The sequence below is a fragment of the Sorex araneus genome, chromosome 3 (assembly GCF_027595985.1).
Source record: "Sorex araneus isolate mSorAra2 chromosome 3, mSorAra2.pri, whole genome shotgun sequence".
Taxonomy (NCBI): Eukaryota; Metazoa; Chordata; class Mammalia; order Eulipotyphla; family Soricidae; genus Sorex; species Sorex araneus.
Window position 1 is genome coordinate 217,082,555 of NC_073304.1, and position 66,676 is coordinate 217,149,230.

Below are 66,676 nucleotides of genomic sequence, written 5' to 3' on the forward strand. Positions count from 1 at the left end.
CTGAACCTGGGTCAAGGCAAGCGCAACCCACTGTACTCTCTCTCCGGCCCCATCTGAACCTTCTCTTTAAAAAAATTCTGTTTTGGGGCCGGAGCAATAGCACAGCGGGTAGGGCGTTTGCCTTGCACACGGCCGACCCGGGTTCAATCCCCGGCATCCCATATGGTCCCCCAAGCACTGCCAGGAGTAATTCCTGAGTGCAAAGCCAGGAGTAACCCCTGAGCATCGCTGGGTGTGACCCAAAAAACAAAAAAAAAAGTAAAAAAATTCTGTGTTGAGGGGCTGGAGTGATAGCACAGAGGGTAGAGCACTTGCCTTGCACGCGACTGACCCAGTTTTGATCCCCATATGGTCCTCTGAGCACCACCAGGAGTGATTCCTGAGTGCAGAGCCCTGAGTGCTGCCGGGTTTGGACCAAAAAGCAAAAAAAAAAACCCAAAAAATTATATATATTTTTTTGTATTCCTTCCCTTCCCTTTCCCTGTGATCATTGTTCTACGCTGGGGGCTGGGGTGGAGGAGGTGCCCACTTGCTTGTGGGCCTGAGGCTGCTCCCTTCACCGTGGTCTCAGGGGTTCCACCATCAGAGCTGCCAGGCTCCCCTGGGTCCCATCCTTTCTACATCTTTGTTCCTGGAGCCTGTTACCCGGCACAACTAACTTTCTGACTCCCTTCCTTCCTTCCTCCCTTTCTTCCTTCCCTCCCTCCTTCCTTCCCTTCTTCTTTTCCTCCCTCCCTCCCTCCTTCCTTGTATCCTTTCTTCCTCCTTCCCTCCCTCCTTCCCTTCCTTCATCCCTTCCTTCTTTCCCTCCTTCCCTCCCTCCCTCCTTCCTTCTCTCCTTCTGTCCCTCCCTCCCTCCTTCCCTTTTTCCTTCTTTTCCTCCCTTCCTCCCTCCCTCCTTCCTCCTTTCCTTGCTTCCTTGCTTCTTTCCTCCCTCAGTGACCCACTCCCAGTGGTGCTGGGGACTGTGTGGGATCAGGGGTCAAACTTTGGGCCCCCACATACAAAGCATGGGCTCAGGTCCTTTGAGCTATCTCTCCAGTCCCTCAGGTTTTTCCTTCCTTTCTCCCTCCCTCCTTTCCTTCATTCCTTCCCAGGGACCAAACCCAGGATCTTACACATGGAATTCAGACACTCACCCAAACCCTTTATTGTAAATTTTTCTTTTCTAAGTTTTTTAAGTTGGGAGGAGCAGAGAGATAGCACAGTGGGTAAAACACCTGTTTTGCACATGATGAATCTGGGTTCAATTCTGAGCACCCCATAAACATAATTTATTTATGTTTTTTTGGGGTATAGCTCCCAAACCATAAAATGTAGTGTCAGGGATTGAGACCAGTGATGGTGTCATGCAAGGCAAGTGTCTTAGTCCTTGTACTATCTCTCAGACCCTCTTAAAAAAATTAATGGGAGGGGGCTGGAGCGATAGTACAGCAGGTGGGGCATTTGCCATAAATGCGGCCGACCCGGGTTCGATTCCCAGCATCCCATATGGTCCCCCAGCACCACTAGGAGTAATTCCTGAGTGCAGAGCCAGGAGTAACCCCTGTGCATCACCAGCTGTGACCCAAAAAGAAAAAAAAGAACGAGAGGGGGTTCTGAAGCAATAATAGCACTGCGGCTTGCCTTGCACGCAGCCGACCTGGGTTCAATCCCTGGCACTCCATATGGTTCCCTGAGCCCCACCAGGAGTGATTCCTGAGCTCAGAGCCAGGAGTAAGCCCAGAGCACAGCCAGGTGTCATGAAAATTTTTTTTTAAAAAGTTTAAATGAAAATAAAAAAGAATATATTAATTTTTTTTTGACTGGGGACCACATGCAGTGCTGGGAGTTGAACCAGGGTCAGCCATGGCAAGGCAAGTGCTTTCCCTCCTGCTTGGTCTCTCTGGCCCCTCTTGTCAGGATGTTCTGCCATTGTCGCCCAGTCTGTGCATAGGAGGGCACATAGGATGGCCAAGAGCAGCAGCCCTGCTCTGGAGGCTGGTTCACTGCCCAGCCCTGCGTGGTTCTCAGGCACTGCAGGGAGCAACCCTCTAGCACAGAGCCAGGTGTGGCCCGAAACAAACAAATGAACACCAGCCCTAGTGGGGTGGTGACCTTGACTGGACTGCGGAAGCCTCTGCTTGCTCACCTGTAAAATGGGTGGATGCCTCCTTCCCTCCCTCTGCACTGGTGGGCACTGTGGCTAAGACCTGATTGATATGGGTGAGGGGGCGCTGGAGGAGGTGGGAGTGGGGGAGCCCAGGGCAAGACTGGCACCTGAAATCCTCCAGGGGGTGCACTGCCAACTTCCACACAACCGGGGCATTTCCTGGGCTCCTCCCCTGGATCTCAGAGCCCAGGGTCTGGGAAGGCCCGATACTGGGCAGTGTCAGAAAGGTGTGTGGGGGTGGCGGCAGCAAAGGGGAGCCAGAGAGATGCTCAGGGACCCCAGGCAGGCTCACAGAGGGAGAAGCCAAGACAGGAAGGAGCTCAGACAAAACCTACCAGAAATCTCACGTCTCAGCTCTGGGACGTCCTTGAGAGACACATGAGCCCTTCGCAGCCGTGCTGGAGGGACACGGGCAGGAAAGGCGTCTCCTGGGCGGAGAAGGAAGCCTCAGCACAGCGCGGGCAAAGCGAGCTGTCTGCAGCCACAGGAGTGCCAGGGCTGGGTCTAGAAACAGGAACTCTGACTCCTGCTCTGGCCCTCGGGTCCCGGGGGCCTCAGAGATCTCTGTCCTTGTCATGGTCACTAGAGATAAGGGGGTAACGACCAGCCCGGCGCAGGGCGAGCTGGCCTGGCCAGCACCTGTTCGTGTCTGGGCTTTAAGTGGTCACTAGAAGCCTGTGAGAGGTGGGCAGAGCCCAAACTGGAGCCAGGCCCTGTCTGGACTTCACGCCCTTATTCTTTATTTTATTTTATTTTTTTGCTTTTTGTGTCACACCCGGCGATGCACAGGGGTCACTCCTGGCTCATGCACTCAGGAATCACCCCTGGCCGTGCTCAGGGGACCATATGGGATGCTGGGATTCGAACCCGGGTCGGCCTCGTGCAAGGCAAACGCCCTACCCACTGTGCTATCGCTCCAGCCCCTCACGCTCTTATTCTTTAAAAAAAATTTTTTTGTGTGTGTGTGGTTTTGGTGGAGCGATAGCACAGTGGGTAGGGAGTTTGCCTCGCACACAGCCGATCTGGGTTCAATTCCTCCGTCCCTCTCGGAGATCCCGACAAGCTACCAAGAGTATCCTGTCCACACAGCAGAGCCTGGCAAGCTACCCATGGCATATTCGATATGTCAAAAACAGTAACAAAAAGTCTCACAATGGAGATGTTACTGGTGCCCACTCAAGCAAATTGATGAGCAATGGGATGACAGTGACAGTGGTTTGGGGAACCACACCCAGCTGTACTCAGGACATACACCTGGCTCTGCACTCAGATGTCACTCCTGGTGGGGCTCGGGGGATCCTCTGTGGTGCCAGGGATTAAGCCCAGGCCAGAGGGGCTGGGGAGACAGTATAGCAGGTAGCCCACACACAAGAAACTTGCCCTCACTTGCCTTGCACACAGCTAACTCAGGTTCAATCCCCGGCATCCTATATGGCTCCCCAAGCACCACTAGGAGTCATCCCTGAGCGCAGAGCCAGGAATAAGACCTGAGCATCTCTGGGTGTGGCCCAAAACCAGCGACCCAGATTGGCTGTGTGCAGGACAGGCACTAGCTGCCGTACTCCCAGCCATGCACGATGATAGCCCGTGTCCCTTTGCTTCATGAGATGAGCTCTTGCCCCTCATCTCCACACTAGGGCCAGCAGTAGGGAAAGACAGGGGGGTGGGACCAGAGCAATAGACAGAGCTAAAGGGACTGGCCTTGTACGCGGCCAACCCCCATTTCAATCTTGAGCACTGCCTGGTCCCCAAGCATGGCTGAGGAAGCTCCCGAGCACTGCCAGATGTTGCCCAACACCCCTCGCCCTCCCCCACACACAAGAAAGAAAATTATTAAGGGACTGGAGAGATAATAGAATGGGCAGGGTGCTTCCCTTTCATGTGGTCAAATTGGGTTCAGTCCCTGGCACCCCATATGGTTCCCCGAGCACCACCAGGAGTGACCCTGAGCGCAGAGCGAGGAGTAAGCCCTGCCACTGTTGGTATGGCTCCAAACCAATATATATATAAATATATATTTATATATGTATATATGTATATATAAATACATATTATTTATATATATATAAACAAAAAGCGGGTACCCTGGGCAGGACCTGGGCTGGGGTGCCCTTTGCCGTGTCCACGCTGAGGGCCTCCTTGGGTTCTGACATGGTGGGGGGCTCCCGCTCTCCACACAGGAGCAGTCACCACCCTGAGACATGGAACGCAGGCTGGAGAGCAGGGCGCCGTGCCTGCTATCCTGAGGGACAATCTCAGGGCACCAAATGGGATAGCTGAGCATCTCGGTGAAGTGACCTGCACCATGCCCCAAACCTCAGCTGTAAAGGTATTTATTTATTTATTTATTTATTTATTTATTTATTTATTTATTTAAGTTTGTGGCCCACACCCAGCAATGCTCAGAGGTTACTCCTGGCTCTGCGCCCAGGAATCACTCCTGGCTGTCCTGGTGGTGCTTGGGGGACCAAGCTGGGGTTTCAGCCCCGTGCAAGACAAATACCCTACTCCTGTGCTATTGCCTGGCACCTCAAAACAAAGATTTCCAGCTCTTTCCTCAGCTTCTTTAGAAAAAATGTCTTCCTGGTCCTGGAGGCTCAGTGAAGTGCTTCCTCCACCAGGAAGTTCTCCTTGATGCCACCTAAGAAAATGCCCCTTCCTTCTCCCATCCTCCCATCCTTGGCACTTAAGACCAAGGAAGAACCAGCTGAGTCCCCAGCGTGCCTCCTGCCTCACTGTTCCCATCTTCTGCCCATAAAGTGGGAAGAAGGGCACCCCAGACTCTGGGGGGGATCAGAAGACAAGTCCTCCTCCCCGCGCTCCCCACTTCTCGACCACCTCCCCTGCCCGCGCCTGGCACGAGACCGCGCGCGCCCCGCCCGACCTCCCGCCCCGCCTGGCACCCCCCCACCGCACGTGCCCACGCCCCCCCCCACCCCCCGGTGGGGAGGGAATAGGCGCCGGGTCCGGGGCGGCCTCTTTCTGGGGCCCGTCTGGGAGCGCCGGCACCTGGGAGACAGGGGGTGCTCGGCGGGGGCGGGGGCGGCGGGCAGCGGCGCGGAGGGGACGCTGCCCCTTTAAGGTGCCAGCGCCGCGTGGCGGGGAGACAGCTTGTGCCAACCCCATTCCGCCCGCTCCGCTCGCGACGAGGAACACAATGCATGACAATCAGGCGCGCGCTTGGAGCCGCGCCACGGGCGGGCGGGGCGGGGGCGCGGGTCGCGACCCCCGACGGGGCGTCCGGCCGCTGCCCCCCCCCCCCGCCGGGGTTCCCGGGCGCCCCGCGGCGGCGGCCCCCGCTGCCCCGCGCCCCCGCCCCGCCCCCGCCCGCCTCCCCGCCCTCCCCGCCTCGCACTCCCTGCAAAGTTCATTCCCACTAACTCTTTTCCAGGCCACTTCCCCCTCACATCTGACAATCCGGGGCCCCTCATTCTCCCAGTAATCACTCCACTGCGCTAATTGCACATGCAAATATGCAAATGCGTATTAATTAATTACTATACTAATTAGTTCTGTGGTATTTGCGAGTAATAAATCATTGGATGGGAGCGAGGAAGCTGGAGACCTGGCCCATTTTCATTCTGCATAAAATTTTAATGGTCTCTCTGGCTGATCCGGGACGGCAGCGCGCGCAGCGGCTCTTAAAGGGCCAGTGGCGGCGGCGAGGGGCAGGGGCGCGGAGCGCGGGGCCACCCAGGAAGCGCTCCGGGGGGCGGACTGGGAGTCGTCGCCCCGTGCTCCGCCGCGGCTCTCTCCCGCCGGGAAATGAGTCCTCCACTTTCCCTCTGGGGCGAAGTGCCCTCCTGGGTGGCTGGGAGAGAAATCTCGCTGGATTTCTTTAAGAAAGGAAAGAGGGCTGGGAGCCGGGGGAGGCCAGGGCCTTCGGGGTTCCGGGAAGGCAGGATCCGAGGTGTGTGGTTCTCCAGCACGGCCGGGGAAACTGAGGCAGCCCACGCCTGTCGGGAGTGGAAGCTGCCAGCCTGTCGTGAGAACCGGTACCCCAGGCCTTTCTGGTGGGGGGCACCAGAGCTGGGGGTGCCTCCAGCTTTCCCTTTCCACATGATCAGATCACGGCCCCGCCCCGTGGGCACCAGCTGGCACCTGGCAGAGTCGTCCTGGGCTTGAGTGGGCCCGCGGGACCCCGCTTTATTTCCAGGAGGTAGCGAGGTCTTGGGCACTGCGTGGTGCTGGCTGCTTTGTGGGACCATGGCAGGGGGAGAGAGGGACAGTGAGCCCCTGGGGCCCAGGGGGAGGATGGGGCAGGCCGCAGAGACTGACCTGGCCCCTGAGCTCCACAGCCCCCTCTGCAGGCTGCTGCTCCCACAAACTCTGGCCACGGTGCTCCTGAGGGGGCAGCGCCTAGCGGGCAGTGTCTCCGAAGGGGCCAATTATAATAAAACTATTAATTCAGGGGGACATTGGTGCAGCTGGAGAGCTCCGGGAAGTGCTTCAGTTCTGCCCCCTTTCTGGAGGGAAGGAGGGCCTGGAGGAAGGGGAGGTGACTGGGGGGGGGGGCACTGGGCTGGGCGGTGGGAGCAAGGCGGGGAAGCCAGCCCCCCACCCTCCTCAGAGGATCCCGCCTGATTCCTACGCATCCTGCAGCTCTGCTACATCACCCAGTTCTCACACCTGCTGACTCGGACCTCCTGGAGTCTCCTGGGTTCCCCGGTCTCCCCCGTGGAACCGAGAGGACAGCTGAGCCGCTCTGTGGCAGGGCCGGGCTCTGAGGCCAGCAGGTTCTGACGTTTCCCCACCCTCAGGGGCCAGGTCCCTGCTGAGAGGAAAGGAAGCGCAGGGCTGTGCTTCCATCAGACACACTGGACACCACCTGCCTGGAGTCCCGGGGAAGCTCAGGAGCTGGAGGGGGGCAAGATCATCCCTCAGCCCCGAGTGGTGGACCAGGGAAGGGCACAGTGGGCAGGAGAGGTGGCCAGAGCTGGAGGGAGAGCAGAGGCCTGGGAGAGCAGACAGTGCGTACACAGGAGTCAGAGCAAATGCAGGAACTTTACTCTCCTCCTCTTCCTTCTTATTCTTTGGGGCTCACTCAACAGTGCTCAGGGCTTATTCCTGGTTCTGTGCTCATGGATCACTCCTGGTGAACTTCAGCGACCATTATGGGGTGCTAGGGATTAAACTGGCCTCAGTTGCGTGCCACGCAAATGCCCTGCCCGCTGTTCTCTCTCCAGCCCCAGGTGCTTTCTTCATTTTTGTGTATTTGGGGGCGGGGCACACCTGCGACGGTGGTCAGCAGGGCCCGGCCGATGGAGCCCGTGTCCCCCACGTGTGTCATCGTACGGAGCTATCTCTCCGGCCTCAGTGCCGCCAGCATGTCTACCTGACCCCCATCTCCCCTAGAAACCCCAAGGTTTTCTGCTAAAGGAACCCATGTCTGCTCCATTGCATAGGGGTGAGGACATGGGTGAAGGGTCACTCTGGGAGCAGTGTGTTGGATTTTACATCTTTCGTGACCCCTGTTTTATCAGGGGCCTCAGAGGAAGGAGAGAAATTCAGGTCCTGCCCAAGGTCACCCAGACAGGAAAGGGGGTACTGGACCTGAACAACTTTTGTTTGGGGATTCTACCCAGCTAGTGCTCAGAGATCACTCCTGGTGGACTTGGGGGACCCTATGGGGTGCCAGGGATCAAACCTACCAGCAAACGCCTGACCTGCTGTACTATCGCTCCAGCCCTGAGCATCTGACTACCCTGCTTTCCTGCTGAATGCCTGTGACTTACAGGGGTCTGGTCACATGGGCCCCTGACCTGTGGGGTCAGAGGTCACAGTCCCTAGGGGCCCTTCACCTCCAGTGCCTTGGAAACTTGCAAATGCAGGAGAGTCTATAGGTGGGTCCTTCTGGTCCTCATATTGTGCCTATCACATGCAAGCACAGGTGGGCAGAAGGAATGTTCTGGAACCCCTCTCTCGTTATCTGGGTATGTGGGCATCTCCCCAGAGCAGGCGGCCATTTCAGCATTCCTTGCCCCTGGCAGCCCCCCTCCCCCCACACCCGTGACAGATCAGCTGGAGGTCTGGGAGCCAGTTAGCATCTGTCAGGGGGACCACCCTGATTCTGGGAACTGAGGCGCCAGAGTGCCCAGAGGTGAGCTGGGCTCTGCTACCTGCCAGTGGCTCTGCGAGCCTCCCCAGGGAGCCTGGACACCCTCACGTGCTCAGCACCAGGGACATCCGCCATGCTATGACCACACCTGCCTGTCCCCAGTGGCGTGTGGCTGGCTCTTCAGGGAGGGTCTTCGGCTGCCACCCTCTGGAAAATAAACCTGAGCCTCACCTCGCCACTCTGCTGCCCAGCACAGAAACGGGGTTCATCAGGGTCTCCCCTCCGCATCTGCACCTGCCCTGCTCCTGGGAGGACTGGGGCAAGTTGGTGGCGTTGGGGGAAGGCGGCAGGAGGGGCAGGCTGGCGGCTCTGAGCTTCTCCGTGCAGCCCCCGGGGCCGGGTGCATGGGCAGGAGGAGGGGGCAGAGCAGCTGCTGGCGATTTATTAAGCAGTCACGGAAAAATTGGTTTATAAATTAACAGCTGTTTTAACTTTAGGGCCTCTTCTTCAGGGAACGGAAGCAGCCGACTGGACCGGGATTGGAGTGTGTGTGAGGCTGGTGGAGGGGGTGGGAGGCGGCGGGCTCCGGCAGCTGGCGTTCTTCGGGGGCAGCCTCAGCTGGCACCTCGGGGGGCACCAGGCAGTGGCCAGAGCAGGGGGTCTCCAGGTGCCCGGGGCTGAGGCTGCCCCTGCTGTGGGCTGCTGTCTCGCTGGTTGCTCTCAACAACGTTCCACGTGGGGGCGCTAGAGGGCACCGAAATCTTTGGCTCGTATCTGCCACCAGAGGGCAGCCTAGGCACGTTGATTTCTGCTTCCTCCTCCCTGGCGCTCCAAACCCTGCTCCACCAACACGCTCAGGCTCCCGTCCAAAGCCCGGCAAGAGAGAAATGCATCTAGGGCAGGCAAGCGCGCTTCACGCATCCTTCCTGAATACAGGAAGGTAGTAGTAAAAAGACAGAGCTCCGGAGTCCAGCTGTTTGAATTCAGGCTCTGGGCTCTGAGGTTGCGGAACCTCAGAACCTCATTTGCCTCATCTGTAAAATGGAAGTATATGGGAAAAAAAATAAAGGAAATCCTTTCTTTTCTTTTTCAATTTTGTTTTTAGGGTCACGGCCAGCGATGCTCAAGGCTTACTCCTGGCTCTGTGCCCAGGGATCACTCCTGGCAGGCTTCAGGGGACCATATGGGATGCCATGGGATGCCAGAAATCAAACTCAGGTCAGCTGCATGCAAGGTAAGCACCTTCCCCGCTGTACTATTTCTTTAGCCCCATAAAGAAAATCATTCTTGTGAATGGCCTGGCCCCAGAGACCAAAACAGAGTGAACGGGCCATCCCTGTTGCCCACTGTCGATTTCTCTGACTAATGTGTTCATCGGGTCATTCGTTCTCAATGCGGACTGTCCACAGTATATCATTCTTGCTATATTCTGGTGTCACTCTCAGGCAGCTGGGAGGAAGGACAGGCCTCATGGCCATGAGCTGAGTTCCAGGGCTCTTCGTGGGACTGGAGGGAATGGTTCAAAGTGATCACACTGGGGTGATATAAATATTCCCTACCTAGCTGTCTTATGGTCTATACAAAAACGCATGAAGGATATATTTGGTAAATTATATAGAGCCTCTGACTCAATAAGTTGAGTTTGTTTGTTTTGGGGTCATACCTGGCGATGCTCATGGGTTACTCCTATATCTGCACTCAGGAATTACTCTTGGCAGTGCTCGAAGGACCATAAGAGATGCCAGGGATAGAACCTGGGTTGGTCGCGTGCAAAGCAAACATGCTACCTGCTGTCCTATTGCTCAGACCTTAAGTACGTTTGTTTATTATTTTTTTACCACTTTTTGCATTTTGGGGGGTTATACCTGTCAATGCTCAGGGGTAACTCCTGGCTCTGCACTCAGGAATTACTCCTGGTGGAGCTCAGGGGATCATATGGGATGCCAGGGATTGAACCCAGGTCGGCCGAGTGCAAGGCAAGCATCCTACCTGCTGTACTATCACTCCAGCCCTGTTTTTTTTTTCTTCTTCTTCTTCTTTTTTTAACTGGGCAGATTATACCCTTGGCTGTGCTCAAGGCTTAGTCCTGACTCTGTGCTCAGAGATCACTTCTGGAGGTGCTCAGGGGATCATGTAGTGCTGGGGAATAGAGTTGGGGTTGGTCGCACATAAGGTGAGTGCCTTAGCCCTTGTATTAGCCCCTGTATCAGCCTCTGTATCTCTCTGGCCCTAAAGTTGAGCATTTTAGGGGCCAGAGAGATAGTAAAGGAGTTATGACACTTGGATTTCATGTTACTGACTGTAGTTCAAACCCCAGCACTCATATGGTCCCTGGAGCACTGCCAGGAGTGATCCCTGAGCAACGAAGCAGAAATAAACTGATCATGCTGGGTGTGGCCCCAAAACTTTTTAAAAAGATGGGTTGGAGTGATAGTATAATGAGTAGGGCACTTGCCTTGCACAGGCTGACCTGGGTTTGGTCCTGAGCATTCCGTATTGTCTCCTGAGCACTGCCAGGAGTGTCTCCTGAGCATCACCTGGTATGACCAAAAGGCAAAAGGATAATGAAAAATAAACTTTTTTTAAAATATGGAACGCTTCACGAATTTGCGTGTCATCCTTGCGCAGGGGCCATGCTAATCTTCTCTGTATCGTTCCAATTTTAGTATATGTGCTGCCGAAGTGAACACTAAATAAACTTTTTTTAGAAGAAGTAATGTTAATTTAAAAAAATTTAAGCAGGGCAGGAACAATAGTGCAACAGGTAGGACATTTGCTTTGCAAGAGGCCATCCCAGGTTCGATCCCCAGCATCCTGTATGGTCCCCCAAGCACCACCAGGAGTAATTCCTGAGTACAGAGCCAGGGGTAAGCCCTGAACATCGCTGGGTGTGACCCCAAAAGCCAAACATAAATTAAATAATTTAAAAATCCCCACTCAGCACAAATTTATTGAATGGACAAAGGGCTGGAGGCTAGATAAATGAACAATGTGTAAATGAACATCTCAGGTGGCTGCCCCTTGTGCTGGGGCCACTGCTACGCTGAGGGAGTCCCTCCCCTCTGCTCTGGGCATTTACCCCTTTCTCTGGAGGTGAGCCTTAGAATTCTTTCCAACACCGACCACCCTCCACCCCCTTATCATCTCTCTCATTCCTCCACGTAGCAGCTGCAGGGAGCACAGGAGCACTGCCCCGGTGTGCCCAGCTAGCGTTCCCGGTTCTTCTAAGGTTGCTTCCCAGGCTGCCAGGGGCCTCCTTTCCAGCTGCCACAAGCCAGCCCAGCCAGCTCTGTTCAGCTCAGTGGTGCCAAGGTCACGGGTGTGAAGCCCAATTACAGACCCACCGTGCCAGCCACACAGCCATCCAAATCCTGGTAGACTCCGCCACCTGCTGGCCACTTAAAAACCTGCATCCCCTAAGCTCCGGGAACCGGTACCTTTGTGACAAATCCACCCGGTCGCCCCCACTCCTGGGGAGGGGCTGGGGTGCGGCTTCCTGTATCTTCTTGAATCCCTACAGCCGCCCTACAAAGTGGGATTTGAAACACCAGGAAACTGAGGCACAGAGGAACAAAGCCACCTGGTACATTGTATAGATCCCGGGTGTCTGACTTCGCTCCAGTTTCGGTTCCATTCCTAGGACTGTGTCTTGCATGGGGGAGGGAGGGAATATTCGAGATCACATACTCTCCCTGTTTTCGAGAAAGAGGGCAGAGTCTCACATCACGCATCCCAGATCACCTTGTGGAGGGCCCACGTGGAGTCTCTGCCTACCCCAGGCACGGTGGCTGGCACCGGGCAGTGCCAGGAGAAGCACTAAGTAAGCCTCAACTCACAACCGTGAGCTCAGCCCTGGATGGCGTCAGCAGACACCCCGTGACAAACTTCCGTCCAAGCAGAGTCCCAAAGTTCAAACACAGTTAAGTCAAACAAGGTCTTGGATTTGTTCCTTGGACCCAACTGACTGTACTTCTAACTCAAGAATAATAACCGAGAAGTGACATATTATTTTTACATCTCATTTGCATATTATTAATTTAAGGTACAGTAAATGGAGGTCACTCCGGTCCCTTGTTCCTCAGCCTCTCTGAGTGTGCCTGCTTGGGGCTGCCTCCCCAGCCCCTGCTGGGTTCTGTCCTCCCTGGCGGTCCCCCCCACCCCTCTCCCCTGCCCACACCTCCCCCAGCTCCCAGAAATCTGTTCCCTTCCTCCTCTGTCACCCACGCAGCCCCCACCACCTGGCCGCCCACCTGAAAAACTTTTCCCCAAGTTCTCGAGAAGTCGCGTAGGATCCAGGAGAGAAAAAATCAAAGTAATAAAACCTCATTTAATTCCTAACGGAGGGCAGAGCTGCGAGCTGCAATTATCTTAATGTTGAGCTATTTTTACTCTCTCCATCTCTGTCGCCTGCCTCTCTCGGTGGTGAGGCTTCCTCTTTCCCCCTTGTCTCTCCTTCTCTCTCTGTTCACTTTTCCTCCCTCCCCACCTCCTGTCTGTCCTCCCTCCCCACTGCTCCTTCCTGTCCCCGTGCCCTGTGCCCGTGCCCTGAGCTTCTTTCAACCACCCTTGCCCGCCAGGCTTGGCCCTGGGGTCAGATGGCCCACCCCAAGCTGTGGGTGCCTGGGCCGAGGCTGGGAAAGAAGGCAGAGGCCTGGTCCCCCCAAACATGCCGCCTTGTGGGCCTCTCTTCACAGGGGTTGTGTCCCTTCCCGAAGCCCCTGGGCTAAGCCAGGGGAACGTGTCCAGGGTCAGGACTGCCCGAGGCCTGATCCTTTGTGGCACAGCCTCCGTAAACATGAGCCCTGGAGCCAGCCCAGGCCCTCTGCTCTGAGGGGCTCTGAGACAGGGCTGCTGAAACTGCCTTCCTGTCCCTGCGTTCTGTCACCTGCCCAGCTAACCTCTGCCTCTTCCTCCCAGGGCCCTCCCACTCCTTGACCCTTCACCCTGACTTTGACCCCGAGGTCACTCAGGTCTGAGCTAGGCCTTTCCCAAGCTCTGAGCTCTCAGCACCTCCTTATTCTCCTTCCTGAGACGTGACCCCATGGCTTCTGCCACTCCCCACCACACCCCCAGCTGGAAGAAGTGTCCGGGCCAAGCCAGGGGCTGCCAGGGATGCCCACACCCTTGCGCCAATAACTCTTGGCTTGGCTCTCCTTGCCAATAAGCTGAGAAGTCAACAAGCACAGCGGGGTTTGGGCCAGGCTGGGGGGCGGGAAGTGGGGCCCGAAGCCCAGACTTCCAATCAGGACCTCAGCCTCCTGCTGCCCTCGGCCTCCCCCCTGTGTGGCCACTGAGTCTGGGCCACACCAGCAGCCCCTGACCCCATTTCTACAAGATGCCTTAGGGCCTCTCCTCCCTCCTGGCTCTGCCCAGCTGGGAGTGGAAAAGTTGCTGGGGGAGGAGGAAGGGGTGGTCCAGGCTGTTCCAGGACTGAAAGTGACCGGGGAAGGAGCACCAAGAAAAACAGTCCAGCAGACACACCCCTGTACTCCCCAGGTGGGTGGACCTGCGCCCGCAGGCAGGCAGAGATGGGCTGGGCAGGACAGAGCCACAGAGACCCTCCAACCCCCAAGAGTCCAGTCACCCAGACACACACACATGCGCACTCAGATACACACAGACACATACACTCCTGCATATTTCACCATGTACCACACTTTCAGACATATGCACATACACAGATACACTTTTACATACATGCAAGGCACATACACATGCACACGCACAAATAGGTATATACCTCTAAGTACACAAAAGCACACATGTACACACATGCATACTCAGACAGGTATACATATATATGTAAACATGTGCACAACAGACAGGTACTCATCTGTATATACATATGTGCACACACGCTCATGCAGACACACACATGCATGCACACATGCACATATGCAGATCGGTACACACCTGTCCATATATGCATACACACGCGCACATCTGCACACAGACACATGCATATACCCACACATGTACACACTTATGCAGACAAGTACACACCTGCATATTTGTACAGACACATGCACAGATATACACATACTCATGCACACACGCAATACATATTTGTATTCACACACATATGTCCCTGCCTGTTTATACCACATATGTACACATGTACACCCATAATGCACAAGCTCAACACACGTACATATATACACATACGCACACTACACACATATGCACATGCATACGCACATATGCATATGCACATATGCACACACCCCCACGCTCACAGGCCTCTCCGCAGACACAGAGGCTCACACTTCAGGCTGAGGCACGCACCTCTCCCCCAGCTCTGTTCCTGGAGGCACCAGCTCACACGTGATGGCACGTGCAAGGGAGCCCCCCCACAGCCCAGCTCGGTCCCGAGGGCTGGCTGCGGGCACGTGAATCCAGGGCACCTCCTAGCAGGGACGGCGTACCCTCCCTCCTGCACGTGCGTGCAGGAGTGTCCCCAGTCCCAACCTCCAGCCCCCTCTCCCTCTGGCTGACCTGGGGTAAGTGCCCCCGCTCGCCTGCCACATCCTCCCGCGCACCCGCGCTGTCCTCCCACCCCTGCCACTCAGCCCCTGCCCGCTGACACTCACACCGCGCCGACCCGACCCCCGCTCCCGGTCGTCGCGCTCGCGCCTCCCGCCGCGGTGACTGACACGTGTCCTCCCACGCCCGCCGCGCTCACACCCGCTTTCTAGGACACCCCCATTCACGGCGTGACAGGCTGCTACTCGCACCCCGACCTCCCGGCCCGAAGGGGTTAAAGCCAGGTCTCCCCGCGGCCCCGATCTACCTCGCGCCCCCGCCCCCCGCCTCCCCGCTGGACTCCATCAATAATGCAGCTTCGAGTTCTGGGGAGACGGCAGGGGGCCCCCAGCCCGCTCCCCGCGCCCCGACCCGCTCCGCACCCTCCTCCGGGCCCCGGGGAGCGCGCGGTTCTAGCCGCTCATTGGCCACTCCCCGCTAAGCCCTCCCACCGAGCACCCGGGCGCCAGTCCCAGGCCGAGGGGACGGGCTGGGGACCCCGAAGCTGGGGCCAGGGGTGCGACCGGGCGCGGCGGAGAAGGCAGAGCGAGCGGAGAGGGCGAGGGTGGCCGGGTGGAGAGACGCCCGGGGCGCAGAGCCAGCGCGGGGTTCGCGGGCGCCGGAGCGGTTCGGAGCGGCGCGGGGTCCCCGAGCCGGGGTGCGGCCCGCCGGGACCCCTCCCTGCGCCCCGTGCTCGCCCGCTCGCCCGCGCGGTATTTTTATCCGAGCGCCACCGGCTCCCCGCCGCCCCCCACGCCGCCGCCGCCTCCTCGCGCGCTCAGCCCACCGGCCGCGCCGCACCCGGAGCCGCGCGGGGGAGCTGAGCCCGCACCGCCGCCTGGGACCCCGAGCCGCGCGCCATGGACCCCAAGGACCGCAAGAAGATCCAGTTCTCCGTGCCCGCGCCCCCCAGCCAGCTGGACCCGCGGCAGGTGGAGATGGTAAGGAGGGAGCCCCGCCCCACCCACGGCAGCGCCCGCAACCCTCTCCAGCGCCCCGGGCGCACCGAGCTGGGAGGCGGGGGACGGGCCAGCCCGGGACACGACCCGGCGGGGGCACGGGCAAGTTGGCTGGAGGCGACAGGAACTTTTTCCCGGGGCGACGTCCTGATCCTCGGGAGGGGCTCGCGGGCGGCGTGGGGGCGGCCGGGAACGGGGTTTCCTGTGAACCCCGCACAGTCTCTCGGGGCCCCGGCGCTCTGGTGGGCGGCCCGGGGAGGAGGAGCCAGCGACACCGACCCTTGGAGCCGCGAACCCCTCCCGTCCCACCGGGAGCCTGGGCGGGGGTCGCGGGCGGCCAGTTCCCACCGCCTTCCCTTCAGTGTCAGGCCGGCCCGAGTCGGCGCTGGGAGCCGGGGGCGGGGGACCGGGTGGGGGGCGGACAGGCAGCCCGGAGGCAGCCCCCGTCTCACCCGAGCGCTCCCGAGCGCCTTCCTGGGGGGCTGGGAGTCTCGGTGCGGGGCGGGATGGGGAGGAGCGCTGCGGGCTCCGCCCCCCGCACCTCCCGGCGCTCACTTGTTGCTGGGAGCGATGAGGCGGCTGGAGCCCGACAAAGCGGAGAAAGTGAGGCCGGGCGGTTCTGGGCACTTGCCCGACCTGGAGCGCGGGCCCGGGGCCCGGCCGCCGCCGTCGGGGCCGGAGCGCACAGCCAGGCGCTTGGCGGGGGAGCGGGCGGCGTCGCCAGAGTTCACCTGGTTCTCGCATTTCCCTGGAGCTCCGAGGGGACCTAATTAGCCGAGGCTTGGTCTGATTGCCAGTCTTGGGGGGCAGTTACGGGAGAGCTCGGTCTCCCCGCCGCACTCCCCACGCTGGCGCCTGGACCAAGACCGGCGACTTCCCTATATATATATATTTTTTTTTGGGGGGGGGAGTGGTGAAGCTCCAAGACGGATTCCTCCTCGGACCCAGCCGCCCAGATCCTAGGGGCTCAGGCCCACCCTAAGATGGGGATGCAGTGCCTGCTCAGGACCGGACCCGGGTTCCTGCCGCCCTAGAGCTGGTTCATAGGGGGCATCGCTTATAGCCTGCCGGGCTCCTGGGTCGAGGCTGCCACCTTCGGAAGAGGAGAGAAGGGCCTGGGCGTGGGAGATGCTGCTCTGGAGCCCGGAGGGAAGGGCGCGAGGGGTTGGCTCAGAGGGGTTTCCTTCTCCTCCCTGTGCCTTCCCATGCTGTGCTACCTTTCACTCGTTGCTGAGCCTCTCTGAGTCGGGGCTTTACACCTGGTTAGCCGAGGGGTTTGGGAAAGCTACAGAGTCGTTCTCAGCTGGGAGTCTCTGATTCAAAGGTTCCCAGCACCCTATGTTCCCTGCTGCGTGTGTGTGTGGGGGGGGGGTGCGGAATGCCTCCTCCCATCTCCCTCACCCTTCTCTCTCCCTCTCCTTAGATCCGGCGCAGGAGGCCCACTCCTGCCATGCTGTTCCGGCTCTCGGAGCACTCCTCCCCAGGTAGGTGGGCCCCTTCCCGCACCCCCACCCTGACCCACAATTTATGGTGGGGGGCTCCTGCCCCAGCCTCCTGAGCAGGAGCTGGAGAGAGGGGGAGCGGAGGGAGGTCTGGGAGCCGGATCCTCCATGGCTGGCTGCCTCGGTCTGCCCAGTGCTGGGAAGGACAAACGCTGGAGCCCCAGCAGGGTGTGGGGTACCCCAGTGCCGGGCCCCCATAACTGAGTTCTCTCTCCTCCCCACCCCCGCCCCTGGCAGAGGAGGAGTCCTCCCCCAACCAGGTGAGTGTGGGGCCGCGGAGGGAGGGAGGGGAAGGAGGGAGGGCAGGCGGTACCCTCTGGGACCGGTGGCTGGGAGACACAGGATGCCCCCCAGGAAGCCACATTAGCATATCAATCAGCACCTCCCCGAGGCTGGGGCTGCACCAGCCCCCCAGTAGGGCCCCTGCTCCGGTCTTTCATCTGCACAGATTCCGTGGAGCTTCCGGATCCCAGGACTTGGGGGTCCTTCTGAGACTGGGGGCGGCTCCGGGGGTGGGCGGGGGGTGCTGGGCCATCAGCAGAAGCTCAGAAGCTCGCTGCTGGGGAGGGCTGCAGAGAGTGGGTACAGGACCTTTCTAACCCAGGCCTTCCCCCCCCCCCCCCCCCCCCGGCAGAGAACAGGGGCTGAGGGGCACCACGTCAAGTCCAAGAGAGCGAATCCCTGTGGGTACACGCCGCCCTCGCTGAAAGGTACGGCCCCCCATTCTCCCTCCCCGGCCCCCCACTCTCCCTCCCTGCCGCCTTGTTTTTAAACCGGAGAAAGGTGACTGCTGGCGGGGTCTCCAGTCAGGCAGTGGGGTGAAGGGACAGAGCTGTCTGCCTTCGCGGTGGCGAGTAGACCCCCCACCTACCCACCCTGGGGACTCAGCTGGCCCCATGTGGTGGACCCAGTGTCCCCCCCCAACTCCCTCCCTACTCTGCTGACCTTCACGTGGAGGAGACCTCCCCCTTCTATAAGGAAGCTCCTTGGTCCCACTGACCCTTCCTGCTTATTCTGCGGAGAAGGGTGGGGTGGGGGGCTCCAGGGAGGGAGAGGGTGAAGACCTGGGTTGGCAGCAGCCAGAGTTGGAGGTCTCTTCCTAAGCCCCTGGAACCCTTTCATCCTGCCCACCTCCTACCTGAGGCTCCCCTGGGCTGGCGTGTGTGTGTGTGTGTGTGTGTGTGTGTGTGTGTGTGTGTGTGTGTGTGTGTTGAGGTGGGGGGGGCATTCTGCACTGCAAGGTGGGAGCAGAGAAGAGAGGCTGGTGAGGGGAGACACCTGCCAGGGGACAGGGACAGGGACCTGGAGGAACAGGACAGGAAACCCGGGGAACCCCAGGGGCTGAGCACAGACCAGGCACCACTGCCTCAGCTGCGGGCGCTCCTGACCACGCGGTGGGCTGTCCCCTGTCTTGCTCATGAGCCTGGAGTTGGTGGGGGAGAGGGGAAATACCGGATGTGTCCCCACCCACTGCCCCCAGGAGGCCCGACATGGGGTATATGGTGGTGGTGGGGGGGGGGACAGGAAAGGGGCCAGAGCAGGTGGGCCACTGGGAGGCTTTCACGCGTGCAGTGGGGGGCCTGGTGGGGGAGTTTAGAGCCCAAAGGATGAAGACGGGAAGAGACAGATGGAAAGGCGAGGGGGGGACCCCAGGAGCAAGGCACGAGGCGAGGCGAGGGAGGCGCGGGCACAGGCGCGCACCTATTGTTGTCTCCGCTGCTCACGAACAGGCGTCCCAGCTCCGCCCCCGGCCCGCCTCCGCCGCTCAAAGGCTCCCCTGTTCTACCTGGCACCCCGCGGGGTCGCAGCCCTTCCGTGCTGGGCAACACCCTGCGCAGGCTGGGGGCGGGGGCTGGGGGCCCCGAGGGGAGTCAACGCCCAGTCTTGGCTTGGGAGATGCCAAGGCCTCAGACTTGGCTCAAGGTGAGCGGGACCGAGTGTCCCCAAGGCCAGGGCAGGGCGGTTTATTGTGCCCTTATTGCCTGGGTAGCTTGCCCAGAGTCCGCAGGCCGGGCAGGGGCACACACAATTCACCCTCTGTGCCTGGCCCTGGGCTGGCAGGAGCCCGAGGCCGGCCTGGCGGACGGCCGCCAGGTTCAGCATGACCCGGCTCCCCACCTCTGCGGCTCCTGATGAAGGGGCCACAGCAGTGCTCCCCAGCTGTCCCTGGCTGACCGTGGGCAGCAGGCCAACGGCCCTCCACCTCGCCACTCGCCCCAAGCCCACCTGCCTTTCCCCTCACCCCCCAGCGGCTTCCCTCGCCCCCAGGGAAACCTCTGCAGCTGCCCACACTGTCCCTTCCCAGGGCCTCTCCCCTGGCCTGGCTGCCGGTAAGGGGTGGAGGGTGTTTGCTACTTTCTCGGTCACGCCCGAGGGAGCGGGCAGTGTGGGGATGTGGGTAAGATGGTGGGGTCCCCGCGCAGGCCACAGACCCTTCCCCTCTCAGCCTCGGGGAACCGGGGCAGCCGGTGTGAGCGGTGTCCGTGATGAGGAGGCCGCCGCCATCAGAAGCCCCGCCTGGCGAGGGGTCAGATCAGGGGCACCTGAGTCCCCCCAGGACTGCAGCTGGGCAGACAGTCCCCAGGACTTGCTGGTCCCCAGGTCACACAGCCCGAGAATGTTAAGCTTTAAGCCGCCGCTGTGCCTGCCCAGTCTTGCCCAGTCTGGCCCCCTGTAGTGCCTGACCTCGCTTGGTGCCAGCTCCTGGGGGCCGGTGTCTTTGGGCAGCTTAAAGGCTGAGCAGGCCCAAGGGGCTCCCTCCTGCTGCTTCTGCCCTGCTCTGTCCCTGGGGTTGGGGACAGGCTCCCCGCTGGGGACGGAGGTGGGGTTGGGCCTGCGGCTGGCCTTGACCCAGCCTTCCTGGGCCTCCCCGCCAGCCGTGCAGCGCATCGCCGAGTCCCACCTGCAGTCCATCAGCAATCTGGGAGAGCACCCGGGCCCGGGGGAGGAGGATGAACTGGGGGAGCTGCGGGAGCTGGGCTACCCCCGAGAGGATGATGAAGATGAGGAGGAGGACGACGAGGAGGACGAGGAGGAGGACAGCCAGGCTGAGGTCCTGAAGATCTGTCGGGCTCCCGGTAAGCGGTCCCTGGACCCCAAGCCACCTGGACCCCGAGTTCTGCGGGCCTTCCTGCCAAGTCTACCCTCCCGAACCCCCTCTTGGTCTGCCCCGAGCCCTCTGCCCCCGCCTCATCCCCCTCCCAGTGAGCTTCTCCCCCTCCCAGTCGGCTTCTCCCCATGCCCCAGTGGGCTTCTCCCTGTGACAACACAGCACCCGGCCGGACTGTCCTCTCTCTTGCATCCAAATTCACACTCAACCAACGTGGGCGTTGGCTGAATCTGAGGCTGGGGACCCTGCAGGTGCCAACTATGAGTGACTTGAGTACCCGAGGTGCTGGGACGGTACCCCGTGGATACCCCGTGGACACCATCTGGACTGTTGGGGCTCGAGAGAGCGCTCGGTGGGCTCCCTTTGCTCGAGAGAGCGCTCGGTGGGCTCCCTTTGCTCCCCTGCACCATCAGGAGCAAGGCTGGGAGTAGTACCTGAGTGCCTCTGGGTACGATCCTCAAAAACAGAACAAGATAACAGAAGTTTGGAGGGAGGGCGGAAAGCTCTACATGGATAGATGAAGGGTCTAGTGGAATTCCTTGTGTTTAAGAATTCAGGCAAGATGGAAAAAAGGCATTAAGAGCCAAGAAAGTCCTCCCTAGGGGCCGGAGCGATAGGACAGTCGGCAGGGCGTCTGCCTTGCTCGTGGCTGATGCGGGTTCAATCCCTGGCACCCTATCTGATCCCCGAAGTGAGCCAGGTATGATTTCTGAGCTCAGAGCCAGGAGTAAGCCTTGAGCATCGCAGGGTGTGGCCCCAAAACACAAACAAAAAAAGTAAAAAAAGAAAGAAAGAAAGAAAGAAAGAAAGAAAGAAAGAAAGAAAGAAAGAAAGAAAGAAAACCCCCCCCAGTTGTGGTGGAGGGATGTGCAAAGGGGTGCAGGCCTTGAGGGAGGGGTGAGACTATCCAAGGCAACCATCACTGTCATCACTGTCTTTTCTGGAGCCCAGGAGGAGAGGCTGACACAGACACCCTCCCCACCACCCACGCCTGGAGCCTCTTTCTCCCTTTGCTCTTCCCAGGCTGGAGGTAGAAGGGTGCCCTCTAGTGTCGAGATGGAAAACAGGATTCAAGCCCCACCTGGTTCCTTCATCCCAGCAGCCCGAGATAAGGGACAGGGTCCGGGAAAGGGTACCCAAGACTTACACTGAAGGCCTCAGAGCTAGAGGACCCAGATCTAAAAATTCCCACAAAACTTTTAGAGCCAGCCAAGACGCTAACCTTGGCTGGCTCCGGTTCTTCGTTTGTTTTTAGCGACACCCAATGACGCTTAGGGCTTATTCCTGGTTTTGCACTCAGGAATCACACCTGGAAGTGTTTGGGACAATGTATGGGGACCTGGGGATCAAACCTGGGTCAGTCTTGTGCAAGGCAAGTGCCCCACCCACTATGCTATCGTTCCAACCCCTTGTCTAGTTCTTGGACCCAGAGAAAAATGTCTTAGGCCTCCTATCTGCATCGCTCGCAGCAGGAGGCCAGCCCTGGGAACAAAAGCTTGAGCGGGAGACCTTGTGTCCACCCCCACTGAGCGTCCCAGAGCAAGTGGAGGGAGGAGGCGGGAGGAGATGGTTCTTTCTGGGCAAAGCAGCAGACCGAGGGGTCAAACAAAGCTCAGTAAGTGGAGAGTGTGGGGGACCCCCAGCCCGCCTGTAATCCTGGGGGCTGGAGCTGGGCAGGGCAGGATGTGGGGTATGGTCTTCTGGTTTGGTTTTGGGCCATACCTATACACTCAAAGCTTATTCGTGGCTCAGTGCTCAAGGATCATTCCTGGTGGTCTCAGGAGACCCTACCAGGTGCCGGGGATTGTATCGGCCACGTGCAAGGCAAGCGTCCTGCCCACTATACTGTCACCCCGGCCCTGAACTATGGTGTTGCTAAGGTAATCTCACCAGTCCCCTCTGGCCACCACTGCAGAGGTGTGTCGGGGCCCCCGGGAAGCGTGTCCTGGCCAAGTGTGTCCTCCTTCGGCTCTCAAAAGTTATGCCTCAGCTCATCACCAGGCCAGCCAGCAGCTCCCCAGAGCCTGTGTGCTCAGCCCTTCTTTTCCATCCCCAGCGGGGCAGAAGACAGCCTGTGGCCAAGGTCTGGAGGGGCCCTGGGAGCGCCCACCCCCTCTGGATGAGTCCCCAAGAGATGGAAGCTCTGAGGACCAAGTGGGGGACCAGGCTCTGCGTGGTGAGACTGAGGAGTGGGACATGGGGCGCCTGGGTGACAGCCGGGGGAGGGGTCTGCTCCTGAGTCCCTCTCCTTGCTTTGCAGAACCTGGTGAAGTGTCGCAGCCCCCTGCCCACCCTGAGCCGGGCACCTAGGCACCCCGCCATGCCTCTCCCAGAAGGAAGCAGCGGGTGCATCGCTGTTCCCCAGAAACCCTCTCGTCTCCACACCCCGTTTCTGTGCCCTGCCCCTCCCTTGCTAGGGCTGCGGCTTCTGAGTTCTAGAAGAGTAAGGCTGGTCTGTGTTTGCTTGTTTGCCCTCACCTTTGGCTGAGGCCCAGACTTCCTGGGCACCTGCTGCCTGACGCCCACCCCTGCCAGTCGCTTATGCCCCATTCACCCGGTGGGAGGCGGAAGGTGAGAACTTGCACTGGAAAAGTCAAGTCAATCCTTTAGAATTTTCTTTCCCAGACCCTCCTCTCCCCTGGACACAGGAAACCCACAGGGCAGGACCCTAAGACCTGGGGAAAAGGGGGTACTGAGAATCTGTAGGGGTGTCCTTAGGGCCTTCAGTCCCTCTGCTAAGAGGGTGTTCAGGTCACCTTGCATAGCTTCTCATTGGACCCGGATTCAGGCGTCCTTCTGCACTGCCCCAACGTTCTCCAAGTCTCCCTCCCCCTCCGGCTCCCCGCCCGGTGCCTGGCAGAGGGACTGGCAGAGGCTGCTTTGTTGCGTTTTGTTTGTGCTTTGATGCCAGGAATGCCGCCTAGTACACATCCTTTGGGGTGGGGGGCCCGAGTGGGGGGGAGCCAGGTTCTCCTTGTCTTCCAGCTGCTCTGCCCCCTCCCCTCTTCCCCAACTCCAAGCCTGAATTGCTTCCCTGCTGTAATAAATCTTTGTAAATAATGGTGCTGAGACTCCTCTTTCAAAAAAGGGTTCAGGATGTGGAAGTTGGGAACTCTTCAAGTGCATGGTGGTCTCAAGGCCAGGACCACCTGGTCTTCATTTTCCTAAAGACAGGTTGGGGGTAGGGGGCCCCCACGTCTACAGAAGGTCCAGACAGGTGCTAAATAAAGGGAGGCTCTGTGTGTGTGTGTGTGTGTGTGTGTGTGTGTGTGTGTGTGTGTGTGTGTGTGTGTGTGTGTGTGTGTTTGGGGGTTGGAGGAGGGTGCTGAAACTCTTGAATTGTGTGGCCTGAGCCACAGAACAGCAGGTAGGGAGCTTGACTTGCACACAGTACTCAGATTCCAGGCACCACATCTGGTCATCCAAGCCCTGCCTGGTGCGGTCCCTGTGCACAGAGCTAGGAGTCAGATCTAAGCATCATTGGGTGTGACCCCAAAAGAAAACAGACTAATCATGGATTCCTCCCAAAGACCTGACCCAGACCCCACCGGTCTCCCTGCACTCAGTTCCCCTTCTCTCCACACCACGCCTGGCTAAAGTGGCCCAAGAACTAAGATGCCCCTAGAGTACTTTCCCACTGCACTCTTGACCTCAGGGTTTATGGGGGGTAGGGCCACACGGGGAGTTTGCTCAGGGATTACCATGTCTCTGCACTCAGGAATTAAGTCCTGGTAGAGCTTGGGGGGGACCATATGGGATGCCAGACAGCGAGCGCCCGGGCTGGCCGCGTGCACGGGAAGCACCCTTCCCGCTGGACTATCGCTCCAGAGACCCCTTGGCCTTTGGGACACCCCAGCTGAACGAGAACTTGCGGGCGCAGCTGCCACTTCCGGCCCGAGGGCTTGGGGGCGGGGCTGATGCGGGGCGGGGCTTCGGGGCGGGGCTTGCAGGCCGAGGCGCGTCCCGGTTGGCTCTCGGCGGCGGGCTCGGCGGCGGAAGTGGCGCCGCCGGGCGATCCTCTTCCGCTTTGAGGCGCTGCTGGGGCCGCAGAGCCGGACGGCGGCGGGGCCGGGAGGAGCCGGGGCCGTGGCTGACATGGAGCAGGTGCGTTCTGGAGAAGTGGAACCGGGCGGTGTGGCACGGGGGATTTTGTCTTGCCGGCGTATCCTGCCACACCCCACTCCTCCTGCGCTCGGCGTCCGTGCCGGGTCCCGTCCGACCCTTCCCACGCCTGCCGCGTCGCAGGTTCCGCCCCCTCCTGTGCGCTCACCGGCCCCTGGCGGGCTCGGGGGAGACCTGGGCACGGGCGCGGGGTCGGGTCCCGGGCCTCCCTCCAGTTCCGCCTCTTCGCCGGGAGGGGAGGGCCTGGGCACGGCGCTGGGCACCAAGGGGCGGGGGCTGCTATGCGGAGGGGTGCGGGTCTGCGGACGGAGGCGCGTCCCCGGAGCTCTGCTGTCATCACGCCGCCCCGGCTTCCCCAAGAGAGGCCGCGAGTGACTTCCTAGATGACATCAGAAGGGCCCTTTGAAGTGTCTTTTCATGAGTTTGTTGTTGTTGTTGTTGTTGTTTGGGGGGAGCGGTCAATCCTGGCGATGCTCAGGGCTTACTCCTGGCTCTGTGCTCAGGGATCACTCCTGGCGGTGCTTGGGGGGTGTGGGGGGACCTTATGGGATGCTGGGGATGGAACCCGTCAGCCACGTGCAAGGCAAGTGCCCGGCCCGCTGTGCTATTTCTTTGGCCCCATCATCTTTCACGAGTTTTCAGAGGTGAGAACTCTGAAACTGACATCCATTGCACTTTCCTAATTAGCGTGGTTGGCGTGGACCTACATCCCCCTCCCCTCCCCCTGGGTTTCCTCCGCATCTCCCCAAGCTCTTCCTATTGCCCAGCCTCTCACCCTCCACCCTGAGCCCGTTTGGCAGCTCCGTGTCAGTCGCCCTTAAGCTGGTCTTTTCTCCTGCAGACGCCTCATCTGTCCTCAGACCCCTGTCCCTCACAGATCCTGGGAATTGTCTCACCCTACCTTTCCTCCCTCAGCTTCCCCCTCCTAGAGGCGATCTATCCAGCTCACTCTCTGAACGTGCGCCAACTTGGTCCTGCCCACAAATACCCCCCCCCCCCATTATGTGTTTCTTACTGTGACTGCATCAGCTTTCCAGTCACTTCTAGCCACAGGGGGCTGCACTGTGATTTTTGTGATTCCTTTAAAATAGAAAGTTAGGACCAGGGAGACCGCTCTAAAGGCTCGTGTACCTCCATGTGATTCCTTAAGCACCACCAGGTATGGCACAAAAGCTAACCCCCTCCGCCACCCCCCGCAAAAAAAAGACACCACTCTCTTCTGCAGACTCTTGATGGCTTCTTCCCCATTGCCTGTGGGAAAGTTGAGTCGAGGTGTAGTTCAGAGCTCTGTCATCTGAGCTTGTCTCTCTGTCTTCAGGGGCACTCTGAGGTCCGACACCCAGGCCCTACAGGGTGCACTTCCCTACCTGGGAGCTTCAAGTCACCAGCTACCTCTCTGGTTTGCCAGGCTGCCTCTTCCGGTTCTTTAGTCTCAGCTCTGGCAGCATAAGCTCTGCACCCCTGCCCCCTCTCCCAGACTCCCCTTGCCCCTCTGTGTGCCTGTAGTGCCCCATCTATGGTGACGTAGTAGAGAATGTAGTACACTCCTGAATCAGGCTGCGTGCACTCTGGTACTGTCTTTTTTCTTTTTTTTTTTTTTTTAACCAAGGCTTACTCTTGGCTCTGCCTCAGGGTCACTCCTGGTGTGGCTCAGGAGATCATATGAGGTGCCAGGGATTGAACCTGGGTGGCTGTGTGCAAGGCAGACTCCCTCCCTGCTGTACTATCTCTGGCCCTTGGTGTAATTTCTTAAGTTGCTAGAGAATGGTTGATTTGGCTTCTTATTTTGTCCCAGAGCCCAAAAGTCTGGCTCTTTGTCAAGGTAGATCTATCAAACAAAGATTCAGGGCTAGAGTGATAGCACAGCGGGGAGGGCGTTTGCCTTGCACGCGGCCAACCTGGGTTCGATTCCCAGCATCCCACATGGTCCCCTGAGCACCACCAGGAGTGATTCCTGAGTTCATGAGCCAGGAGTCACCCCTGTGCATAGGCAGATGTGACCCAAAAGGCAAAAAAAAAAAAAAAAAAAAGATTCAGAGGTGGAAAAGACCCAGCCCTAAGGTCAACCTGGGCAGAAATGAAGTGGAGTGAGTAACTTGGCGGGGCCAGCCTTAATTCCATGCACGGTGCTTTGGGAAGCCCTGGGCGACAAAGGCCATGGGTGCTCTCCAGAGGGCTGACCAGTAGCAAGGGGCATCAGAAGAGAAGTTGGGGCCACCAAAGAGAGGGGGGAGACTGAGCTCAGAGTTGAGTGGCCGGGGTTGCTGGTAGCACTGGGGATGGAGCTCAGGGCCTCACACACACACACACCACAGTGCCCTACACTAAAGCCTTTCCCTGGCCGTGAGCTGGGTGGAGCGTCAGGGGGAGGATGGGACGGCCTTCCCTGCTGAGGCCAGGCTTCTGGTCCTTGCTCAGCCATGACAGACATCCCTGTGGGTTAGGAGCAGCCAGCGGCCATGTCTTGGGCGGGGAGGGGCTACCTGCTTGGGCGCTCACCCCTGGGCTAGACCCTGTGAGTACTGCCTGGGCCTTAGGCGAGGCCGTCTTCTGTGCCTCAGGGACTTACACTGATCCTTCACCATCACTCAGATGGGTCTCGTCCCTGTGGCTCTCCTGACCTCTCTCGTTGCAGCCGGGCAGATGCTTCCTGCCCTGGGAGCACGCGTTCTTGTTCCCGCATTCCTCCCGGAGAGCACTCATCCCGGCAGGCACATCGAAGTGTCGTGTCGGACTTCCCTCCCACTGCATCTGCAGCCGCCGCTGGTTGGGGCGGGGGCTGGTGAGACCAAAATCCTGTTCAGTTTTTTCCTTTCTGGTGCCAGGGTTGAACTGAGAGCCTCACGCATCCAAAGCCTGTGGTCTACTCCTGTCCTTTTCACAACTCATGTCTGTTCTGTTGAGTGGTGGACCATTGGCTCCATTTTATGGATGAGAAAGCTGAGACTCAGGGGAGGTAAAGTCAAGGTCACTCAACAGGATCATCAGAAACTAGTTCCTGGGCCAGGGAGATGCTCAGTGGGGCTGGATGGAGCACAGGCTGCACATGTGGGAGCCCTGGACTCCATCCTCGGTATCACGTGGTCCCCCGAGCATTGCTGGGTGTGGTTTCTTCCACCCCCCACCCCCGAGAATTTCCCTTCCTCCTGGGGAGTGATAGCACAGCGGGGAGGGTATTTGCCTTGCATGTGAACCGATCTGGGTTGGTTTGATCCCCGGTGTCCCATATGGTCCCCTGAGCAACGCCAGGAGTGATCCCTGAGTGCAGAGCCAGGAGTAATCCCTGAGCATTACCGGGTGTGATCACCCTCCCCCCCCCAAAAAAAAAGCCAAAAAGAAAAAGAGAACTTCCTTCTGTGCACAGGGACTTTTAGAAATTGCCTCAGGGCCTGCCACAAGGTAGAGCAAGGGCCATGGAAGTACCCAACATGGTCAGCTATGTTGGGTGTGTGAGAGTGTGTGTGTGTGTGTGTGTCTGTGTGTGTGTGTGTGCACGCGCGTGTCCTGCACGTGTGATGTGTGTATGCTGGTATGTGTATGTATGCTGGGGCATGTGGGTGTGTGTGTGCCCTGCACCTGGCCCCTCCAGTGGCCGAGAGGAGAGGACTGCCCATGTCTACAGGAAGAGGACCGGTGAGGATCTGACCTCCTGGTCCCACATTTTACTCCAGAGCATGAATGGATGGGAGGGCCCTGACTCCCCATCGCTGGATGGCCAGAAGTCCTGGAATCACAGTGTGGGGCACCCCGATGCTTTTGGAGGCCTGAAAAGTGTGTTTGGGGGGCAGGAGCACAGAGCAGATCTCAGGTCTCAGGGTGTTTTCCAGTAGCACTTCCCCAGTTGGGCGGGGGGGGGGGGAGAGGGGGGCGGGATGTGCAGTGATGGCTATGGCTTCTCTTTCCACTTCCCCTAAGAAAGAAGAAATGCACCCACTGCCGTTCTGAAATCTTACTTGTCAATTGCTGCCATGTGCCTCTTGTTGTTTGCCTCTGTCTCTCTTTTCTTTTTTTTTTTTTTTTGCTTTTTTGAGTCACACCCGGCGATGCACAGGCATTACTCCTGGCTCATGCACTCAGGAATTACTCCTGCAATACTCCGGGGACCATATGGAATGTTGGGAATCGAACCCGGGTCGGTGTGTGCAAGGCAAACGCCCTACCGGCTGTGCTATCGCTCCAGTCCCTCTGTGTCTGTCTTGATTGAGTGCTGTACTCCTATCTTCCACTTCAGCCCCTGACACTCCTCTCTTTAAACTCCTCCTTCCCCAGGGACTGACCATCGCAGACCCTCTGGGCGGCAGAGTGTGTGTGTGAGAGAGAGAGAGAGAGAGAGAGAGAGAGAGAGAGAGAGAGAGAGAGAGACGTGTGAAAGAGAGAGCAAACGAGGGGGAGAGAGAGGAGAGAGAGGATGAGCCCGGTAAGGTTAGCATCTGTGACGCAGTGGCCAGAGGCTGTATTTCCTCTTGGGCCGAATGCTCCACTGGTCACATCGGGCTCTGGGCTCCTCAGTTGTGGAACTAACCACTGCATGTGGGTTGTTTCTAGTCCTTTCTGTAAGTTGGATGCTATTCTGGGGATTCGGTCAAAGGCACAGAACCGGATAGAAATTACTTCGGGGGGCCAGAGAGGTAGGGGGCTTGCTTTGGGGTAGTTGATTCTCGTTCGATCCCTAGCACGGCATAAGGTCCCCCAAGCCCCGCCAGGAGTGATCCCTGTTGCCCCTAAAGCCAAACAAAGCAAAAAAGTCTTGTAGGAGTTGGAGAGGAGGTTTCGCAAGCAGAGCCTGGCCACACGGGGGGGGGGGGGGGCGGGGGAGAGGAGTGGGGGGGGACGACGGGACACACACACACTCAGGTTCTGATTGGCGAGAGGCCTGGGGCTGTGTCACTCGCTCTGGACTTTTGACCCGAGTTCTAATACTAAGCCTGAAACTCAGACCCTGTTCCCGGTTCCTGGGTGGGCATTAGGACCCATAGACTCAGACTTCCTAGCCCTTGTCAGGGTCACTCACAGGGACCTAGCCCTGGGGGCCTCTGGGAGGACGTGGAGGCTGGAATGTGGTGGTGCAGGAGGAAGTGCTGAGCTCGGCTGGACGCCAGCTGGCCTCCGAGGAGGGCGTGTTTCCCCGGCAGAGCGAGGCTCTGGAAGGCCCGAGGGGGGACGATCCCGGGGCAAGGCCATGGTCAGTGGGGAAGGACGGGGACGGGCAGGGTTTGCGGAAGCGCTTCCTCCCGCAGCCTTGCCGTCCAGGGCGTTCAGCGAACCCCGAGGCTCCGAGTGGGGCTGGGACACTGGAGGAGGGCGGGCAACCGGGAATGTCGCTCCCCTCACCCGCGCAGGGCTGGTGGCTGACCCTGATGCACACAGCCCCTCATTGGAGGTGGATGACCACATGGCGGGCTTCCCCGGTGTCTTCCAGGAGCCCCAAGGGTTCCTTCTGGGTGTGGCCCTGGAGCCATGAGCAAGCGCTGGAGGCCCCATATCCTGAGGAAATAAATACACACAAAGGAGGGCGGGGAGGTGGAAGGAGGGGTTGGCAGAGTCCTGGGAAAGTCTGTCCCCAAAAGGACTCATTTTCATAGGGATCAGAAGGGAGTGGGCTCTGGGCCAGGGGCTCAGACCATGAGGAGGCAGGTGCAAGGGCCCTGGGGTACATCCAAGGAGCAGAGGGACAGGGAGTCTCCAGCAGAGGGTCTGTAAAGAGGCTGGGGGAAGAAGAGGCTTGTGGGGGCTCAGGGTGAAGACGCCTTCATTGAGCAAGGTGGAAGCCGTGGAAGGCTGGGCTCTGGGAGGTATGGGCTGATGGATCCCGGGTGCTTCTGGCCCCTGTGTTGAGAACAGCTTTAGGTGGGGAGCCCTAAGGTCAGGTGAGGGATGTTGGCTCCCACCTGCTGGAGCGTGCTGGCCACGCCCACCCCTCCAAGCCACGCCCACATCCCCACAGGGCCTGTGCCTTCTTGGTGAATCTGGCATTGATGGGGCTGACCCAGAACAACCCCCCACCCTGGCACGAACCATCTCCCAGGGACGGAAAAGGGATCTCCCGAAGTCCTTAGACGCTTCAGGGAAATGGGGCCACTGTTCCCACTTTTCAAAGGAGAAGACTAAGGCCAAGGGCCCAAGTGAAGCGTGAGTTCAAGGATGGGACCTTTTCCTGGAGGGGAGCCCAGTTCTTTCTTGGCGTCAACGATGCTCACTTGGTGGTGCCAGACACTGTTCTCGGCACTTGGCTTGCCTCACCTCTGCCTCTGATGCCCGGCCAGGGTCCGGTCACCGCTCCGTGATTGCCAGAGGCCGCTCTGAGGCCGCATGGTGAGGGAAGGGTGTTGTTCGTGGTGCAGTGGCCACTTTGGGGTCCAGGAGTCTCCTGCTGGGAGGTACAGGCAGAGCTGCCGGGTGGCTGGGGTGTGACTGGGCAGGCGTCGGGGAGCCTCTGCTTGCTTCCCCTGCCCTCCTCCCCCCTCCTCCACCCCTCCCCGAGCATGCGTAAGGGGCCAGGACTGCCCCTGGAATTCACCTGTATTGGGCCGGAACGACCTGGTCCTTTCCGCACAGAGATGAGAGCGCGCGATTAAGGGCCCAGCTCTTGCTGTGGGGCGTGGGTGGGAGCAGAGGCCTTTCTGGGGTCACCGGGCACCGTGGGGCAGCCCCCCCCTGGACACACACTGGGCTGCCCTGTTTCCCCGCTCACCTGACCCGCCTCAGCAGCTCCTTGTTCACCTCAGCCCTGGCCCCACACCTGCCAAGTTCCCTTCCGACACTTAGGCCGTTGTGTGCCTTTGTCACAGGGACAGAAGGGCCGGAGACTGTCCCCAGGCTCTGTGTGCAGGACGCCCGGGTTCAGCCCTCAGCACTGCCTGGGGCGACCCCTAAGCTTCAAGCTCGGAGTAGCGCTGCTGGGTGTGGCCCCCCAAAGCAACATTAAACCTGCCAGACCTCCCCCCACAGAGTATTTATGAGAAATCCCAAATGTAGGGCTGGGAGTAGAGTCCAGCGGGAGGTGCCTGACCGTGCACGGCCACCTCTGGTTCCATGCGTGCTGCCACATGCGGGCCTGAGGCAGGAGTGACCCTGAGCAGTGCTGGGTGTGGCCCAGAAGACAAAAGTGAAAACAAAGGAACTCAAAGCTTGCGGGAAGTCTGGTTCCCGCTGGGGTTGGGGAAGGGCCTGGGCTGCTGCCTTTGTTTCCTGTCCTGGAGGTGTGGGCTCAGAATCCTGCCCCTCTCTCCCCTTTGCCCTCCATCTCTGCCCTCCATCCCTGCCCTCCACCCCTGCCCACATGGCAGCCCCGAGCCCCATGTGCCCTGCTAACACTTCCTGAGTGCTGGGGCGCTGGTAGAGGGGCCCGGGGTGGGGGTGGGGGCTGGTAGGGGGTGCTGTACCCAGGGGTGGGGGGGTGACCTCTGTCTGCAGCCACCTCCCAGCCCTCATTCCCCCCTGCCCTTGTCTAGATGGTGGGCATGGTGGGTGGGGCTGCAGGCAGCATTCTGGGCAAGGGGGCCTTGAGGGTGCAAAAGGCTGATGTGGGGGGGGGGGTCTTTGTGCCACCATCAGGCTGTTCCCAGCTTTCTGCCTCTTCACTCGGGCTCCCTTGAAGCGCCACTTGCATTCTTGTCCCCACAGAAGGGCTTTTATGAAGGGCTGAGCGTCTCCGCGCCCCTCGCCCCCACGGACACTGAGGCCTGGTGGGAAGGAGGCGCCTGCCCCGGGCATGGGCTCGGGCCGCTGTCCTGCGTGCGCCGCCTGGGCTACTCTGAGCCCACACCCCGTGCTGGGCTCCCGCACCCCTGCGTCTGCAGCTCCTCGCCCCCCGCACCCCCCCTGCCCCCCCGCACCTCTGCTCTCAGCCCCCGTCCCTGTCTCTCGCCTCCCAGGGACATCTGGGCGTGTGAGAGTCGCTGCACCACCTCGCACGGGGGGCATCACACCCGGGCTGTTGCCCCACCCCAGCCCCCAGAGGGACAGACTGCACAGGAGCAGGCTTCGGGGGGACTTGCAGCCCCCCAGCTGGTAGACAGAGGAAGGGGGGAGAGCGAGAGACCGGGGCGCAGCGGGCAGGAGGGGGCGGCGGTGGGCGGGTGCAGGCGGGAAGAGGAGATGGAGAGGGGGCTGTTAGGCTCAGGAAGCCCAGCACGGGGGGGGGGGGGGAGGGGGGATCGGGGCGCGCTGAGGTGCAGGCACCAGGCCTGCTGGCGCTCGGAGGGGCCCCCCCACCTGGCTCGCCGTCCGGAGCTGGGCCCTGCTTTCCTTCACGACCTGCTAAGCTTGTCACCCCAAGAGTGCGGGGGGGGGGGGGTCTGCACGGGGGCGTGGTGGCCCAGCAGGGTTACTCAGAACCTCCTGCTGGCCCCGTTGCGGGGGGCCCCAGTAGGACATCCGGAACAGAGCTTTGGAGGGGCAGCGAGTCGGGCCGAGGTCAGCTGGTCTCCCAGGACCAAGGACAAGCATCTAGAGCTGCTGTCCCTTCCCCGCACCCGAGAAGCTCCGGGAGCTCCGGCCTCCATGCTGAGACCCTGGCTGTGTCACCTCTCTTCCCTCCCAGGGCACAGCCAGCCTGGGGGTGCCGGGCCCTGCCTGCCGCCCGTCTGCTCTGTGCAGAGCCCAGCGCCCAGGCCCAGAGACTCAGGGTTCCTGGAAGGCCCGCTGGGGGGCGGGTTGGGGGGGGTGCCCTGGAAGAGAGGACCCAGGAGAGGCCTTCTGAGCCCAGGGAAGGGCTGGGAGGGGCGGGAGGCCCGTGCCGGGGCAGAGCCTGGGGTGAGGACCCTGGGCAGAGCAGCACGTGGGGTTCGCTGGGGAATGGCGGGCGCCGGCCTGGGTTTGGGGAGGCCTTCCCGGCTGACGCCAGGGCCTGAGGTGGGTGGCATGGGATGAGAGGGAAGGGACGGAGATGTCCTCTCTCCAGGGCCGCCTCGGAAGTCCCTCCCAGTTACCATGGATGAGGGGGTGGGAGGGCAGGCGGGGCGCTGGGAGGGAATGTGGCTTTGTGCTGGGGAAACAAAGAACAGAGCGTGGGGCCCTGCTTGGGGGGGGGGTGCAGGCCCAGTGGCTGTTGATGACCAGGGCTGAGCCACTAGGCTGGGAAGGGCAGGCCCCGGGCCTTTGGCAGGGCAGGGGAGGACAGTGGGAGGGACGGTGCCCCGCAGCCCGGAAGTCAGGGCACCCCGGAAGTCAAGGGAGAGTTTGGGCGGAGAAGAAGGGGAGACCCTGGGAGTGGGGGGCTGGGGGAGTCAGGTACCTAGAGCTGGCGAGGTCCCGTGCCCCCTGACCCCACGCCCACCACCCGCAGCCCCGCCGCTGAGCCCGGCCCGCCCGCCCGGAGCGGCCCTCCAGGATGAGCAAGCTGCCCGGGGAGCTGGCCCGAGACCTGGAGCGCAGCCTGCCCGCCGTGGCCTCCCTGGGCTCCTCACTGTCGCACAGCCAGAGCCTGTCCTCCCACTTCCTCCCGCCACCGCCTGAGAAGCGCAGCGCCATCTCCGACGTCCGCCGCACCTTCTGCCTCTTTGTCACCTTCGACCTGCTCTTCATCTCCCTGCTCTGGATCATCGAGCTGAACGTGAGTGGGGGCAGTGGCCGGGCAAGGCGGCCGGGCCACACTTTCCCCCCGCCAGCCCCTCGTGGAGCTCCTTCCATCCCGATGAAGGAGCCCAGAGGAGGGAGGGCTTGTCCAGAGTCTTGAGTGCAGATTGCACGGGGATGCCATCTCCCCACCTGACATCCCCACCTCTGCCCCAAACTGCCCCCTAGTGGACACTCGTGAGCACGGCGGGGCTCTGGTTGCAGGAATGCCTCTGCCTGTCTGTCTGTTTTTCTCTCTTTCTCTATCTCTGTCTCTCTCACTCTCTCTGTCTCTGTTTCTTTCTGTATCTCATTTTTGTGCCACACCCAGGGGTGCTCAGGGATCACTCCTGGAGGACTTCGGGGACCATATGGGTGGCGGGGGTGGAGCCTGGGTCGACTGCGTGCAAGGCAACGTCCTACGGGCTCCGGGCCCCAACACCTGTTTCTCTTTGGTCTGGTTTGGGTTTGGAGGTCACACCTGGCTGTAACTTAGGGGTCGCTGCCGGCGGTGCCCAGGGCTCCAGGCAGTCCAAGCACTGGAGCCAGGCTCTTGCCGTGAAGCCCGCCGGGCCACCCCCTGCTCTCAGCGTCCCTCTGTGGTGGTCAGTGTGTCTGTCCCGTATCCCCTCTCAGATCCTGGGCGCCATGAGGCTCCTCTCCCTGGGTGCTGTCCTCCCTTCCGACACGGGCCCGGGGTCCAGTGCAGGTGTTGGGGGGTGGGAGCAGGCTGTGCCCGCTCAGCACACCACTGACCTCTCTGTCAGCGTGATGGATTCCACCCATTAGACACAAACCCAATCTAGCCCGTGGCCACCTGGGGCTCTGTCTGCCTCTGTTGCCGGGAAGATGGAGCACCTCGTGGTGGGGGGGAGAGGGACAGTGGGAGGCCCCCTCTAGCTCCCCCAGCCCCGCCCCCACACCTCTGCCTGTCTTCACCCCAGGGGGGCCCTTCGGGGTGGCTTCACCTTGCAGTCACGCCTCTCTGCTTTGCACCCCACTTAGGGGGCGAGGTGCCGCCCCGGGGCTGGGGTCCTCCTGTGAGCTGCCCTCTGCTCTGCCTCCCCAGACCAGCACCGGCATCCGGAAGAGCCTGGAGCAGGAGATCATCCACTACAAGTTCAAGACCTCCTTCTTTGACATCTTTGTGAGTGGGGCTGGGGCCGCAGGGCACAGAGGGGCTGGGCCTGCCTGGCTCCCCGCGTCTGCTCCGTCCTGTCCACATGCGGGGTAAGGGGGCGGGGACAGCACTCCCTCCTTCTGAGAGCCCCGGGTCTGGAACAGGGAAGACCAGATCCTGTTCCAGGTTGCCTTGAGGCAGCACTAAAGGGCCCCCGCCCCCCCAGCGAGCAGGACAGGGGGAGACCCGCCTTCTGTGGGGTTGGGGGCATTGGCTTGTCTGTGGTGCCCCCCCCTCCGCCCCAGGTCCTGGCCTTCTTCCGTTTCTCGGGACTGCTCCTGGGTTATGCCGTGCTGCGGCTCCGCCACTGGTGGGTGATTGCGGTAGGTGCCCCTTCCGGCAGTGGGTGGGGGCTCGGGGACGCTGGAGGGGGACTCCCACCCCAGCCGTCCTCCCTCTGCTCCTCCCCTCCCGGGCAGGTCACCACGCTGGTGTCTAGCGCCTTCCTCATAGTCAAGGTCATCCTCTCGGAGGTCAGTGGCTTGGGCCTGGCTGGTCGGGTGGGCTTCGAGCCCAAGGCATGGGACACTCCTCCTAAGGGTTTTCTCCGATCGCTGTCACGTGGCGGGGGGGCGGGGAGGCTGGCCTCTGATACCTGCAAGGCCGCCCCGCTTTCTTCCCTGCAACCCTGAGAGAGGAGCCCTTGCGCCCCGCCCGCCTCCCTCTCCCCTGCTACGGCGGGGATGGGGGGGCTCCGGGCCTGGGAGCCTCTGCCACGGTGCTCAGCCCCCGCCCTCCACAGCTGCTCAGCAAAGGGGCTTTCGGCTACCTGCTGCCCATCGCCTCCTTCGTCCTCGCCTGGCTGGAGACCTGGTTCCTGGACTTCAAGGTCCTACCCCAGGAAGCTGAGGAGGAGCGATGTGAGTGGGGAGGGGAGAGCCAGGCGGGATGGAGCCCCCTTCTGAGCACCCCCCCCCCACAGAGTTTTCCTGTCTGCCCCTCCCCCAGGGTATCTCGCGGCCCAGGCGGCCGTTGCCAGCGGACCCCTCCTCTTCTCGGGGGCACTGTCCGAGGGCCAGTTCTATTCACCCCCCGAGTCCTTTGCAGGTGAGAGCGGGGGGGACAGGAGCTGCCTTCGGGGCGGGGGGGCGGCTGCATGAGGAGCGGGTAGGCAGGGCCTGTTCTCTCTGTTCCTCCTCAGCTCCCTGGGGAGAGCCAGCCCACCTCTCCCACACATACAGTCACCCCCGCATCCTGGCACTTGGCACCGCACCCCTCTGCCTCCCACACTCCCCGCCCCTCCCCATTGTCATCTGCGTCTCTCCTGCAGGGTCTGACGATGACTCAGATGAGGATGGTGCAGGGAGGAAGAGCTGCTCGGCGCAGGTACCTGCCGGAGCGGACCCCTGGGAGACCCGCCGGCCCCGGGGCCTCCGGCAGTGTCCATCTGAGCATTGGTCCCCTCCCCTGTGTCTGCTTCATGCCCGGGAGCCCTGCAGGACCTGCAGCGGCAGCCCTGAGCCCTGTCTGCCGGGGTCCAGGCACCCCAGACCGCCCCCGGCCACTCAGACCTGGCCTGCCTGTCACCGCTTCCTGGGCAAAGCCTGACCCCAGGGACCAGGGGTTGCGACCCTGCATCCTCCTCCCCACAGGAGCGGGAGTACATCCGCCAGGGCAAGGAGGCCATGGCTGTGGTGGACCAGATCTTGGCCCAGGAGGAGAACTGGAAGTTTGAGAAGAACAACGTAAGCTGCCGTGGTGTGGACGCACCCTGGGTTCCAGCTCTGGCGTCCGTGTCCCCACGCGTGGCATGCGCACAACCTCCCCCACACGCACACGAGCACACGGACACGTGTTCACATGCGCAGAAGAAGCATTTCTCCCACCTCAGCTCATACGGTCCGGGGGTTTCGCTCCCTCTTAAGAGGCCTGAGAAATGAGGCCAAGAAGGGTCCGGCCGGGCAGGGCGGGCGGGGGGCGGCCGGGGCCTTGGGGCCACCCTGTTGCACTTTCCTGCCCCTACTGCTCGCCTCTCTGCTCCCCTGCGCCCGGCTGGGCTATGAAGGGGAAGCAGGTCCTGCCCGGGCCGGTGTTGTGTTTCCCGATCAGAACAGCATTATCAGAGGAGATTGCAGGGCGGGTGGCGGGGCAGCCTGCCCAGGCCCTGCCCGGCTCGGGACGCGCCTCTCCGTGCCTGCAGCTGTGCCCGGCGCGTCCCTCCTCGCTGGCCCTCTGTCAGAGCCGTCGTCTGTGCCGGCTCCTCAAATATCCCCGCACTCCCGGAGCTGCCCCCCTGAGCCTCTCAGACCCGGCCTGCGGGTCACCGCCAGCCCCCGCCCACCTCCCCCCTCCTGTCCCTGTCACAGGAATACGGGGACACCGTGTCCACCATTGAGGTTCCCTTTCATGGAAAGACATTCATCCTGAAGGTGAGTGAGGGCAGCGCGTGCCCTGGGCCCTCTGGCAGGTCTCTCCGTGCTCCCGGGGCAGGGCTGGGGTGTTGCGGCTCGCTGCCCCCACCCAGCCCTGTCCCCGCCCGCCCCAGACCTTCCTGCCTTGCCCCGCGGAGCTGGTGTACCAGGAGGTGATCCTGCAGCCCGAGAGGATGGTGCTCTGGAACAAGACGGTGACAGCCTGCCAGGTGAGGGGGCCCAGGGCTTCCCCCCGCCCCAGCGTGACCCCTCAGCCCCCAGGTCCTGACCCTGAGCTGCACAGGTGCTGCTGCAGGGGCTGACGCTGTTTGTTGTGGAAGTAGCTTTCAGCACCAGGATGTGGGCGGAGACGGGGCTGGGACCTGGGTCTGGGGTCCCTGGGCATGGGCAGCCCCTCATACCCGCCCCCCCGCTGGCCGCAGATCCTTCAGCGAGTGGAAGACAACACGCTCATCTCCTACGACGTGTCTGCAGGGGCCGCGGGCGGAGTGGTCTCCCCCAGGTGAGCGCCCCGCGGGCCCGGGCTGGCCAGCAGGACTCCTGCCCGGCAGGCAGCCCCTCATCTGACCCCACCCTCAGGGACTTCGTGAATGTCCGCCGCATTGAGCGGCGCCGAGACCGATACCTGTCCTCGGGCATCGCCACCACCCACGGCGCCAAGCCCCCAACGCACAAATATGTCAGGTGAGCCCACCACGGTGTGTGCAGTCCCGGGGCCCCGCCTCCACCCCAGACGGGCCCTGAGTGCCAAGTGGGGGGCACTTCTGTGGCCCTGCCCCCAACGCTCTCTCTGCTCAGGGGCGAGAACGGCCCTGGAGGCTTCGTCGTGCTTAAGTCGGCCAGCAACCCCCGAGTGTGCACCTTCATCTGGATCCTGAACACAGACCTCAAGGTGGGCGCCCCAGCCCCCGCCCCTCCTTGCTCTCCCCAGCCGGCGGCACCCAGGCTCCTCCCTGATCCCAGCTCCTCCCTGAACTTGCTTCTTGGAGTTGGGGGTTTGGGGGCCACTCCCAGTGGTGCTCAGGGGACCAGACCTAGGACAGCCTCGTGTGGAGCTGGTGCTCAGCCCCCCTGAGTCATCTCTGGGTCCCCTGCCCTGTCTCCTGCCTCTGGCTCTGGAGGCCCCAGAGGGGTGGCCGGCTGCAGACCCGGCCGGCCCCTCAAGGGTCTGGCTGGCTGGCACCAGGCCATGGGTGCCGGCAGTGGGTTCTACCTGCCAGGGGAGGGGGGGCTGGCCGTGGCTGCATTCTGGGTAGAGGGTCCCCTTGCTAGTGGGGACACCCCCGGCATCTCTCCCTTCTCCCCCAGGGCCGCCTGCCCCGGTACCTCATCCACCAGAGCCTTGCGGCCACCATGTTCGAATTCGCCTTTCACCTGCGGCAGCGCATCAGCGAGCTGGGGGCCCGGGCGTGAGCGCAGCCCTCGCACCCTGCAGGCCAGGGTCCTGTTGCCGCAGCCTCTGGGCCGAGCAGAGCCAGCTGGGCATCTGCTGCCCGCCACGGCGGGCCTGGCCTGACTGGGGAGGGTGCGGCCTCTCTGCCTGGCGGCCTGTGTGCCCTGGGGCCCGGCCAGGCGGGCTCTGTCCTGCTGCAGTGCCCACAGTGCCTGCCTCCTGGAGACCCGCTGCCCCTGGCCAGCTGCAGCCGTCTGGAACGGAGCTGAGACTGGGGGCGGGCGGGGCACAGGCGGGCCCGCTGGTCTCTGGTGAGGGCACCGGAGACGCTTCATTCACCTGCTCATCACATTTTTAAGACGTCAGGGGTCCAAGACCTTCTCCCACGTGCCCTTGCTGGGGAAGAGGCTGGGGGGCTGGGGGCCTGCAGGAAACTCTGCTGCACCCAGCGTCTCCCTGCCCCGGGGCCCATGGGGACCTTTGTAATTTGAGCCAATTAAAAAACATGAACTCACAGAAAAGCGGCCCCACCTGTCTTGCCTCTTGGGGGGAAGGAAGGAGGCACCCCACAGGACAGAGGGGAATGGAGGGGCCTTCAGCGCCCTCTCCTGCCCCTCCGACTGAGGAGCTGAGCACTGCGGGTCTCCCCAAAAGTCCTGCTAGCCTGGGGGCCCCTGACCTTGCTGGGCTTCAGATTCTGTTCTTGGACGGGTCCACTCTCGGTGGTGCTGGGCGTGAACAAAAGACTGGTCAGGCCCCAGTGGAGGGGTGGTTGGGTCAGGGGCTCCAGCCAGCGTCCAGAAGAGCGGGTGGGAAGACCCTGCCATGACCAGAGCAGGCCGAGGCCTTGACAAGGTGCCCAGGCCCAGGAGCCCGGAGCACAGAGGGTCAGATACAGGGCAGGAATCATCTTTCCCCAGTGCACTTAGTTTCATTTATTTATTTACTATTTTGGGGTTTGGGTCACGCCTGGTGATGCTCAGGGGTTACTCCTGGCTCTGCACTCAGGAATTACTCCTGATGGCGCTCAGGGGACCGTACAGGATGCCGGGAATCAAACCTGGGTCGACCGTATGCAAGGCAAGCTCCCTACCCACAGTCACTCCGGCTCTTGCCCCATGTACTTAGGGCGCCCCAGAAAGGGCAGGGGTCTGCTGGGGGTGGTGCCCTGGGCACATCCACATCTCTGAGCCCCGTTTCCCGTCCCCAAATCTCTTCTGGTCATCCTCTCAGGGCCAGCGGCCTGCTGGAGGCCAGGTGGGGCAGGGCCACACTGACTCACTCCCGGGGCCCCGCCTCTCATCTCAGGTCCCTGGGGCCCCAGGGGGAGCTGGGCCCTCACGCCTGACTGGCCTTCCGTGGGAGAATACTTGCCTGAAGCCCTGCTGTGGGCAAAGAGCACCAGGCAGCAGCCGGGCCGGAGTCAGCATCAGCGTCCCCTCACCCTGCCGGGGTCCCTGGCCGGAGTCAGCATCCCCTCGCCCTGCTGGCCTCTAGCTCTAGGCTGGTCCTTCTGGCACAGATGTACTTGCCCTGTACTTTGTGCAGGGGCTGCAGGGGGGCTCGTCCTTGTGCCGGGGCAGAGGCGAGGAGAGGCGGCATCCCTGAAGCCTGCGGCCGAGCCCGCAGGGGCCTGAGTTCCTGGCGCTTCTGTTTACAGACAAAGCGCTGTCCTTGCCCGGCCGGGAGTGGCTGGGGCAGAGGGCCAGGGCCAGGGTGGCACGAGGCTGGGCACGTGTCTGGTGTTAGGCAGGGCCTGCGGGATGCCAGACACCTGGAGGTGTCGCTGGGAGGACCCCTGCCCCCAGGGGTGTGTCTGGATTACTCTTGAAGCCGACCTGTGACCTGAACCTGAGCACAGCTGGAATTCAGGGACCACCCCCACGTCCCAGTCCCCCATCAGAGTCCGGCTCTGCTTACAGCCTCTGACGCCAGAGGGGCTGAAAATAGCCCCTGGAGGGGGGCTATTTAAAGGGCCTGGAGGAGCTGAGCGGGCGAGAGAGACCATGGCCGCCTCGGAGCTGAGCTGCCAGGTGTCCGAGGAGAACCAGGAGCGCAGGGAGGCCTTCTGGGCCGAGTGGAAGGACCTGACGCTCTCCACGCGGCCAGAGGAGGGGTGAGTAGTGGAGCTGCGGGGTCCAGAGGCAGCTTCTGGGTCAGGGCGCGGGCTCCGCGGCTCAGCTCTGGCCTCTCCTCCCCAGCTGCTCCCTGCACGAGGAGGACGTGGTGCGCCGGGAGACCTACCACCGGCAGGGCCAGTGCCAGGCGCTGGTGCAGCGCTCGCCCTGGCTGGTGATGCGGATGGGCTTCCTGGGCCGCGGGATGCAGGAGTACCTGGTGCCCTACCAGCGGGTGCTGCCGCTGCCCATCTTCACCCCCACCAAGCTGGGCGCCAAGGAGGAGCGCGAGGACACCCCCGTCCAGCTGCGGGAGATGCTGGCGCTGGAGGCGGCCCTGGGTGGCCAGAGTGCCGAGCGCCAGGACGTGGCCGAGATCACCAAGCATCTGCCCCCCGTGGTGTCTGTCAGCAAGCCAGGGGCCCTCCACCGCTCCCTGTCCCGCTCCCTGTCCCAGGAAGCCCAGCGGGGCTGAGACCCCTGGGACTCGGCTCTCCTGCATGCGGCCAGTGCCCGGCCCGTCCTGGCTAGGACCGTGCGCCGGAGCTATATGGCCGTGGGTGCTTCGTAGTTTGCTGAGTTGGGGGCTGGGGAAGGAGGGAGCCAGAGGCCCGGACGCTGGGTTCCTCCGAGCACCCGGAGCGAGGGGACGGAGAACGGGGGCTGGCGCAGCTGAGCCATCCTGGAGCCAGGAGAAGGCACAGAAGGGACTATGGGGAGGGGACGGACACAAGGGTGTTGAGAAGGTGACCCTGATTCCAGCTTCGGAGAGGGATGAAGCGTGCGGAGTGCGCTGGGAAGGACGCTTGGACGGGTCTGAAGAAAGAGGGAGGACGTGGAGAGGGCAGAGGTGGGGTGGGGCCCCCAGCCCCCGCTGTTAGCGCCACAATAAACAGTCCTGTTCCAGCTCCATCTCTTTGCTGTGGTCGTGGGGGGCTAGCCCGCTGGCGCGTGTCCCCCCCCCCATACTCCCTTCTGACGATGGCCCTGAATCTGAGCTAAACATGGCAACGGAGCAGGTTCTCCCACGCAGGGGGACGGTGACTGTCCAGTGTCCCTTCTGTGCCCTGAGTGCTGCCCAGACCTACCCTGTGTGCAGCCCTGGCACGGGGCAGCGCCCTGCAGGCCAGCTGGCAGCGGAGGCTGCTTTAATCTCCTACGGAAGGTGGAGGGGCTGGCACCAGGACTATTCTAGCTGCCCCTCCCAGACTGACCCCCCCTCAGTCTGAACCCCAGAGAAGCAGTCCTGGGCCAGCCGCCCTCCAGGGGGTCAGGTTCCTGTCTGTGACCCCTGCAGCTGTTGTGGTGACTCATGTCCCAACCTGGCCTTGGCCGGAGGAGACTCTTTCCCCTGGGGACAGAGTGGGGGAGGGGACGCCAAGGAGGCAGAGGGCCCCCTCCAGGAAGAGCATGCAGAGACCCCTGCGATACCAGCTCCAATTGGGGGGTGAGAGGACCCAGACTACACCCCCCCACCACCACTGGTGAAGTGCAGCCCCGGGCTGAACCCTGTCCTCTTCCAGCTCACGGTGCTCCCGCAGAACCAGGCCCCCACCCAGCCCGACGTGGCGGGCACATTCTGAGCCTCGGCAGCCCTCAGGGGAGACCCGTCCCTCCTGCTAAGTGCATTAGCCCCCTATCACCGCTGCCATCGGACAGGAGGGGCCGGAGGCCTGTTCTGGGGCGACCGCAGCTAGGCGGGAACGGACTGTCCTTTCTGGAGCAGGGGTGGGGGTGATGGAGGACACAGTTGGGGAGGGGCAGAGAAGGGGATGGGGTATCCTTACCAGGAAGGCGGAGCATGGGTGCTGGAAAAGGGATGCCAGAAAAGGGGAGCATGGGGGGCACGGAGGGAGAGGGGGTGGGGAAAGAGCTAGAGAGAAGAATGGGGTGCCGGTAAGAGCGAAAGAAGGGGTCGAGGAGCGGGGACCATCTTAAGGCTCCTGGGGGGTAAGAAGGTGGTGGGGGCGCCGACACGGGCGTGGGCAGGTGAGGCCTAGGCGGGAGGAGGAGGGCGCTGGCGCAGATGGCCAGGCGGCCGCCCCCACGCCCCCCAGCAAGTCTGCGGCCCGACGCTAAAGGAGATGGATGGGGTCACAGCAGACGCAGCGCGCGGGGCCGCGGGCGACTCATCACTCAGCGGCCGCCCCCGCGCGCGCGGAGGGGTCGGGGTGGGGGGTCCGTGGCCAGATAAAGGGGCCGCCCGGCCAGTGCGGGCAGGACGCGGCGGCGGCGGCGGTGGCAGCAGCAGCATGAGCGGGGCCCAGCCCAGAGACGCAGCGGGCGCGGCCCCCGACGTGGACCCGGGCCGCGCGGCCGTGGCCTCGGCCTACCAACGCTTCGAGCCGCTCGCCTACCTGCGCAACAACCACGCCCCGCCGCGCGGGGACCTCAGCAACCCCGACGGCGTCGGGCCCTGGAAGCTGCGCTGCTTGGCGCAGACCTTCGCCACGGGTGAGCGCGGGACGCGGGCGGAGGGGAGACGCGCAGGAGCGCGGCAGAGGATACTCACATCCAGGAGGCAGGAAAGGGAACCGAGGGTTTTTTGTTGCAGGGGAGGGCGGCGAGGCGATGCCCAGACTGGAACTTGGGCTGCTTTGAGGCTGAGCTCATCTTTTTTTTTTTTTCTTTTTCTTTTTGGGTCATACCCAACAATGCTCAGGGGTTACTCCTGGCTCATGCACTCAGGAATTACTCCTGGCAGTGCTTGGGAGACCATATGGGATGCTGGGAATCGAACCCAGGTAGCCGCGTGCAAGGCAAACGCCCTGCCCGCTGTGCTATCACTCCAGCCCTGGCTGAGCTCTTCTTAAAGAGATGGAGCAGGGATTGGCAGGGGTGCGAAGGGAGGTCACCTGGGAGGGCAGAGCTGCCCAGACCCCCGGAGTTTCCCCATTTCTTGGCCTCTGGAGGTCTAACTCCAGAGCTAATCAAGCTTTTTTCAGTTAAGAGAGGCCCAGGGCGAGGGAGGGAGGTGCTGGCGAGGAAGGGAGGCGTGCCCGAGGCTGGCACGGGGACCCCCTTCGTCTGCGCCCGCAGGTGAGGTGTCTGGACGCACTCTCATCGACATTGGCTCGGGCCCCACCGTCTACCAGCTGCTCAGCGCCTGCGCCCACTTTGAGGACATCACCATGACCGATTTCCTGGAGGTGAACCGCCGCGAGCTGGGGCTCTGGCTGCGAGATGAGCCCGGCGCCTTCGACTGGAGCGCCTACAGCCGGCACGTCTGCCTCATCGAGGCCAAGGGGTAAGGACCGCGGGGGTGCCTGGGGGGGGGGGGGGCTGGGCACCCTGAGCGCCCTCCTGAGCCCTGCCTGCCTTCTGCTGCCCACAGCGAGTCCTGGCAGGAGAAGGAGCGCCAGCTCCGAGCCCGCGTCAAGCGGGTCCTGCCCATCGACGTGCACCAGCCGCAGCCCCTGGGCGCAGGGCACGGGGCGCCCCTGCCTGCCGACGCCCTGGTCTCCACCTTCTGCCTGGAGGCTGTGAGTCCGGACCTTGCCAGCTTCCAGCGGGCCCTGGACCACATCACCACGCTGCTGAAGCCCCGGGGGCACCTCCTGCTCATCGGGGGCCTGGAGGAGTCCTGGTACCTCGCAGGGGAGGCCAGGCTGGCGGTGGTGCCCGTGGGCGTGGAGGAGGTCCGGGCGGCATTGGGGCGCAGCGGCTACGCTGTGCGGGACCTGCGCACTTACGTCATGCCCGCCCACCTCCGCACGGGCGTGGACGACGTCAAGGGCATCTTCTTCGCCTGGGCCCAGAAAGGGGTGGGGGTGTGAGCGCGCCGTGCTCGTGCTCAGGATCTGGGGGCTGTTCCCGCCCCCTCCTCTACTCCCCTCCCCCTCAAGCTTCCCCGTTGCACCTAATAAAGAGATAAGGCTCTGCAGCTGTGTGAGGCTTGTCTGGGGGGCTACCTTGGGACCCAGCACTCAGCGTATTCTTATGTGTCTGGTGGGTATGGGAGCCCCCTGCCCTTCCCTTTTTCCAGAAACTTACACGGGGACAGACCTCTGTCCTGGTCATTCGTCCCCGGCTAAGGCAGGGTGGGTCGGCACTCAGGCAGCAGAGGCGGTGTCAGGCGCGGGGCCCTCGCCCCCCCACCCCCCACAGCCAGCCGCTATCTTGTTTGCCAGCTGAAGTCAGAAGTAAGGTTAACAGATTGGAGCCCAGTGGCCCCCAGCACCGCCAGCCCAGGGCCCCAAACCTTCAGGTCCACACTGCTGGGTCGAGAATCTCTGGGAGGGACCCGTGAACATCGCTGGGGTAGTCCCCCCCGCCACGACCCCCCAAATACTGGCGCACAGTTCAGACTAGCAGACTGGGAGATAATGCAGGGGGCCTGGGAAGGGGGAGGGGACAGAGCTGCATCCCTTGGTGTAACCCCCCCCCCACAGAAGCCTGGACTTGGACCCACAGGCCGAGGGACCCCTCATCTCTGCTGACCCCCAGCTCAATTTCTTCCTCCAGCACCCTCCTGGCACAAGAAATGAGCAAGGGGGGGTTGAGAATGGTTTATTAAGAAGGCCCCTGGCTACCCCCCACCCTAAAAAGTTCTCAGTATCAAAAGAAAGGAAGAGGCCACCCAAATCCCTGAGGACAGAGGAGTCCCCCCTATAGCGCCCTTTGAGGGGGGTCCAGAGCGGGGAGTGAGCCCTCCCAGAGGCTGCCTGGAGGGGTTTCAGTGCTATCCTGGGGAGGGGGGTGCAGGAATGTGCTCAGGGGTTACCTTCACCAGGACAGGAGGTGTGGGCTCCACGTGCCTCGGGAGGCCAGAAGCTGACCCAACCACAAGCTCCACCCGGGCAGATTTGACACCCCCTCTCCACCCCCCAGCGAATCCCCAACCTGAGGTGCAGCTGAGGCAAAGGGCCTTGCATGCGGGACACGGGGAGGGGCAGGAGCGTGTCTGGGCAGGGGACGCGGGCTGGTGGGGCAATGGAGGACCCTCACTCTCGTCTCCCCCACCCCCTGCGGCCTCTACAGGGGCTGGTTCCTGAGGGCAACATTCAGTTGTAGAGGGCAAGGGGGTGAGGGGGCTTGCAATGGAAGGGGGCGGACCTGCAGCCCGTGCCCACAGGCATGCTGGACACCGGGCGCCAGGCCGGCCAGTCACAGCGCTGGGCTCTCGTGCAAGGTCAGTGGGTTCAATGAATCAATAAGCAGTTACTGCGGAGACCGAGGCCCTCCCCCCGCGCAGCGCACTCATCTGACATGTGTCCCTGTCACAAGACCACGAACACTCACACCCACCCTCCAGCCTGGGGACCATGCGTCTGTGCACCCCCACTGTCTCGGCACCTTAGGGTCTGGCCTTGTCCAAACCCCAGACCCCCAACACAGGGGCCAGTGCAACTACGGTCCTGGGCTCTCGGGGGTCCTGGCCCTGAGGGGTTTGTGGGAGGCCTCAGAGGGTGCATTTCTGGGCAAGAGTCTGGGTGAAACCCACCTTGGGTGTAGCCTGGCCCCTCATGATGCCACAGTGTGTGCGTGTCTGTGTGTACGTGAGCTCTGGAAACTTGGGCAGCTGTCTACTGCCACCTGCTGGTGCCACAGAGGAGGGTCACTGACCCCACAAACTCCCCAATGGCCCATGGGTACAAAGTGCTTGGGGGAGGTGCCTCCAGGTTGCCAGGCTGCAGAGCCACCCCCCCCCACCAGTTCATTCTCTCATCCCAGGGGTCCATGTCAGGCCCCCAGAACCCCCAAGTGAGAGCAGGCCCCCAGAACCCCCAAGTGAGAGAGCCGGGGTGCATGATCAGGTTCCATGATGCTGGACCCACACCCTCCTGTCCATGTTCTAGATGCAAAAGCGGAAAAAAAGGGGACTCATCTCCAAGACTCGGGGGAGAAGGGGAGCTGGCAGGGAGGGGCCGGGAGCCCCCCGGAGGCAGGCCCGCTGCCAGGATCTTCAGTCCAGCTTGGCCTTGGCCTCCGCCTCCTTCAGCAGGTACAGGCTGTCGTCTTCCAGGAAGCTGCAGGGAGAGGGGCCGCTGAGGGTGGCCTGGGGAGGGGGCGGCGGGTCGGGGCGGGGCGCGGGGGTGGGCGAGGCAAGGCGAGAGCAGGGGGCAGGGCGGCCTGGGCACCTGAAGAAGAGGACGTGCACAGGGACGGTGCTGATGTGCCAGATGGCGTGGGCGTCCAGGACCCAGAAGAGCGGCGGGAAGTCCAGCAGCTCGAGCAGCGCCAGCGCCTGCAGCAGCAGCGCCACGGCCACGCACTTGCGGGCATGCGGCAGCGCGCGCCAGTTCCGCAGGCCCCAGCTCAGCCACCACATCATGTTCACCAGGCCTGGGTGCCGACGGGACACAGGGGGAGGGAGGGGCGCCGGCCCACGCGGGGTGGGGGCAGGGCGCGGCCGAGACTCACTCTCTGGTCCTCTGCCCCCCCCCCCCGCCGCCCCCAGCCCTCAGCCCCCCTCCCCCCCAGACCCCCGCGATATCGTCCCACTCCCCCGCACCCCGACCCCCCGCAGCCTGCAGCAGCCTCACCGATGGCCACGTTGGCCGCCAGGTTGTAGCCGTAGTCAAAGCGCACCAGGCCCAGGTAGGAGACATGCGCGGTCAGCAGGAGTAGCAGAAAGGCGCGGAAGAACCTGGCCGCCGCCGGCCACTGCAGCCCCACGGTCCTGCCCCGGTGGCCAGGGTGATCAGGAGGAGGCGGTGGCGGCGTGGGGGCAGCAGCCCCCCTGCCAGGGCCCCTCCCAGAGCACGATGGCCACCCACCCCCAGGGTAAGGAACCCAGGGCCCGGCTCACCTGAGGCAGCACAGGTAGATGGAGTGCAGAATGACCGTGGAGGCGCAGAAGTAGTCCATTTTCTGCAGCCAGGAGGGCGGGGGGGTGGGAGGGTGGGTGCGTGAGGGCAGAGCCCAGGGCCAGGGTACAGGGAGGGTCTGGAAGGGGGCTAGATGGGGGTCCCGGGCCCACGATCAGGGGGCTCTGTGTCTCTACTCCTTCGACTAGCACTACTGGGGGACACAGCTCACACCTGGAGAGATGCTCAGACTTGAGTGCTGGCTGACACCCAGGTCCCACCACCCACACCACAAGGCCCCCTGAACTCCTCCAGGTATGCCCCCCCAAAAGAACAAACCAAAAATTAGAGGGGTTCAGTAGCAAGGCTTTCGGGGCATGGGAGAGGGGTGCTGCTCAAGCCGGGGTGTACGAACGTGGCACAGAACTCAGAGGGCAGCCTGGCCTCTCATCCCGGGGGGCGCCAGACTGCCCTATACTGGCAGGGGATCCTGGGCAAGGCACCCCGGCAGGCAGAGAGCCGGCAGGGCTGGGGGGGCACACCCCCCTCCTTAACAGCGATGGCCCCTGAGCACTCTCAGGGCCCCGTCCCCTAAAAAGAGCCCGTCCTGGGGGCCCAGGGACGCAGCTCCCATGGCCCAGCACTTGCGCTGCAGTGTGTGACTGTGGCAAGAGAACAAAGAGCCTTTGTCACTCTACTGCCACCCTCCCACAGGGCCACGCCTGGGTGCAGATGCAGACTCAGAGCAGTGCTCCCCGGTGCTGAGTCCAGGGTCCCACTCACCTCAGTGAGCTCCGTGTCCCGGGTGTGGAAGACCGTGGACCAGAACCAAGCATTGAGGGAGACCTGGGGGGACGGGGAGGAGGGGGGCTGGTGGGTGGTCTGTCCGCCTTGAGCCCCACTGAGCACTCACCTCCACGCTCTCCCCCACCCGCCCCTCGAGACCGCTGAACCCAGCCTCAAACTGTGTCCCTGCACCCCAGATCCTGTCCTGGCTGCTCAGAGCGAGCTCCCCAAGCCCCTGGGGCCGGGGCCGCCGCCTCCTCAAGTTCCGGCCTGGCCGGGGAACCAGTTCCGGCAGAGCTGAGTGCCAAGGTTACTCAATCTCTAAGACAACAGCCCCGGGGATGTGGGGGGCCCAGGGGGGGCTCCCCTCCTCCCCCAGCCGGCAGGTGATGGCGGCCCCACCCCACGGGGGAGTCGGTGACCTCAGCCTCCGGGGGCTGTGAGCCAGCTCGGAGCCAGCCGGGGAGGGCGACGGAGTCGGAGTGGGGGAGTCTGTGCAGGTGGCGGTGGGCCCAGCCACAACCTGCAGCCAGGAGGAGCAGGGCTGGAGGGGCGGGGGGTGCCGGGGGCCCGGGGGCTTCTGGGCCTTGTTCTGGACATGAACCTCGGGGAGAACCTCCACGCCACACCCTGCTGCAAAGGGAACCCAGATCCCGTGGAGGTCGGGGGCTCCACGCTGTTTTCAGGGAGTGCACGGCAGCGGCCTAGATGGGGAGGGGCGTGGGGGGGGGACGGGGAGCAGACAGGGGGCTGGGAAAGAAGGACAGCAGGTCACAGCGAGAAGGGGCTGGTCTGGAGGCAGACGGCCTGGCCTGGCACGCCCAGGAGGCCGGGGAGAAACGTGCAGGAGACGGGCAAAGGCCAGAGGCAGCAGAGGCCCCGTCCACGGGAGCTGCTGCACCGGGGACAGGTCGGTGGCTCCGGCTCAGGAGCAGGTAGGGCAGGGCGGGACCTGCCCAGCCAGGGACCCTGGAAGGGTCTGGAACCTCCCAGGCCTGGGTCCGAGGCCATGTCTTGCTGCATCTTGCTCCTCGTGCCCTGGGCAAAGGCCGGGCCCTTCTCCACCCAAGTGCTTCCGGAAAAGTGCTGGGGGCATGTTTGTGACCCTAATCCTTCCCGGGCACTGCCTCGGTTGGTCGTGAGCACGCATTTGGCACAGCCTCTCCTTCCACGCCTGCGAGGCTGGAGCCCAGAGAGGGAGGCTGGGCGGGCTGGGATGGGGGGGTGGCTGGGGGGGGTGGGAAGCAGCAGGGCTGGGCAGCCGGCCAGGCGTCCTTGTCACCCACTGCAGGAAGGGGGAGGTGACGAGAGAACTGAGCTAAGTGGCCGTTGGACCACTGCCCGGGGGAGGGGGTGTGTGCGCACAGGGTCAGGGCTTGAAGACACGGTGGGGGTGGGGCTGCGGAGTCTCCGCCAACCTGCTCCCAGCACCTTCCGCAGAGATCCAGCGAGGCCTGGCTTGGTCCCCGGAGGGTCCCCTCTCCTGGGAGAGTCCCGTCCTGGTGTGTGTCGGGGGCTCCTCTCCTGACCCCTTCCTCATCTTCCCAGGGGGGTCTGCGCCCTGCAGGGAGGGCGGCCCGGGGCTGCAGCGCACGCCTGGCATCCCCGGGGGCTCCGAGTTCCATCCCCAGCACGCGAGCAGCCCTTGGGCGCTCCGAGCACTTCTTGGGCGGCCCCAGGGGAGCACTGAGCAAGGAGCACAGAGGGAAGGCAGGCAAGGGGCCAGACTCCAGGCTCTCATCTTGGTTCTCAGCTCCTGTGTGGTCACCCTGGGCAAGTCACTCAGCCTTGCTGGGTCTCAGTGCTCTCCCGGGGAAAAGGGAACCCCCCCTCGGTGGGGACAGAGTCTCACGTACCCCAGAGTGCCCGGGCCAGGGTAAACAGCAGGTGCGGGGCCCCCCAGCCTGTGCCCATCCGCCACAGCCCATGTCTGCCCCCTGCTCCCTGCAGGCCCAGGGCGCCTGGGTGAAGAAGGGCAGGGTGCCACACGTGGGGGCCCCCGGCACCAGGCCGCCTGGGGGCAGAGGGCCGGACCCCGCTTCCCGAGGGCCTGATGTGACCCCTGCAGAGCTGTGGGTTCTGGACCAACTGATGGTGCCTCTGAGCTTATAAAATGAGGCTCACGGTGCCCCACACGAAAGGGGGGTGAGGAGGGCGTGTGCGGACTGTGGGGCGCTGAGGAAGTGCCCGCACATAGCAGCTTTCTGGCTGCCCAGCAGGGCCTTAGTTTCGCCCACATCAGGCCAACCCTACTCGGGGGGTGAGACCCCGGGGCCACTGCACCAGGCAACGCCCTGGCCCCTGCCTGGCCTCGGGGCTCTGGCCTCAACCCTTCTCTCCTGCCTGCCAGCGTCCCCCTCGGAGGCCTCAGCCACACGCACAGCTTTGATCAGGGTCTCGAAAGCAGCAACCAGGGTCCCGCTTGCCTCCTGGTCCTTCCTGCCACCCACCCAGGTCTGACCCAGCCCAGCAAGAACTGGCCATGCCCCCTTCATGGCCCTGCCGCTGCCCCCCACTCAGACTAAGAAGCCGCTTCTCTGCCCTCCCAACTGCACTGAAGCCTGGGGGGGGGGGGCGAGGGAGAGAGAGAGAGAGGAGAGAGAGGGAGATAGGGAGAGAGCGGGGGGGAGGGAAAAAGAGACAGGGAGAGAGAGAGGGAGAGGAAGAAAGAGGGAGAGAGACAGAAAGGCAGAGGGAGAGAGAGAAGGAGAGACAGAGGGAGAGGGAGACAGACAGGGAGAGGGAGAAGGAGAGGAAAAGAGAAAGAGAGGGAGAGGGAAAGGAAGAGAGGAGGAGAGAGAGGGGAAGGGAGAGCAAGAGGGAGAGGAAGACAGGGGGAGGGAGAGCGAGAGGGAGAGAGAGCAGACAGACAGTGGAGGGGGCGCTTGCCTTGCACACGGTTGACCTGGGTTTCATCCCTGGCACCCCATATGGTCCTTGGACCCTAGGAGTGATCCCAACTGCAGAGCCAGGAATAAGCCCTGAGCATTGCTAGGTGTGGCCCCAAACCAAAATAAATAAATAAATAAACGAAGGCTTGAGCTCCAGGGCCAGAGGATGTGAAAGCGGGTGCAGACCCCAGGATGCCGGTGCCGGCTGCTCCTAAGACCCCTCAGCCAGGCAAGGCAGAAACAGGGGGCTAGCAGAAAGGGTCAGGAGGGCAAGAGCACAAACCAGGCATCAAGAACGTGGAGCGGACCCCGAAGAGAGGGGCAGGGCCGGGGCGGGAGGGAGGAGGCCAGGAAGGCTGGGTGGAGGAAGAGCGGAGGCTGCTTCAGTCTGTTGGAAAATAAGAAAATTGAGACCAAAATATCACAGCCGTGAAACTGGGCGGATGCCAGTGAGCCAGATCTGTCAGGAATCCGACCCCGGCGCTGAGCCCCGGGGCTTGGGGCTGTCACTGACACCACGGCGGTGGGGACAAGTGGGCCTTTAAATAACTCGGCGTCTCAGAAGTGCGGGAGGCAGAATGTTAAGTATGAGCCGCCTGGTCTTGGGCCCGCCCAGAGGCCACAAGCCACCGCCTGCCTCACTCATGGGGACACATGTGCCTTCCCAGAGAAGCGGGGTGCGGTGGATGCACATGTGAGGAGCAGCGTTCTTTGTATCATGGAGAAGGAGTGCTGGGGGAGGGGGGGCACTGCCTGCATACAGCTGCCTCAGGTTTGACAGCCAGCCCACATATGGTCCCCCAAGTACTGCTTGGAGTGATCCCTGAGCATAAAGCCAGGAGTAAGCCCTGAGCATCACTGGGTGTGCCACACCCCCAAAAAGAGAGGAAGGAAGGAAGGAAGGAAGGAAGGAAGGAAGGAAGGAAGGAAGGAAGGAAGGAAGGAAGGAAGGAAGGAAGGAAGGAAGGAAGGGAGGGAAAAGAAAGGAAGGAAGAAAGAAAGGAAAGAAAGAAAGAAAGAAAGAAAGAAAGAAAGAAAGAAAGAAAGAAAGAAAGAAAGAAAGAAAGAAAGAAAGAAAGAAAGAAAGAAAGAAAGAAAGAAAGAACAGAAGTGGGAGCTGGAGTGATAGTACAGCAGGGTGGGTGCTTGCCTTGCACACAGCCGACCTAGATTTGATCCCTGTCATCCCATATGGTCCCCTGAGCACAGCTAGTAATAATTCCTGAGGGCAGAGCCAGGAGTAAGTCCTGAACATTGTTGTGTGTGGCATCAAAATAAACCCGGAGTGGTGGGGGGCGGGGGAAGGAAGGAAGGAAGGAAGGAAGGAAGGAAGGAAGGAAGGAAGGAAGGAAGGAAGGAAGGAAGGAAGGAAGGGAGGGAGGGAGGGAGGGAGGGAGGGAGGGAGGGAGGGAGGGAGGGATGGGGCTGACGAGACAGCTCAGTGGCTGAGCTCAGGGTTCACACGCAGGAGACCTGGATTCAGTCCCCAGCACTGCACGGTCCTCCATGCCCTGCCAGGGACACCCCTGAAGGCCGCTGGGACTGGAACTCACCAACACCAGAACAAAAGCCTGAAGGACACAGGGGTCTGGCCTTGCTCCCCCCGTTCCAGCAGCTCCACTCACTCAGCACCCTCCCAGATGCATGTGTAGACGCAGCCCGGGCTTTCTTGACCGGCCCCCACCTCCCCCCGCCTCTACCTCCTGGAACTTTCCTGATTGAGAAGCCGCTTTGACAGAGAGCAGGGGAGCCCAGCTCCTCCTGCCAAGGCCTGGTCCGTGGCGGGCTGGCCTGCAGGCCCCTCCCAGCCTGGGTCACACATCCAGTCGGGAGCTCCAGGAGTGCTGCTGGGGGAGGGTCTCACCAGTTCCCGGAGTAAGGGACAGAGACCCCCCAGACCTAACCTGGGGCAGCTCAGGGGCCTTCCTGCCCCACCCCAACAGAAACTGGGAGCCCCACTAGCTCCAAAACACACAGCCCAGGGCAGAGTCCACAGCCACACCTTCCATCAAGGTCAGGGTCCCCCCAACATGCACACACATGCACACCCACGAGCGCACATACACGCATATACGTAAGTGCACACATGCATACACATAAATGCATACATACACACACAAGCACACACACATACACATAAATGCATACGCAGACACACAAGCACAAAAACATATGTACATACATGCATACACATAAATGCACATACGCACACATACGAATGCACAGAAATGCACACAGAAATGCACACACTTAAGCACACACAAAAATACACATAAATGCATACATGCATGCACACAAATGTACACACGCATATACATGAGTGCACATGTGCACACACAAATGCACACACTTAAGCACACACAAAAATACACATAAATACATACACGCATGCACACAAATGTACACACGCATACACATGAGTGCACACATGCACACACAAATGAACACACACAAATGCACACACTCATATACATAAATGCACACATGCACACAGGAGCTCATATGCACACGCACACACATACATGCAGACACATACACAATCACGTGACTACACCTCAAGTGTGAATGCAGACTGGATTACTAAGAAGGCTTCAAGGGCTTCCTGGTGGCCCAGTCCCCAACCCCATGACAGCGGGGTTCCCTAATACTCAGGCTCACGTATCTCTGCCCCCTCTAGCCTCCACTGCCTGCACGAAGAGATTAAGCTGGCAGATGCCAGGGAGCCCCAGGCCCACGCCTCAGTGATGAGTAGAGCAAGGAGGTGCCCGCTGGCCTCTGGCTGGGAGACAAGACCCGGTGTCCGTGCCCCTGCCAGGGTTGGGTGCTGTGGGGTCAGTGTCCCTGGAAACATTGCTGGCCAGGGGCAGGGACACCTTCCCACTTCCTCCACCCTTCCTGCTTTCCTCTGCGGGAGGCGGAAGCAGAAAGCAGCGGCTCTGTCACTCCCAGGCGGGGCCAGGTGTGCTCCTGCCCACACGAGGGTCCATGTCCCCCAACTTGGCACTCGGCCCCCGGCTCCTCCTTCCCTCCGTCCACACCGCAGCCAGCCGGGCTGCCGTTCTCTCTCGGACTCTCGCTTGGGGAACCTACCGCCAAGGCCTCTGCCATCTCTCGCCTCTGTCTGCATCCTGCTCCCACGCGAGCCAGCCCTGCACCCCCACTGCTTTAGCGCCGGGGGCGTGGGAGTGCCAACTGCCACTCGTCTCCCCACACTGAATGCTTGGCAAACACTTAGTACTGGGCCAGAGAGACAGCCCAGCGGGTAGGACACTAGCCTTGCACACAGTCAACCCGGGTTCCAACCCTGGCACTCCATATGGCTCCCCGAGCCCCACCAGGAGTTATCCCTGAGCACCACCAGGTGTGGCCCCCAAAGTGGACCACAAACAAGCAACCAGTCCCCACAGCCCCAGAGTCCCTCCTGGGCTGGAGCCAAAGTGACTTTCGCACAGGGTCAGTTCTGCGCCCCCTCGCTGAGCCCCGGGGTGCTGAGATGTCACTCTAAAGTGCACTGTCCTGGGGTGCTCACACCCGAGTCCTTGACACAAAGCCTCCAGCTTGTCCCTCTCCCCTCCGGCAGCCCTGCTGCAGGACAGTGGTCCCTGACTGCCCCTCACACTGCTCTCCCCTCTGGTCCCCCAGATTCACACACGGAAACCCGGCACCCAGCACCTTCCAGACCAGTCACATGTAGCTGCTCTGCGGGCAGGAGAGAGTGGAGAAGGTGTCCTCCTGGCCCGAAGATCTGAGTTAGAGACCTCCAGAGCCACCTCCTCCCCGCCAACCCCGTGCACAGGCTGACGCCTTCTGATGGGCGCCGGGGCCTGCAGCTCCACTCCCCGGAGGCTGGTCCTCTGGCTAGAGGCCCCCGGGAACGGATCTCAGCTTCTCCAGGGATGTTCAAATCGGGGCCCGCTTGAACCACAGATGCCAGACAGTGGTTCCTTGGGTCAGTGCTGGAACTGAGTCCTCCCCTTGGAAGGACGCTGGCTCAGGGAGGCTCCAGACCCACTCCCCATGCCTTGAGTCCCCAATTTCCCCGGCTGGGTCTGAGAGCGTCTTCCTGCCTCAGGACCCACGTCTTCCTTCTCCCTGCTCCCGTCCACACACAGCCCGGGAAAGCCGGGCTCGCCCTCAGCGTGAGAAAGAGGATCTCAGCGCCTCCTTCCTGGCTGAGGCTGGAGAGAAGGGGTTCCGCGCGGTCACCTACCCAGGCAAAGGCCACGCAGGTGGGGTACATCGGAGAGGCAGCAGGCACCGAGGCGCGGTAACGGCAGAGCATCACCAGGCTGGCCAGGCCGTTGAGGAAGGAGGCGGCGGCAGAGGCCGGCTCTTGGAAGAACAGGAACCGGGAGAAGGGCCACTGGGAGAGAAGCATCGGAGCGGCCTGAGAGTAAGGCCAGCGCTGGCCGGCGGCCTCTGCATCCCGGGACCACCTCACTGCTGCAAGTCACCCAAGCTCAGGCTTAGCCCCTCTTCGGGGCTTGTTTTGTTTTGGTTTGGTTTTTGGGTTACACCCGGCGATGCTCAGGGCTTAGTCCTGGCTCTGGGTTCAGGGATCCCTCCTGGTCATGCTCAGGAGAACATACGGGACGCCACGGATTGAACCCGGGTTGACCACATACAAGGCAACCCCCCACCTGCTGTACTGGCAGCACCGCTCGGGTCCCTGGAGATTTCTGTGGTTTTATTTTAAATTACTTTTTATTACTCATTTTATGAATTATTAACACTGTGATTTACAAATAAAGTTCTTTTCCCTTTCCTTTCTTGGCTCTGTGCTCCAGGGACTGTAAGCAGTGCTGGGAATGTTCCGAGGACTGTGAGCTGCCCGGAGCTCCTGCCTGGGGCCATAAGTCTGCACTTGAGGCTGAGCAGGTGGCCCCTTGCAGGGACTCCAGTGGGCCGGCGGGGATGGCACAGCCCTGCCCCCCACATCACACACATCAGGATCTCTCCTCCACCCTGACCTCAGCCCCCAGCCTCTGCTGCCTCGCACAGGCCAGAGAGGAGACCTCTGGGCGACCGTGCTAGGCCAGAGTCAGATCACCTGGGATCTGGAGACGGGGGCCCAGAGAGACGCAGGTAGCATGGGTTCAAGTCCCAGCACTGCCCTGAGCACCCTCAGGAGCAAATAACTGAGCCTTCTGCTGGGAGTAGCTGCTGAGCAATGCTGGGTGTGACCTACCCCCAAAAAACAAAACAACACCCAAACACTGTGGGCACCCTGAAGGGTGTTATATTTCATCTAGCAAGAGGGAGCCCCAGTGGTTCTGGGCATGCGTCCTTGTGGTGAGGTGTACATTCAACCTTCCCCCCAAAGCCCAGCACTATTTTCTCAGGAGACCCCAAAACTTTCCAGGTCTTATCACTCCAAGCCCTGTGCAGTACCTGAGGGTTTTGACACGATTATTTAAAAGCCAGTGGACTTTGCAATCAGGCACCTGATCGCCCTCACCCACCACTGTACAACTTCGATTACTGAGATGCTGGGTCAGAGGAAAACCCGCCCCCTCGGTGCTCCTACCTTAGTCCCACCTGACTTCCAACTCACCTTGCCATGGAACTGAGGCACTTGGTGGCCTTCCTGGAGGTAGAGGCGAACAGTGACCCACATACACTCATATTTACAGTCGTCACGGCAGCTCCAGCCTGAAACAGACAATACGGGATGGGGACCGCCCCAGTACATGGTTGTAGACAGAGAGCTTGAATGAGGTTGAAACACCAAAGCAAGTCAACAGGGCCACAGGCTGGCAGGAACCAAAGGAAATATCAAATGTGGGGGGCTGGAGACGCAGTACAGCAGGTAAGTCACTTGCCTTGCACTCACATTTACACCCATATTACCTGGCATGATCTCATGAGCGATCTCTCAATGCAGAGCCAAGAGTAAGCCCTGATCACTGCCAGGTGTGACGCCAAAGCAACAACAAAAAATATTTGGGCGGGAGATAGGACATGGGTTAAGGTGCTTGTTTTTTGTTTATTTTTTTGCTTTTTGGGTCACACCCGGCGGTGCACAAGGGTTACTCCTGGCTCTGCACTCAGGAATCACCCCTGGGGGTGCTCAGGGAAACATATGGGATGCTGGGAATTGAACTCAGTTCGGCCGCGTGCAAGGCAAACACCCTACCCGCTGTGCTATCGCTCGGGCCCTATTTATTTTTTAAATTGAATCACAGTGTTACACAGTTACAAAGTTGTTCAAGGATGTTTGTTTTATACTGGCCATAGTTTAGTTCCTGGGAGCACAGAGTTCCCTGAGCCCCACCAGTAGTGATCCTGGAGCACAGAGTCAGGAGTAAGCCCTGAACACTACCAGGTGTGACCCCAAAACTAAAAAAAAAGAAATATAAATATTCAACCGGTGAGATCGTACAGTGGGTAGGGCACTTGTCTTGCACGGAGTCAACCTGGCTTCAATCCCTGGCATCCCATATGGTTCCCCGAGCACTCCCAGGAGTGAATCCTGAGCACAGAGCCAGGAGTAAGCCCTAAGCACTGCTAGGTGTGGCTGCGCCTCCCCCCAAAAAAATAATTAAAATTTTTGTGTGTTTGTGTGAGTGTAAGTGATGTTTCTTTCTCTCTCTCTTTTTTTTTGCTTTCATCCCACATGGGAATCTTGGTGTCAGGAACAAGGGTGCAACAGTGTGAAAAACTAACAGGGTGGAGTGCATGGGCACCAGATTCCCAATCTGAGCAGGACTCATTTCTGGATCTCTGGGTTTCTAGTTGCCTTCCTGGAGTCTCACTCACTGGGAGCCCTTGCAGGTCTGCCTACCATCTATGTAAAGGAAGCGCAGGGGTCAGAATGATAATACAATGGGCTGGACATTTGCCTTGTACACGACCAACCTGGGTTTGATCCCCAGCATCCCATATGGCTCCCTGAGCACCGGCAGGAGTCATTCCTGAGTGCAGAGCCAGGAGTAACCCCTGAGCATCACCAGACATGGCCCCAAAACAAAATAAGTAAAGAAAAGAAAGTCCAGGTTCTGCAGTCTGACTTTTAAGGTCCAAGCGACCTTTCCAACATTATTTATTCCTCACTGTTCCTTTTCATGCACCTTACTTCCTGAATAAATCAAGTTTTTTGAATATGTCTACACCTGCCCAGGACCTCAACTCTCTATTCTTTCTGGGAGGAAAGGGAAAATAACAAAGAAAGAAAACAAATTTGCAGTCAAACAGGCCAGAATTGGAAAACCTCACGTAGAGGTAAACAGGAGAAACAGTACAGGGGTCAGATGCTTGCCCTGTATGCAGTCAACCCCAGTTCCATCCCTGATACCACAAGGCCCCTAGGCACTGCCGGGAGAGACATCCTGAAGAGAGCTAGAAACTCTCAAGCACAGCTGTGTGGCACACAAACAACAATAATAGTAAAGTAGTAAATACTTTCCGGTTGTAGCAGGGCACTTAATTAACCTTTCTCAAGTTTGCCCCTTTGTAAGATCTGGGGAAGAGAAACTACTCCAAAGGGATGGTGCCCTCCCATGACGTGTCCCATGGCAGGTGCCCACTGTACCCAGTATGGTAATAAACGAACAGTACCAACCAAAGCCCTTCCTCCACAGAGCCCCACCGTGCGGCTCCCACCCCCTCCGAGGCCGACATGATTTCCTTCCTTGGCCACATGCTCTTACTGCTTCACTAAGGATCACTCAGGGTCCAAAGCATCCTCTGTCCTGCGTGTCTGCATTGGGAATGTGAAGTCCCCAAGGACGGGCACCCTGATTTAAATTCAGTGTTATTCTTAGGGCCTTTGTACCGAGAAAAGTAGTAAAGTCAGCTGAATTAATAAAACTCAAATGAAAAGCTTCTGGGGAAGTAAAAGCGAGTTGATAAATTTATTCCCCCGGAACTCCGGCAAGCGGGAGGGGGAATTAAGGTTCAGAGATCGCCAGCGGGGGCGGAGGCGGGGAGGGATGCGCGGGGGCGTGGTCAAGGTCCGTGGGCGGGGCCGTGAGGGGTGGGGCTTACCTGCCAGGCTCATGTAGATTGGCTGGCGGGAGCGGAAGTGCTTCAGCGCGCCCCCGGAGCAGTTCCGCTCCTCGCATCGCAGCACACAGTCGCGGTACACCGGCTCGCGGTCGCCCTGGGAGCCGCTCGCCAGCGCGGCCGCCGCGGCCAGCAGCAGCAGCCGCGCCGCGCGTCCCGCCATCCCTCCACCCGGCCCTCCGCCGGCGGAGGAGCGTCGGCGCTGGCGCTTCCGGCGGCTCCGGAAGTGCCGAGTGTTCTTCCTCTGCTCTCCGCTGACGTCCACCCAGTTTGAATAAACGTTCCCGGATTCTGTGGCGCCTGCCCCGCCCCTTGTTTGATGTGATCTCGGTGTTTGAGGCGGCTGGATTCAGGGAAGTGGGGCCGCAGGTGGGTTAAGGATAGCATCTCTCAAGTTTCTTCTCCAGGATCTTTATTCGAGGCCTTTTTTGGGGGGGATGTGGGGGGGGGACGGTGATTTAACTTCCAAAACGAACCTGACACGGTCCCCTCTGTCCTCACGGGCCCCACGCTGGGTCAAGACATCTTGCGTGGCCGAACAGTTGTAGAATCTTCTTAACGAGTCTCCCTCCCTCTGCATTGCCCCTGCCAGCCCATCCTCCATTTCCAAAGATTCAGATTTAATTATGTCAATTTCTTAATCGGCATTACTTGTTTGGGGAGCCAGAGATGTGTCATTGAGCCGGAGCACATACTTTGCATGCAGAATCCCGGCATCTCATGGTTCACAAGCACAAAGCCAGGGGTGGACCCCCCCAAGCAAAAAAACAAGCCCCAAACACACGAAAATCCTTTACAGGTTCCCGGTTACCTCTAGGTCATCTCCATGAGCCCGACGCCGTCTGGCCCCAGACACACTTCAAGGAGTCATATCAGTGTGGGCTTTGCTGCTTCTGTTCGCAGTCTCACCCCTTTTTCTTCTTGTCTCGATTTAAGAACCAAAGAGAATTTAACAGGTTGTGGTCTGTTCTTCTCAGGCAAGGAGGGGGGGTCTCTACTATCTTGTTTACCACTCCTAGCAGGAGTGCAGAACTTGGCTCATGCTAAACAGCCTCTAATCATGCTTTACTTATTTGTTAATTGGATGAATAATGTAACTCAGTGTAAAAACCTGGCTACTGGGGTTTGAGCTATAGTACAGAGGGTAGGGTGCTTGCCTTGCACACAGCCCACCTGGGTCCAATCCTCAGCATCCCATTTGGTCCCCCGAGCACTGCCAAAAGTGATTCCTGAGCACAAAGCCAGGAAATACCCCTGAACATCTCTGGATGTGACTCCAAAACAAAACAAAAAAGAATCTAGGTACCACATCCATGGCTGTCAAATCATCAGCTTGTTCCTGAGAGATGGAATATTTATAAGAAAATTGAGTAGAGGATCTCGGGAATAGTGTAGAGACGTCAGTGTCCTCCCCGTCCCCGCATTGCCAAGGCGCATGCGCACACCTACCCATCTGCTTGAAGTACTGAAGTCTTGTAGCTAAACGCATAATTAGTGTGTATAGATTAATGACTGACTTCTCTTTCACTTTCCGCCCCAGGTCAACTTTTCCTTTTTATCCTCCATGGAGGAACAAGCAAAAAAAAAAAAGTAAAATAAATCCCATTCATTCGCCCTCAACCACGGATCTAGCGCTGTGCACTGTGCCAGGGCAAGGCGCAACTCAACTTGAGAGGTCTCACTTCCATTCTCTGCTCTGTGAATGGCTCTCAGGGGTGCAGCATTCATCTGTGAATGGTGTCTTTTCTGAGTTAACTCGGAAACAAATCGCATCCTCTGGATTTGAGCACCCAGCTGGGAGACTGAAGCTTAAGAAAACAACTTCTCAGCCCTGCAGGGGCTGACCCAAAATAATGGAGTGTGCAACTATCATCCAACCATCCGTCCTTTTTATATCTCATTATTTCAGACTGGAGAGATAGTATCCGGGTTAGGGCACTTGCTTTGCTAGCAACTAACCCCACCAGGGTGATCCTTGTGCACAGAGCCAGAAGTAAACCCTTGAGTACCTTTAGATGTGGTCCAACAACCAAAAACACAACAGCAACAACAACTTTTTTTATTCTATCCTTACTGTAACTCCAGGATAAATTTTTTTTTATGAGGACCCCATTTAAACATGAGGAAATTAGCCACAGCCAGGTGGATGTGCACCCAGCCAAGAAAGGGAGAAATAGAAATGAAGGAAAGGAAGTAAGGAAGGGAGGCAGGGAGGGAAGAGGGAACCAGACATACAGTTCATAGGTTACAGTATGGGCCTTGCATGAGACTCACTCTGGTTAATCCCAGCAACTTGTGGTCCCCCACCTCCTACCTAGCACTGATAAAATCAATCCCTGGGTATGGACCCAGAGTGGCCCCAATACCCCCCAAGCCCCCACCCCCTAAAAAAAGAAGAGTGATGGAGAGATAGCTCAACAACAAACTGGACCAAAAATTTTGCCCCGACTTGCCTCTGATTACCACCAGGCATGGCCTACAAAATTCACTGTCTCTGTCACTGTCATCCCATTGCTCATCAATTTGCTCAAGTGGGCACTAGTAACGTCTCTCATTGTGAGACTTATTGTTACTGTTTTTGGCATATCGAATACGCCACGGGGAGCTTGCCAGGCTCTGCCGTGCAGGCGCAACATTCTCGGTAGCTTGCTGGGCTCTACCAAGACAGGTGGAGGAATCGAACACAGGATGGCCGCATGCAAAGTGAACGCCCTACCACTGTGCTATTGCTCCAGCCCAGCCTACAAAATTAGAGAAGAAAATAAAGAAATTTGGATTAAGAAAGGGTGATGTTGGGGCTGGAGCCATAGCACAGCGGGTAGGGCGTTTGCCTTGCACGCGGCTGACCCGGGTTCGATTCCCAGCATCCCATATGGTCTCCTGAGCACCGCCATGGGTAATTCCTGAGTGCAGAGCCAGGAGTGACCCCTGTGCATCGCTGGGTGTGACCTAAAAAGCAAAAAAAAAAAAAAAAGAAGGGGTGATTTCCTGACAAAGCAGAAATTTTACCTTTGCGACATCTTCAAGGGCTCTTTTAGATCTTTCAGAACTTTTAAGATTTCGAATTTAGTAAGGCTGGTGGGCAGAGCTCAACAAGCTGAGCTCAACAGGCTTTGCAAGCAGGAGGCCCAGGTTAAGTCATGGTCACCTCTGAGCACTTCCAGAAGTTACCCCAGAGCACTAAGCCGGGTGTAGTCCCCAAGTATGGCTGGATATAGCCCTCAAATTGGAAAAAAAAAAAAGATTCCAGGGTTGGAGCAATAATACAGCAGCTTGCCTTGTATGTGATCAACTTGGGTTCGATCCTTGGCACCTTGTATGGTCCCCCAGCACCACCAGGAGTGATCCTGAGGGCAGAGCCTGAAGTTAGCCCTGAGCTTTGCTGGTTGTGGCGCCCTGCAAAAAAAAAAAAAAAAAACTTTTCTATTTTTGTATGTCAAGGGGAAGGGTTCGGGAGTTCTCAGCCAACTGGCTACAAGTGAGAGCTGCAGGTGAAGTGGGGAGCCAAGGAGGTAGCCTCAAGAAAAGACAGTGTCCCCTTTCTTTTTTTTTTTTTTTTTTCTTTTTGGGTCACACCCAGCGATGCTCAAGGGTTACTCCTGGCTTTGCACTCAGGAATTACTCCTGGCAGTGCTTGGGGGACCATATGGGATGCCGGGGATCGAACCCGGGTTGGCTACGTGCAAGGCAAACGCCCTACCCGCTGTGCTATCGCTCCGGCCCCAGTGTCCCCCTTTCTGTTCCATTGACCTCAGCCTTAGCTCGCCCTCCACCCCCATGCTCCGCCCCCCCCCCCCCCCCCGCGGTGGAAAGCCTGGATGGGTAAAATCAGCCGGCCCAGATTTTCGAGGAATGAGTCCCCTTCACTCACAGAAAAGAATTTCAGGATAGGATGAGATGAAAAGGTCAAGTAAGACAATCTTCCACAGCCTTGGTCTGTGCAGTCCTGGCTTCTCCTCCTAGGGTCCAGCCCTGCTCTGGGCCTGAATCAACATCACAGTGGTCTTCTGGGCCCCTCAGACAGGTCTTATATTTCAAAGGCTGTAGGCCTTTGGGCTTGTTTCGGATCCGGACTGTGTTTTCCCTCTCCCCACATCTCTCTGCCTATAACAGGAGGGGCCGCCTCTGGAGGATGCAGTGTAGCTCCCGCCCAGGGTGCTGCTAGAGGGTGGGAGTTGGGGGCCTCTAAGGTAACACTTGGCGGTGCTCAGGGACCTCCAGGGCTGCACCCAGTGATGCTCAGGGGACCATGTGGTGCTGGGATTGAACCAGGTCTACCACATTTAGGGCGTGCACCCAAATTCCTAAACTATCTATTTGACCCATAAAATTTCAATTTATAGGCCTCATCCTATATTCTATCACATGTATTATAATGTGGCAACAACCTGTATTAGGTAGAATTTCTTTTTTCATTTTAGTTTTTTCTTTCTTTCTTTCTTTCTTTCTTTCTTTCTTTCTTTCTTTCTTTCTTTCTTTCTTTCTTCCTTTCTTTTTTCCTTCCCTTCTTTCTTTCTTCCTCCCCTCCTCCCCCCCACCCTGGCTCTGTGCTCTGTATGGGCTCTGGGGGCAATATAAGATGCTGGATATTGAACCTGGGTTGGCTGCACGCAAGGCAAGCGACTTCCTGCTATGCTATCTGTTTGGTTTCAGTGAAGTTATTTTTTTCGCTTTTTGGGTCACACCCAGCAATGTACAGGGGTTACTCCTGGCTCTGCCCTCAGGAATTACCCCTGGTGGTGCTCAGGGGACCTTATGGGATGCTGGGAATCTAACCCGGGCCGACTGTGTGCAAGGCAAATGCCCTACCCACTGTGCTATCGCTCCGGCCCCAAGTGAAGTTCTATTTCAAAAAAAATTTATTTCTTTTTATTGAGTCACTGTGAGATACGTAATTACAAAACTGTTCATGCTCAGGTTTCAGTCACACAATGTTTCAACACCCATCCCACCACCAATGACCCCAGTTTCCCTTCCCTACTCAGCTCCCTTTTAAAATTATATATTTAGGGGTTGGAGTGATAGCACAGTGGGTAGGGCGTTTGCCTTGCATGCGGCCAACCCAGGTTCAATTCTCTCTCTCTTTTTTTTTTTTTTTTTTTGCTTTTTGGGTCACACCCAGCGATGCTCAGGGGTTACTCCTGGCTCTGCACTCAGGAACTGCTCCTGGCAGTGCTTGGGGGACCATATGGGATGCCAGGGATCGAACCCGGGTCGGCCACGTGCAAGGCAAACGCCCTACCCGCTGTGCTATCGCTCCGGCCCCCCCAGGTTCAATTCTCAGTATCTCCTAAGTTCCCCAAGCACCGTCAGGAGTAATTCCTGAGTGCATAAGCCAGGAGTAACTCCTGTGCAATGCTGAGTGTGACCCAAAAAGCAATATTCATATATACACATATATGTTTATATATATATATATATATATATATATACTTTTGAGCCATACCAGTGGTCCTCAGGGCTTTCTTCTGACTCTGCACTCGGAGATCACTCCTGGCAGGACCTGGGGACCATAGTCAGTGCGTTCATCCATGTGAACTAACCTTTGTGTGTGGCATGAGACAGTGATCTAAGTTCACGGTGTTTGCAGCACCTGTTCTTATACACTGCCGCTAACGCTAAGCACATTTTCAGGGCTCAAAATTCTGCAGGGCGCTGGAGCGATAGCACAGCGGGTAGGGCATTTGCCTTGCACAGGGCCAACCCGGTTCGATCCCCGGCATCCCATATGGTCCCCCAAGCACTGCCAGGAGTAATTCCTGAGTGCAAAGCCAGGAGTAACCCCTGAGCATCACTGGGTGTGACCCAAAAAGCAAAAAAAGAAAAATCTGCAGGGCGTCAAAGGCCTATGTCGGAGGAGAGCGAGATGACGAGAAGCAATGGGATGGCGAGAGTCTGTGGAGCCATCTTGGTGGGAGATGGGTTAGCCTCACTCTGGGACATCTTTCTTTTTTTTTTTAATGTTTTTTTTTTTTTTTTTTTTGCTTTTTGGGTCACACCCGGCGATGCACAGGGGTCACTCCTGGCTCATGCACTCAGGAATCACCCCTGGCGGTGCTCAGGGGACCATATGGGATGCTGGGATTCGAACCCGGGTTGGCCGTGTGCAAGGCAAACGCCCTACCTGCTGTGCTATCACTCCAGCCCCTGGGACATCTTTCTTAAAAGAAAGGGAGGTACTGAAACAGTACAGGGATCGAGCCACTCACTTTCATGCAGCTGACCTGGATTTGATCCCTGGCATTGCATATGGTCCCCCAAGCACTACGAGAAGTGATCCCTGGACACAGAGCAAGGAGTAAACCCTGAGCACCCTTGGGATGCCCTCCCCCCCCAAAAAAAAAGAACAGGAACCACACCCAGCCATACTGAGAGACCTAGGCTTTCCCCTCAGATGCTTGGCCTTGGGGGTACAGTCCTGAAGGTCTGGCGCTCTCTCCCCCTCATGCAGGTGGTACAGGGGAAGGGGGCACCAGGGCTATGCTGGCAGTGCTGGGCAGGGGGGGCACACGGGCGCTAGCACAGAGCTTGGAGTCCACACTTGCTCGTTGTGGACTCTTTGAGCTGTCTCCTGGCCTTCGACCCTCTGGGACCTTTCTGAAGGGATTCCTTCCAGCATAACCCCACAAGTCTAGAGCTTAACAGATCTCTTCCTTTCCCCACTATTTGGCTCACTGAGCCCCCTTAGTTTCCTGACTGTATTTAGCTTCTTATGGGAGTCACAATCTGAAAGCGATCATTTCTTCAACTCAACCTAACTGGGCCCTAACAGTTAATTGTCAACAGGGATGGCAGTTGGGAAAGAAAAAAGAATCAAAATTATTTTTGTGCAGAGAGGAGAAAGGCAAATCAAATTGGAATATGCCTAGGGCTCACGGGCAGAGACTGTATTTTATTTTATTTTATTTTATTTTATTGAACTTGTTTTTTGGTCCACACCCAGTGGTGCTCAGGGCTTACTCCTGGATCTATGCTCAGGAATCACTCCTGGCAGTGCCTGGGAGACCATCTCTGGTGTCAGGGATCAAACATGGGTTGGCCACATGCAAGGCAAGCACCTGACTATTGTACTATCTCTCCTGCTTAAGAGACCATATTTTAGAAGAGAGAGAGAGAGAGAGAGAGAGAGAGAGAGAGAGAGAAGGAACGAGAGAGCGAGAACATGGGAGAGAGAATAGGGTTGGAGAGATAGTACAGAGGTTAGG

General features: G+C 60.0%; 5 protein-coding genes and 1 non-coding gene across 10 annotated transcripts; 4 read left to right on the forward strand and 2 right to left on the reverse strand.

The window, feature by feature from the left end:
• Nucleotides 1-10,793: 10,793 nt before the first annotated feature.
• LOC129403804 (U6 spliceosomal RNA) lies at nt 10,794-10,900 on the reverse strand. Its single transcript, XR_008629465.1, has one exon. It is a non-coding gene; the product is annotated as a U6 spliceosomal RNA (small nuclear RNA).
• A 4,206-nt stretch (nt 10,901-15,106) lies between these two features.
• PPP1R1B (protein phosphatase 1 regulatory inhibitor subunit 1B) lies at nt 15,107-23,366 on the forward strand. 5 transcript variants are annotated; one of them, XM_055133408.1, is made up of 7 exons: nt 15,169-15,673; nt 17,115-17,175; nt 17,431-17,453; nt 17,828-17,903; nt 20,070-20,270; nt 22,359-22,478; nt 22,563-23,366. In XM_055133408.1, the coding sequence occupies exons 1-7, from the start codon at nt 15,593-15,595 to the stop codon at nt 22,610-22,612; spliced, it is 612 nt and encodes a 203-aa protein (XP_054989383.1). In that variant the 5' UTR covers nt 15,169-15,592; the 3' UTR covers nt 22,613-23,366. The 5 variants fall into 5 exon arrangements, with proteins under 5 accessions (XP_054989387.1, XP_054989383.1, XP_054989384.1 ...); XM_055133409.1 differs by lacking the exon at nt 15,169-15,673 and adding an exon at nt 16,222-16,294; XM_055133410.1 differs by lacking the exon at nt 15,169-15,673 and adding an exon at nt 16,357-16,425.
• A 914-nt stretch (nt 23,367-24,280) lies between these two features.
• Nucleotides 24,281-39,445, forward strand: STARD3 (StAR related lipid transfer domain containing 3). Its single transcript, XM_004608731.2, has 15 exons — nt 24,281-24,406; nt 33,711-33,977; nt 35,049-35,126; nt 35,405-35,482; nt 35,579-35,632; nt 35,902-36,019; nt 36,108-36,206; nt 36,430-36,485; nt 36,752-36,844; nt 37,466-37,528; nt 37,645-37,740; nt 37,954-38,033; nt 38,111-38,215; nt 38,330-38,423; nt 38,840-39,445. Exons 2-15 carry the CDS (start codon nt 33,756-33,758, stop codon nt 38,942-38,944), a joined length of 1,341 nt encoding a protein of 446 aa, XP_004608788.1. The 5' UTR covers nt 24,281-24,406; nt 33,711-33,755; the 3' UTR covers nt 38,945-39,445.
• Nucleotides 39,446-40,615: 1,170 nt separating this feature from the next.
• Nucleotides 40,616-41,947, forward strand: TCAP (titin-cap). Its single transcript, XM_004608733.2, has 2 exons — nt 40,616-41,040; nt 41,126-41,947. The coding sequence occupies exons 1-2, from the start codon at nt 40,931-40,933 to the stop codon at nt 41,514-41,516; spliced, it is 501 nt and encodes a 166-aa protein (XP_004608790.1). The 5' UTR covers nt 40,616-40,930; the 3' UTR covers nt 41,517-41,947.
• Nucleotides 41,948-43,293: 1,346 nt separating this feature from the next.
• On the forward strand, nt 43,294-44,817 carry PNMT (phenylethanolamine N-methyltransferase). Its single transcript, XM_004608734.2, has 3 exons — nt 43,294-43,495; nt 44,081-44,288; nt 44,376-44,817. Exons 1-3 carry the CDS (start codon nt 43,294-43,296, stop codon nt 44,815-44,817), a joined length of 852 nt encoding a protein of 283 aa, XP_004608791.2.
• Nucleotides 44,818-45,540: 723 nt separating this feature from the next.
• PGAP3 (post-GPI attachment to proteins phospholipase 3) lies at nt 45,541-59,721 on the reverse strand. The gene is made up of 8 exons (XM_055131374.1): nt 59,454-59,721; nt 57,022-57,119; nt 55,678-55,830; nt 48,574-48,636; nt 47,793-47,854; nt 47,527-47,663; nt 47,122-47,326; nt 45,541-47,010 (listed from the first exon to the last, which is right to left on the reverse strand). Exons 1-8 carry the CDS (start codon nt 59,632-59,634, stop codon nt 46,947-46,949), a joined length of 963 nt encoding a protein of 320 aa, XP_054987349.1. The 5' UTR covers nt 59,635-59,721; the 3' UTR covers nt 45,541-46,946.
• Between the last annotated feature and the right edge of the window lie 6,955 nt (nt 59,722-66,676).

Excerpts from the sequence above, each read along its gene's own strand:
- PPP1R1B (XM_055133408.1), top strand. The coding sequence starts at position 15,593 with ATGGACCCCAAGGACCGCAAGAAGATCCAGTTCTCCGTGCCCGCGCCC. Across the intron at positions 15,674-17,114 it reads ACCCGCGGCAGGTGGAGATG|ATCCGGCGCAGGAGGCCCAC; the intron begins GTAAGGAGGGAG and ends CCCTCTCCTTAG. Across the intron at positions 20,271-22,358 it reads GAAGATCTGTCGGGCTCCCG|CGGGGCAGAAGACAGCCTGT; the intron begins GTAAGCGGTCCC and ends TTCCATCCCCAG.
- STARD3 (XM_004608731.2), top strand. The coding sequence starts at position 33,756 with ATGAGCAAGCTGCCCGGGGAGCTGGCCCGAGACCTGGAGCGCAGCCTG. Across the intron at positions 36,486-36,751 it reads GGAAGAGCTGCTCGGCGCAG|GAGCGGGAGTACATCCGCCA; the intron begins GTACCTGCCGGA and ends TCCTCCCCACAG. Across the intron at positions 38,034-38,110 it reads GGCGGAGTGGTCTCCCCCAG|GGACTTCGTGAATGTCCGCC; the intron begins GTGAGCGCCCCG and ends CCCCACCCTCAG.
- TCAP (XM_004608733.2), top strand. The coding sequence starts at position 40,931 with ATGGCCGCCTCGGAGCTGAGCTGCCAGGTGTCCGAGGAGAACCAGGAG. Across the intron at positions 41,041-41,125 it reads TCCACGCGGCCAGAGGAGGG|CTGCTCCCTGCACGAGGAGG; the intron begins GTGAGTAGTGGA and ends TCTCCTCCCCAG.
- PNMT (XM_004608734.2), top strand. The coding sequence starts at position 43,294 with ATGAGCGGGGCCCAGCCCAGAGACGCAGCGGGCGCGGCCCCCGACGTG. Across the intron at positions 43,496-44,080 it reads GGCGCAGACCTTCGCCACGG|GTGAGGTGTCTGGACGCACT; the intron begins GTGAGCGCGGGA and ends CTGCGCCCGCAG. Across the intron at positions 44,289-44,375 it reads TGCCTCATCGAGGCCAAGGG|CGAGTCCTGGCAGGAGAAGG; the intron begins GTAAGGACCGCG and ends TGCTGCCCACAG.
- PGAP3 (XM_055131374.1), bottom strand. The coding sequence starts at position 59,634 with ATGGCGGGACGCGCGGCGCGGCTGCTGCTGCTGGCCGCGGCGGCCGCG. Across the intron at positions 48,637-55,677 it reads CCTGCGTGGCCTTTGCCTGG|GTCTCCCTCAATGCTTGGTT; the intron begins GTAGGTGACCGC and ends CCGTCCCCCCAG. Across the intron at positions 47,855-48,573 it reads GGGACACGGAGCTCACTGAG|AAAATGGACTACTTCTGCGC; the intron begins GTGAGTGGGACC and ends TCCTGGCTGCAG.